At 54.2% G+C, this 72,089-nt stretch overlaps 1 protein-coding gene across 2 annotated transcripts; it reads right to left on the bottom strand.

Annotated features, from left to right (window-relative positions):
* Window positions 1-43,400: 43,400 nt before the first annotated feature.
* Window positions 43,401-70,834, bottom strand: LOC144729268 (dual specificity protein phosphatase 7-like). 2 transcript variants are annotated; one of them, XM_078609395.1, is made up of 3 exons: window positions 70,178-70,834; window positions 45,459-45,926; window positions 43,401-44,839 (listed from the first exon to the last, which is right to left on the bottom strand). In XM_078609395.1, exons 1-3 carry the CDS (start codon window positions 70,590-70,592, stop codon window positions 44,520-44,522), a joined length of 1,203 nt encoding a protein of 400 aa, XP_078465521.1. In that variant the 5' UTR covers window positions 70,593-70,834; the 3' UTR covers window positions 43,401-44,519. The 2 variants fall into 2 exon arrangements, with proteins under 2 accessions (XP_078465521.1, XP_078465522.1); XM_078609396.1 differs by lacking the exon at window positions 70,178-70,834 and adding an exon at window positions 51,917-53,914.
* Between the last annotated feature and the right edge of the window lie 1,255 nt (window positions 70,835-72,089).

Raw genomic sequence — 72,089 nt, 5'->3', positions numbered from 1 at the left:
GAGAGTGACACAGTTCACGCGGGGAAAGTGTCACAGTTCACGCGGGGAGAGTGACACAGTTCACGCGGGGAGAGTGTCACAGTTCACGCTGGGAGAGTGTCACAATTCACGCGGGGAGAGTGTCACAGTTCACGCGGGGAGAGTGACACAGTTCACGTGAGGAGAGTGACACAGTTCACGTGGGGAGAGTGACACAGTTCACGTGCGGAGAGTGTCACAGTTCACGAAGGGAGACTGTCACAGTTCACGTGAGGAGAGTGACACAGTTCACGTGGGGAGAGTGACACAGTTCACGTGGGGAGAGTGTCACAGTTCACGTGGGAGAGTGTCACAGTTCACGCGGGGAGAGTGACACAGTTCACGTGGGCAGAGTGACACAGTTCACGCGGGGAGAGTGTCACAGTTCACGTGGGGAGAGTGTCATAGTTCACGTGGGGAGAGTGACACAGTTCACGTGGGGAGAGTGACACAGTTCACGTGTGGAGAGTGACACAGTTCACGTGGGGAGAGTGTCACAGTTCACGTGGGGAGAGTGTCATAGTTCACGTGGGGAGAGTGACACAGTTCACGTGAGGAGAGTGTCACAGTTCACGTGGGGAGAGTGACACAGTTCACGTGGGGAAAGTGACACAGTTCACGTAGGGAGAGTGTCACAGTTCACGGGAGGAGAGTGTCACAGTTCACGTGGGGAAAGTGACACAGTTCACGTGGGGAGAGTGACACAGTTCACGTGGGGAGAGTGACACAGTTCACGTGGGGAGAGTGACACAGTTCACGTGGGAGAATGACAAAGTTCACTTGTGACAGTGACACAGTTCACGTGGGGAGAGTGTCACAGTTCACGTGGGGAGAGTGTCACAGCTCACGTGGGGAGAGTGACACAGTTCGCGTGGGAGAGTGACACACTTCACTTGTGAGAGTGACACAGTTCACGTGGGGAGAGTGTCACAGTTCACGTGGGGAGAGTTACACAGTTCACGTGGGGAGAGTGTCACAGTTCACGCGGGCAGAGTGACACAGTTCACGTGGGGAGAGTGACACAGTTCACGCGGGGAGAGTGTCACAGTTCACCTTGGGGAGAGTGTCACAGTTTACGTGGGGAGAGTGACACAGTTCACGTGGGGAGAGTGACACAGTTCACGCGGGGAGAGTGACACAGTTCATGCGGGGAGAGTGTCACAGTTCACGTGGGGAGAGTGACACAGTTCACGTGGGGAGAGTGACACAGTTCACGTGGGGAGAGTGACACAGTTCACTCGGGGAGAGTGACACAGTTCATGCGGGGAGAGTGTCACAGTTCACGTGGGAAGAGTGACACAGTTCACGCGGGGAAAGTGTCACAGTTCACGTGGGGAGAGTGACACAGTTCACGCGGGGAGAGTGTCACAGTTCACGCGGGGAGAATGTCACAATTCACGCGGGGAGAGTGTCACAGTTCACGCGGGGAGAGTGACACAGTTCACGTGGGAGAATGACACAGTTCACTTGTGATAGTGACACAGTTCACGCGGGGAGAGTGTCACAGTTCACGTGGGGAGAGTGACACAGTTCACTTGTGAGAGTGACACGGTTCACGTGGGGAGAGTGTCACAGTTCATATGGGATAGTGACACAGTTGACTTGTGAGAGTGACACAGTTTACGGGGGGAGAGTGACACAGTTGACTTGTGAGAGTGACACAGTTCACGCGGGGAGAGTGTCACAGTTCACGTGGGGAGAGTGACACAGTTCACGTGGGAGAGTGACACAGTTGACTTGTGAGAGTGACACAGTTCACGGGGGGAGAGTGTCACAGATCACGCGGAAAGAGTGTCACAGTTCACACGGGGAGAGTGTCACAGTTCATGCTGGGAGAGTGACACGGTTCACGTGGGAGAGTGACACAGTTCACGTGTGAGACTGACACAGTTCACGTGGGGAGAATTACACAATTCCCGCGGGGAGAGTGTCACAATTCACGCGGGGAGAGTGTCACAGTTCACGCGGGGAGAGTGACACAGTTCACGTGGGAGAATGACACAGTTCACTTGTGAGAGTGACACAGTTCACGTGGGGAGAGTGACACAGTTCACGCGGGGAGAGTGACACAGTTCACGTGGGAGAATGACACAGTTCACTTGTGAGAGTGACACAGTTCACGCGGGGAGAGTGTCACAGTTCACGTGGGGAGAGTGACACAGTTTACTTGTGAGAGTGACACAGTTCACGTGGGGAGAGTGTCACAGTTCACGTGGGAGAGTGACACAGTTGACTTGTGAGAGTGACACAGTTCACGTGGGGAGAGTGACACAGTTGACTTGTGAGAGTGACACAGTTTACCCGGGGAGAGTGTCACAGTTCACGTGGGAGAGTGGCACAGTTGACTTGTGAGAGTGACACAGTTCACGTGGGGAGAGTGTCACAGTTCATGCGGGAAGAGTGTCACAATTCACGCGGGGAGAGGGTCACAGTTCACGCGGGGAGAGTGACACAGTTCACGTGGGGAGAGTGTCACAGTTCACGTGGGGAGAGTGACACAGTTCACGCGGGGAAAGTGTCACAATTCACGCGGGGTGAGTGTCACAGTTCACGCAGAGAGAGTGTCACAGTTCACGCGGGGAGAGTGACAAAGTTCACGTGGGAGAGTGACACAGTTCACTTGTGAGAGTGACACAGTTTACGTGGGGAGAGTGACACAGTTCATGCGCGGAGAGTGACACAGTTCATGCGGGGAGAGTGACACAGTTCACGTGGGGAGAGTGACACAGTTCACGCGGGGAGAATTACACAGTTCACGTGGGGAGAGTGACACAGATCTCGTGGGAGAGTGACACAGTTCACGTGAGGAGAGTGTCACAGTTCACGTGGGGAGAGTGACAGTTAACGCAGGGAGAGTGTCACAGTTCACGTGAGGAGAGTTACACAGTTCACGTGGGGAGAGTGACACAGTTCACGTGGGGAGAGTGTCACAGTTCACGCGGAAAGAGTGTCACAGTTCACGCGGGGAGAGTGTCACAGTTCATGCGGGGAGAGTGACACAGTTCACGTGGGAGAGTGACACAGTTCACGTGTGAGACTGACACAGTTCACGTGGGGAGAATAACACAGTTCACGCAGGGAGAGTGACACAGTTCACGTGGGAGAGTGACACAGTTCACGTGTGAGACTGAAACAGTTCACGTGGGGAGAGTGTCACAATTCACGCGGGGAGAGTGTCACAATTCACGCGGGAGAGTGTCACAGTTCACGCGGGGAGAGTGACACAGTTCACGTGGGAGAATGACACAGTTCACTTGTGAGAGTGACACAGTTCACGCGGGGAGAGTGTCACAGTTCACGTGGGGAGAGTGACACAGATTACCTGTGAGAGTGACACAGTTCACGTGGGGAGAGTTTCACAGTTCACATGGGAGAGTGACACAGTTGACTTGTGAGAGTGACACAGTTCACGTGGGGAGAGTGACACAGTTGACTTGTGAGAGTGACACAGTTCACGCGGGGAGAGTGTCACAGTTCACGTGGGAGAGTGACACAGTTGACTTGTGAGAGTGACACAGTTCACGTGGGGAGAGTGTCACAGTTCACGCGGGGAGAGTGTCACAATTCACGCGGGGAGAGGGTCACAGTTCACGCGGGGAGAGTGACACAGTTCACGTGGGGAGAATGTCACAGTTCACGTGGGGAAAGTGACACAGTTCACGCGGGGAAAGTGTCACAATTCACGCGGGGAGAGTGACACAGTTTACGTGGGAGAGTGACACAGTTCACGTGTGAGACTGACACAGTTCACTTGGGGAGAGTGTCACAACTCACACGGGGAGAGTGTCACAATTCACGCGGGGAGAGTGTCACAGTTCACGTGGGGAGAGTGACACAGTTCATGTGGGAGAATGACACAGTTCACGCGGGGAGAATTGCACAGTTCATGCAGGGAAAGTGTCACAGTTCACGTAGGAGAGTGACACAGTTCACTCGGGGAGAATTACACAGTTCACGCAGGGAGAGTGACACAGTTCACGTGGGAGAGTGACACAGTTCACGCGGGGAGAGTGTCAGTTCACGTGGGGAGAGTGACACAGTTCACGCGGGGAAAGTGTCACAGTTCACGCGGGGAGAGTGACACAGTTCACGCGGGGAGAGTGACACAGTTCACGCGGGGAGAATTACACAGTTCACGCGCGGAGAGTGACACAGTTCACGTGGGAGAGTGACACAGTTCACGTGGGGAGAGTGACACCATTCGCGCGGGGAGAGTGTCACAGTTCACGCAGAGAGAGTGTCACAGTTCATGCGGGGAGAGTGACACAGTTCACGTGGGAGAGTGACACAGTTCACTTGTGAGAGTGACACAGTTTACGTGGGGAGAGTGACACAGTTCACGCGGGGAGAATTACACAGTTCACGTGGGGAGAGTGACACAGATCTTGTGGGAGAGTGACACAGTTCACGTGAGGAGAGTGTCACAGTTCACGTGGGGAGAGTGACAGTTAACGCGGGGAGAGTGTCACAGTTCACGTGAGGAGAGTTACACAGTTCACGTGGGGAGAGTGACACAGTTCACGTGGGGAGAATGTCACAGTTCACGTGGGAGAGTGTCACAGTTCATGCAGGGAGAGTGACACAGTTCACGTGGGGAGAGTGACACAGTTCACGCGGGGAGAGTGTCACAGTTCACGTGGGGAGAGTGTCATCGTTCACGTGGGGAGAGTGTCATAGTTCACGTGCGGAGAGTGACACAGTTCACGTGTGGAGAGTGACACAGTTCACGTGAGGAGAATTACACAGTTCACGTGGGGAGAGTGACACAATTCACGTGGGGAAAGTGACACAGTTCACGTGGGGAGAGTGTCACAGTTCACGGGAGGAGAGTGTCACAGTTCACGTACGGAGAGTGACACAGTTCACGTGGGGAGAGTGGCGCAGTTCACGTGGGGAGAGTGTCACAGTTCACGGGAGGAGAGTGTCACAGTTCACGTGGGAGAGTGACACAGTTCACGTGGGGAGAGTGTCACAGTTCACGCGGGGAGAGTGTTACAGTTCACGTGAGGAGAGTGTTACAGTTCACGTGGGGAGAGTGTCACAATTCACGCGGGGAGAGTGTCACAGTTCACGGGAGGAGAGTGACACAGTTCACGTGGGGAGAGTGACACAGTTCACGTAGGGAGAGTGACACAGTTCACGTGGGGAGAGTGTCACAGTTCACGTGGGGAGAGTGACACAGTTCACGTGGGGAGAGTGTTACATTTCACGTGGGGAGAGTGTCACAGTTCACGCGGGGAGAGTGACAGAGTTCACGTGGGGAGAGTTGCACAGTTCACTTGTGAGAGTGACACAGTTCACGTGAGGAGAGTGACACAGTTCACGTGGGAGAGTGACACAGTTCATGTGTGGAGAGTGACACAGTTCACGTGGGGAGAGTGACACAGTTCACGTGGGGAGAGTGTTACATTTCACGTGTGGAGAGTGTCACAGTTCACGCGGGGAGAGTGACACAGTTCACGCGGGGAGAGTGACACAGTTCACGCGGGGAAAATTACACAGTTCACGTGGGGAGAGTGACACAGATCTCGTGGGAGAGTGACACAGTTCACGTGAGGAGAGTTTCACAGTTCACGTGGGGAGAGTGACAGTTAACGCGGGGAGAGTGTCACAGTTCACGTGAGGAGAGTTACACAGTTCACGTGGGGAGAGTGACACAGTTCACGTGGGGAGAGTGTCACAGTTCACGTGGGAGAGTGTCACAGTTCACGCGGGGAGAGTGACACAGTTCACGTGGGGAGAGTGACACAGTTCACGCGGGGAGAGTGTCACAGTTCACGTGGGGAGAGTGTCATCGTTCACGTGGGGAGAGTGACACAGTTCACGTGGGGAGAGTGACACAGTTCACGTGTGGAGAGTGACACAGTTCACGTGAGGAGAATTACACAGTTCACGTGGGGAGAGTGACACAGTTCACATGGGGAAAGTGACACAGTTCACGTGGGGAGAGTGTCACAGTTCACGGGAGGAGAGTGTCACAGTTCACGTGGGGAGAGTGACACAGTTCACGTGGGGAGAGTGACACTGTTTACGGGAGGAGAGTGTCACAGTTCACGTGGGAGAGTGACACAGTTCACGTGGGGAGAGTGACACAGTTCACGTTGGGAGAGTGTCACAGTTCACGTGAGGAGAGTGTCACAGTTCACGTGGGGAGAGTGTCACAGTTCACGCGGGGAGAGTGTTACAGTTCACGTGAGGAGAGTGTTACAGTTCACGTGGGGAGAGTGTCACAATTCACGCGGGGAGAGTGTCACAGTTCACGGGAGGAGAGTGACACAGTTCACGTGGGGAGAGTGACACAGTTCACGTGGGGAGAGTGTTACAGTTCACGTGAGGAGAGTGTTACAGTTCACGTGGGGAGAGTGTCACAATTTACGCGGGGAGAGTGTCACAGTTCACGGGAGGAGAGTGACACTGTTCACGTGGGGAGAGTGACACAGTTCACGTGGGGAGAGTGACACAGTTCACGTGGGGAGAGTGTCACAGTTCACGTGGGGAGAGTGACACAGTTCACGTGGGGAGAATGTTACATTTCACGTGGGGAGAGTGTCACAGTTCACGCGGGGAGAGTGACACAGTTCACGTGGGGAGAGTTACACAGTTCACTTGTGAGAGTGGCACAGTTCACGTGGGGAGAGTGACACAGTTCACGTGGGAGAGTGACACAGTTCACGTGTGGAGAGTGACACAGTTCACGCGGGGAGAGTGATGCAGTTCACGTGGGGAGAGTGACACAGTTCACGTGTGGAGAGTGTTACAGTTCACGTGGGGAGAGTGCCACAGTTCACGTGGGGAGAGTGTCACAGTTCATGCGGGGAGAGTGTCACAGATCACAGTGGGGAGAGTGTCACATTTCACGTGGGGAGAGGGGCACAGTTCACGCGGGGAGAGTGACACAGTACACGTGGGGAGAGTGTCACAGTTCACGCGGGGAGAGTGACACAATTCACGTGGGGAGAGTGTCACAGTTCACGCAGGGAGAATTACACAGTTCATGTGGGGAGAGTTACACAGTTCACGTGGGGAAAGTGTCACAGTTCACGCAGGGATAATTACACAGTTCACGTTAGGAGAGTGTTACAGTTCACGTGGGGAGAGTGACACAGTTCACGCGCGGAGAGTGACACAGTTCATGTGGGGAGAGTGACACAGTTCACGCGGGGAGAGTGACACAGTTCACGCGGGGAGAATTACACAGTTCACGTGGGGAGAGTGACACAGTTCACGTGGGAGAGTGACACAGTTCACGTGAGGAGAGTGTCACAGTCCACGTGGGGAGAGTGACACAGTTCACGTGGGGAGTGTGACACAGTTCACGTGGGGAGAGTGACACAGTTCACGTGTGGAGAGTGTTACAGTTCACGTGGGGAGAGTGGCACAGTTCACGTGGGGAGAGTGTCACAGTTCAAGCGGGGAGAGTGTCACAGTTCACCGTGGGAAGAATGTCACAGTTCACGTGGGGAGAGGGGCACAGTTCACGCGGGGAGAGTGACACAGTACACGTGGGGAGAGTGTCACAGTTCACGCGGGGAGAGTGACACAGTTCACGTGGGGAGAGTGTCACAGTTCACGCAGGGAGAATTACACAGTTCATGTGGGGAGAGTTACACAGTTCACGTGGGGAAAGTGTCACAGTTCACGCAGGGATAATTACACAGTTCACGTGAGGAGAGTGTTACAGTTCACGTGGGGAGAGTGACACAGTTCACGCGCGGAGAGTGACACAGTTCATGTGGAGAGAGTGACACAGTTCATGCGGGGAGAGTGACACAGTTCACGCAGGGAGAATTACACAGTTCACGTGGGGAGAGTGACACAGTTCACGTGGGAGAGTGACACAGTTCACGTGAGGAGAGTGTCACAGTCCACGTGGGGAGAGTGACAGTTCACGCGGGGAGAGTGTCAGTTCACGTGAGGAGAGTGACACAGTTCATGTGGGGAGTGTGACACAGTTCACGTGGGGAGAGTGTCACAGTTCACGTGGGAGAGTGTCACAGTTCACGCAAGGAGAGTGACACAGTTCACGTGGAGAGAGTGACACAGTTCACGTGGGGAGAGTGACACTGTTTACTGGAGGGGAGTGTCACAGTTCACGTGGGAGAGTGACACAGTTCACGTGGGGAGAGTGACACAGTTCACGTTGGGAGAGTGTCACACTTCACGTGGGGAGAGTGTCACAGTTCACGCGGGGAAAGTGACACAGTTCACGTGGGGAGAGTGTCACAGTTCACGTGGGGAGAGTGTCACAGTTCACGTGGGGAGAGTGTCACAGTTCATGCGTGGAGAGTGTTACAGTTCACGTGAGGAGAGTGTTACAGTTCACGTGGGGAGAGTGTCACAATTCACGTGGGGAGAGTGTCACAGTTCACGGGAGGAGAGTGACACAGTTCACGTGGGGAGAGTGACACAGTTCACGTGGGGAGAGTGACACAGTTCACGTGGGGAGAGTGTCACAGTTCACGTGGGGAGAGTGACACAGTTCACGTGGGGAGAGTATTACATTTCACGTGGGGAGAGTGTCACAGTTCACGCGGGGAGAATCACACAGTTCACGTGGGGAGAGTTACACAGTTCACTTGTGAGAGTGACACAGTTCACGTGGGGAGAGTGACACAGTTCACGTGGGAGAGTGACACAGTTCACGTGTGGAGAGTGACACAGTTCACGCGGGGAGAGTGATACAGTTCACGTGGGGAGAGTGACACAGTTCACGTGTGGAGAGTGTTACAGTTCACGTGGGGAGAGTGACACAGTTCACGTGGGGAGAGTGTCACAGTTCATGCAGGGAGAGTGTCACAGTTCACCGTGGGGAGAGTGTCACAGTTCACGTGGGGAGAGTGTCACAGTTCACGCAGGGAGAATTACACAGTTCACGTGGGGAGAGTTACACAGTTCACGTGGGGAGAGTGTCACAGTTCACGCAGGGAGAATTACACAGTTCACGTGAGGAGAGTGTTACAGTTCACGTGGGGAGAGTGACACAGTTCACGCGCGGAGAGTGACACAGTTCATGTGGGGAGAATGACACAGTTCACGCGGGGAGAGTGACACAGTTCACGCGGGGAGAATTACACAGTTCACGTGGGGAGAGTGACACAGTTCACGTGGGAGAGTGACACAGTTCACGTGAGGAGAGTGTCACAGTCCACGTGGGGAGAGTGGCAGTTCACGCGGGGAGAGTGTCACAGTTCACGTGAGGAGAGTGACACAGTTCACGTGGGGAGTGTGACACAGTTCACGTGGGGAGAGTGTCACAGTTCACGTGGGAGAGTGTCACAGTTCACGCGGGGAGAGTGACACAGTTCACGTGGGGAGAATGACACAGTTCACGTGTGAAGAGTTACACAGTTCACGTGAGGAGAATTACACAGTTCACGTGGGGAGAGTGACACAGTTCACGTGGGAGAGTGACACAGTTCACGTGAGGAGAGTGTCACAGTTCACGTGGGGAGAGTGACACAGTTCACATGGGGAGAGTGACAGTTCACGTGGGGAGAGTGTCACAGTTCACGGGAGGAGAGTGTCACAGTTCACGTGGGGAGAGTGACACAGTTCACGTGGGGAGAGTGACACAGTTCACGTGGGGAGAGTGTCACAGTTCACGGGAGGAGAGTGTCACATTTCATGTGGGGAGAGTGACACAGTTCACGTGGGGAGAGTGACACAGTTTACGGGAGGAGAGTGTCACAGTTCACGTGGGAGAGTGACACAGTTCACGTGGGGAGAGTGACACAGGTCACGTGGGGAGAGTGTCACAGTTCACGTGGGGAGAGTGTCACAGTTCACGTGGGGAGAGTGTCACAGTTCACGCGGGGAGAGTGTTACAGTTCACGTGAGGAGAGTGTTACAGTTCACGTGGGGAGAGTGTCACAATTCACGTGGGGAGAGTGTCACAGTTCACGTGGGGAGAGTGTCACAGTTCACGCGGGGAGAGTGTTACAGTTCACGTGAGGAGAGTGTTACAGTTCACGTGGGGAGAGTGACACAGTTCACGTGGGGAGAGTGACACAGTTCACGTGGGGAGAGTGACACAGTTCACGGGAGGAGAGTGACACAGTTCACGTGGGGAGAGTGTCACAATTCACGTGGGGAGAGTGACACAGTTCACGTGGGGAGAGTGTCACAGTTCACGGGAGGAGAGTGACACAGTTCACGTGGGGAGAGTGTCACAGTTCACGCGGGGAGAATGTCACCGTTCACGCGGGGAGAGTGACACAGTTCACGTGGGGAGAGTGTCACAGTTCACGTGGGGGGAGTGTCACAGTTCACGCAGGGAGAATTACACAGTTCACGCGGGAGAATGACACAGTTCACGTGGGGAGAGTGTCACAGTTCACGCGGGGAGAGTGACACAGTTCACGTGGGGAGACTGTCACAGTTCACGCATGGAGAATTACACAGTTCACGTGGTTAGAGTTACACAGTTCACGTGGCGAGAGTGTCACAGTTCACGCAGGGAGAATTACACAGTTCACGTGAGGAGAGTGTCACAGTTCACGTGGGGAGAGTGACACAGTTCACGTGGGGAGAGTGACACAGTTCACGCGGGGAGAATTACACAGTTCACGTGGGTAGAGTGACACAGTTCACGTGGGAGAGTGACACAGTTCACGTGAGGAGAGAGTCACAGTCCACGTGGGGAGAGTGACAGTTCACGCGGGGAGAGTGTCACAGTTCACGTGAGGAGAGTGACACAGTTCACGTGGGGAGAGTGACACAGTTCACGTGGGGAGAGTGTCACAGTTCACGTGGGAAAGTGTCACAGTTCACGCAAGGAGAGTGACACAGTTCACGTGGGGAGAGTGACACAGTTCACATGTGAAGAGTTACACAGTTCACGTGAGGAGAATTACACAGTTCACGTGGGGAGAGTGACACAGTTCACGTGGGAGAGTGACACAGTTCACGTGAGGAGAGTGTCACAGTTCACGTGGGGAGAGTGACACAGTTCACGTGGGGAGAGTGACACAGTTCACGTGTGGAGAGTGTTACAGTTCACGTGGGGAGAGTGCCACAGTTCACGTGGGGAGAGTGTCACAGTTCATGCGGGGAGAGTGTCACAGTTCACCGTGGGAAGAATGTCACAGTTCACGTGGGGAGAGGGGCACAGTTCACGCGGGGAGAGTGACACAGTACACGTGGGGAGAGTGTCACAGTTCACGCGGGGAGAGTGACACAGTTCACGTGGGGAGAGTGTCACAGTTCACGCAGGGAGAATTACACAGTTCATGTGGGGAGAGTTACACAGTTCACGTGGGGAAAGTGTCACAGTTCACGCAGGGATAATTACACAGTTCACGTGAGGAGAGTGTTACAGTTCACGTGGGGAGAGTGACACAGTTCACGCGCGGAGAGTGACACAGTTCATGTGGGGAGAGTGACACAGTTCACGCGGGAAGAGTGACACAGTTCACGCGGGGAGAATTACACAGTTCACGTGGGGAGAGTGACACAGTTCACGTGGGAGAGTGACACAGTTCACGTGAGGAGAGTGTCACAGTCCACGTGGGGAGAGTGACAGTTCACGCGGGGAGAGTGTCAGTTCACGTGAGGAGAGTGACACAGTTCATGTGGGGAGTGTGACACAGTTCACGTGGGGAGAGTGTCACAGTTCACGTGGGAGAGTGTCACAGTTCACGCGGGGAGAGTGACACAGTTCACGTGGGGAGAGTTACACAGTTCACGTGGGGAGAGTGTCACAGTTTACGGGAGGAGAGTGTCACAGTTCACGTGGGGAGAGTGACACAGTTCACGTGGGGAGAGTGACACAGTTCACATGTGAAGAGTTACACAGTTCACGTGAGGAGAATTACACAGTTCACGTGGGGAGAGTGACACAGTTCACGTGGGAGAGTGACACAGTTCACGTGAGGAGAGTGTCACAGTTCACGTGGGGAGAGTGACACAGTTCACGTGGGGAGAGTGACACAGTTCACGTGTGGAGAGTGTTACAGTTCACGTGGGGAGAGTGCCACAGTTCACGTGGGGAGAGTGTCACAGTTCATGCGGGGAGAGTGTCACAGTTCACCGTGGGAAGAATGTCACAGTTCACGTGGGGAGAGGGGCACAGTTCACGCGGGGAGAGTGACACAGTACACGTGGGGAGAGTGTCACAGTTCACGCGGGGAGAGTGACACAGTTCACGTGGGGAGAGTGTCACAGTTCACGCAGGGAGAATTACACAGTTCATGTGGGGAGAGTTACACAGTTCACGTGGGGAAAGTGTCACAGTTCACGCAGGGATAATTACACAGTTCACGTGAGGAGAGTGTTACAGTTCACGTGGGGAGAGTGACACAGTTCACGCGCGGAGAGTGACACAGTTCATGTGGGGAGAGTGACACAGTTCACGCGGGGAGAGTGACACAGTTCACGCGGGGAGAATTACACAGTTCACGTGGGGAGAGTGACACAGTTCACGTGGGAGAGTGACACAGTTCACGTGAGGAGAGTGTCACAGTCCACGTGGGGAGAGTGACAGTTCACGCGGGGAGAGTGTCAGTTCACGTGAGGAGAGTGACACAGTTCATGTGGGGAGTGTGACACAGTTCACGTGGGGAGAGTGTCACAGTTCACGTGGGAGAGTGTCACAGTTCACGCGGGGAGAGTGACACAGTTCACGTGGGGAGAGTTACACAGTTCACGTGGGGAGAGTGTCACAGTTTACGGGAGGAGAGTGTCACAGTTCACGTGGGGAGAGTGACACAGTTCACGTGGGGAGAGTGACACTGTTTACTGGAGGGGAGTGTCACAGTTCACGTGGGAGAGTGACACAGTTCACGTGGGGAGAGTGACACAGTTCACGTTGGGAGAGTGTCACACTTCACGTGGGGAGAGTGTCACAGTTCACGCGGGGAAAGTGACACAGTTCACGTGGGGAGAGTGTCACAGTTCACGTGGGGAGAGTGTCACAGTTCACGTGGGGAGAGTGTCACAGTTCACGCGTGGAGAGTGTTACAGTTCACGTGAGGAGAGTGTTACAGTTCACGTGGGGAGAGTGTCACAATTCACGCGGGGAGAGTGTCACAGTTCACGGGAGGAGAGTGACACAGTTCACGTGGGGAGAGTGACACAGTTCACGTGGGGAGAGTGACACAGTTCACGTGGGGAGAGTGTCACAGTTCACGTGGGGAGAGTGACACAGTTCACGTGGGGAGAGTATTACATTTCACGTGGGGAGAGTGTCACAGTTCACGCGGGGAGAATCACACAGTTCATGTGGGGAGAGTTACACAGTTCACTTGTGAGAGTGACACAGTTCACGTGGGGAGAGTGACACAGTTCACGTGGGAGAGTGACACAGTTCACGTGTGGAGAGTGACACAGTTCACGCGGGGAGAGTGATACAGTTCACGTGGGGAGAGTGACACAGTTCACGTGTGGAGAGTGTTACAGTTCACGTGGGGAGAGTGACACAGTTCACGTGGGGAGAGTGTCACAGTTCATGCAGGGAGAGTGTCACAGTTCACCGTGGGGAGAGTGTCACAGTTCACGTGGGGAGAGTGTCACAGTTCACGCAGGGAGAATTACACAGTTCACGTGGGGAGAGTTACACAGTTCACGTGGGGAGAGTGTCACAGTTCACGCAGGGAGAATTGCACAGTTCACGTGAGGAGAGTGTTACAGTTCACGTGGGGAGAGTGACACAGTTCACGCGCGGAGAGTGACACAGTTCATGTGGGGAGAATGACACAGTTCACGCGGGGAGAGTGACACAGTTCACGCGGGGAGAATTACACAGTTCACGTGGGGAGAGTGATACAGTTCACGTGGGAGAGTGACACAGTTCACGTGAGGAGAGTGTCACAGTCCACGTGGGGAGAGTGGCAGTTCACGCGGGGAGAGTGTCACAGTTCACGTGAGGAGAGTGACACAGTTCACGTGGGGAGTGTGACACAGTTCACGTGGGGAGAGTGTCACAGTTCACGTGGGAGAGTGTCACAGTTCACGCGGGGAGAGTGACACAGTTCACGTGGGGAGAATGACACAGTTCACGTGTGAAGAGTTACACAGTTCACGTGAGGAGAATTACACAGTTCACGTGGGGAGAGTGACACAGTTCACGTGGGAGAGTGACACAGTTCACGTGAGGAGAGTGTCACAGTTCACGTGGGGAGAGTGACACAGTTCACGTGGGGAGAGTGACAGTTCACGTGGGGAGAGTGTCACAGTTCACGGGAGGAGAGTGTCACAGTTCACGTGGGGAGAGTGACACAGTTCACGTGGGGAGAGTGACACAGTTCACGTGGGGAGAGTGACACAGGTCACGTGGGGAGAGTGTCACAGTTCACGTGGGGAGAGTGTCACAGTTCACGTGGGGAGAGTGTCACAGTTCACGCGGGGAGAGTGTTACAGTTCACGTGAGGAGAGTGTTACAGTTCACGTGGGGAGAGTGTCACAATTCACGTGGGGAGAGTGTCACAGTTCACGTGGGGAGAGTGTCACAGTTCACGCGGGGAGAGTGTTACAGTTCACGTGAGGAGAGTGTTACAGTTCACGTGGGGAGAGTGACACAGTTCACGTGGGGAGAGTGACACAGTTCACGTGGGGAGAGTGACACAGTTCACGGGAGGAGAGTGACACAGTTCACGTGGGGAGAGTGTCACAATTCACGTGGGGAGAGTGACACAGTTCACGTGGGGAGAGTGTCACAGTTCACGGGAGGAGAGTGACACAGTTCACGTGGGGAGAGTGTCACAGTTCACGCGGGGAGAATGTCACCGTTCACGCGGGGAGAGTGACACAGTTCACGTGGGGAGAGTGTCACAGTTCACGTGGGGGGAGTGTCACAGTTCACGTGAGGAGAGTGTTACAGTTCACGTGGGGAGAGTGTCACAATTCACGTGGGGAGAGTGTCACAGTTCACGTGGGGAGAGTGTCACAGTTCACGCGGGGAGAGTGTTACAGTTCACGTGAGGAGAGTGTTACAGTTCACGTGGGGAGAGTGACACAGTTCACGTGGGGAGAGTGACACAGTTCACGTGGGGAGAGTGACACAGTTCACGGGAGGAGAGTGACACAGTTCACGTGGGGAGAGTGTCACAATTCACGTGGGGAGAGTGACACAGTTCACGTGGGGAGAGTGTCACAGTTCACGGGAGGAGAGTGACACAGTTCACGTGGGGAGAGTGTCACAGTTCACGCGGGGAGAATGTCACCGTTCACGCGGGGAGAGTGACACAGTTCACGTGGGGAGAGTGTCACAGTTCACGTGGGGGGAGTGTCACAGTTCACGCAGGGAGAATTACACAGTTCACGCGGGGAGAATGACACAGTTTACGTGGGGAGAGTGTCACAGTTCACGCGGGGAGAGTGACACAGTTCACGTGGGGAGACTGTCACAGTTAACGCATGGAGAATTACACAGTTCACGTGGGGAGAGTTACACAGTTCACGTGGCGAGAGTGTCACAGTTCACGCAGGGAGAATTACACAGTTCACGTGAGGAGAGTGTCACAGTTCACGTGGGGAGAGTGACACAGTTCACGCGCGGAGAGTGACACTGTTCATGCGGGGAGAGTGACACAGTTCACGCGGGGAGAGTGACACAGTTCACGCGGGGAGAATTACACAGTTCACGTGGGTAGAGTGACACAGTTCACGTGGGAGAGTGACACAGTTCACGTGAGGAGAGAGTCACAGTCCACGTGAGGAGAGTGACAGTTCACGCGGGGAGAGTGTCACAGTTCACGTGAGGAGAGTGACACAGTTCACGTGGGGAGAGTGACACAGTTCACGTGGGGAGAGTGTCACAGTTCACGTGGGAAAGTGTCACAGTTCACGCAGGGAGAGTGACACAGTTCACGTGGGGAGAGTGACACAGTTCACATGTGAAGAGTTACACAGTTCACGTGAGGAGAATTACACAGTTCACGTGGGGAGAGTGACACAGTTCACGTGGGAGAGTGACACAGTTCACGTGAGGAGAGTGTCACAGTTCACGCGGGGAGAGTGTTACAGTTCACGTGAGGAGAGTGTTACAGTTCACGTGGGGAGAGTGACACAGTTCACGTGGGGAGAGTGACACAGTTCACGTGGGGAGAGTGACACAGTTCACGGGAGGAGAGTGACACAGTTCACGTGGGGAGAGTGTCACAATTCACGTGGGGAGAGTGACACAGTTCACGTGGGGAGAGTGTCACAGTTCACGGGAGGAGAGTGACACAGTTCACGTGGGGAGAGTGTCACAGTTCACGCGGGGAGAATGTCACCGTTCACGCGGGGAGAGTGACACAGTTCACGTGGGGAGAGTGTCACAGATCACGTGGGGGGAGTGTCACAGTTCACGCAGGGAGAATTACACAGTTCACGCGGGGAGAATGACACAGTTCACGTGGGGAGAGTGTCACAGTTCACGCGGGGAGAGTGACACAGTTCACGTGGGGAGACTGTCACAGTTCACGCATGGAGAATTACACAGTTCACGTGGGGAGAGTTACACAGTTCACGTGGCGAGAGTGTCACAGTTCACGCAGGGAGAATTACACAGTTCACGTGAGGAGAGTGTCACAGTTCACGTGGGGAGAGTGACACAGTTCACGCGCGGAGAGTGACACTGTTCATGCGGGGAGAGTGACACAGTTCACGCGGGGAGAGTGACACAGTTCACGCGGGGAGAATTACACAGTTCACGTGGGTAGAGTGACACAGTTCACGTGGGAGAGTGACACAGTTCACGTGAGGAGAGAGTCACAGTCCACGTGGGGAGAGTGACAGTTCACGCGGGGAGAGTGTCACAGTTCACGTGAGGAGAGTGACACAGTTCACGTGGGGAGAGTGACACAGTTCACGTGGGGAGAGTGTCACAGTTCACGTGGGAAAGTGTCACAGTTCACGCAGGGAGAGTGACACAGTTCACGTGGGGAGAGTGACACAGTTCATATGTGAAGAGTTACACAGTTCACGTGAGGAGAATTACACAGTTCACGTGGGGAGAGTGACACAGTTCACGTGGGAGAGTGACACAGTTCACGTGAGGAGAGTGTCACAGTTCACGTGGGGAGAGTGACACAGTTCACGTGGGGAGAGTGACACAGTTCACGTGGGGAGAGTGTCACAGTTCACGGGAGGAGAGTGTCACAGTTCACGTGAGGAGAGTGACACAGTTCACGTGGGGAGAGTGACACAGTTCACGTGGGGAGAGTGTCACAGTTCACGTGGGAAAGTGTCACAGTTCACGCAGGGAGAGTGATACAGTTCACGTGGGGAGAGTGACACAGTTCACGTGTGAAGAGTTACACAGTTCACGTGAGGAGAATTACACAGTTCACGTGGGGAGAGTGACACAGTTCACGTGGGAGAGTGACACAGTTCACGTGAGGAGAGTGTCACAGTTCACGTGGGGAGAGTGACACAGTTCACGTGGGGAGAGTGACACAGTTCACGTGGAGAGAGTGTCACAGTTCACGTGGGGAGAGTGTCACAATTCACGTGGGGAGAGTGTCACAGTTCACGCAGGGAGAATTACACAGTTCACGCGGGGAGAATGACACAGTTCACGTGGGGAGAGTGTCACAGTTCACGCGGGGAGAGTGACACAGTTCACGTGGGGAGACTGTCACAGTTAACGCTTGGAGAATTACACAGTTCACGTGGGGAGAGTTACACAGTTCACGTGGCGAGAGTGTCACAGTTCACGCAGGGAGAATTACACAGTTCACGTGAGGAGAGTGTCACAGTTCACGTGGGGAGAGTGACACAGTTCACGCGCGGAGAGTGACACTGTTCATGCGGGGAGAGTGACACAGTTCACGCGGGGAGAGTGACACAGTTCACGCGGGGAGAATTACACAGTTCACGTTGGTAGAGTGACACAGTTCACGTGGGAGAGTGACACAGTTCACGTGAGGAGAGAGTCACAGTCCACGTGGGGAGAGTGACAGTTCACGCGGGGAGAGTGTCACAGTTCACGTGAGGAGAGTGACACAGTTCACGTGGGGAGAGTGACACAGTTCACGTGGGGAGAGTGTCACAGTTCACGTGGGAAAGTGTCACAGTTCACGCAGGGAGAGTGACACAGTTCACGTGGGGAGAGTGACACAGTTCACATGTGAAGAGTTACACAGTTCACGTGAGGAGAATTACACAGTTCACGTGGGGAGAGTGACACAGTTCACGTGGGAGAGTGACACAGTTCACGTGAGGAGAGTGTCACAGTTCACGCGGGGAGAGTGTTACAGTTCACGTGAGGAGAGTGTTACAGTTCACGTGGGGAGAGTGACACAGTTCACGTGGGGAGAGTGACACAGTTCACGTGGGGAGAGTGTCACAATTCACGTGGGGAGAGTGACACAGTTCACGTGGGGAGAGTGTCACAGTTCACGCGGGGAGAATGTCACCGTTCACGCGGGGAGAGTGACACAGTTCACGTGGGGAGAGTGTCACAGTTCACGTGGGGGGAGTGTCACAGTTCACGCAGGGAGAATTACACAGTTCACGCGGGGAGAATGACACAGTTCACGTGGGGAGAGTGTCACAGTTCACGCGGGGAGAGTGACACAGTTCACGTGGGGAGACTGTCACAGTTCACGCATGGAGAATTACACAGTTCACGTGGGGAGAGTTACACAGTTCACGTGGCGAGAGTGTCACAGTTCACGCAGGGAGAATTACACAGTTCACGTGAGGAGAGTGTCACAGTTCACGTGGGGAGAGTGACACAGTTCACGCGCGGAGAGTGACACTGTTCATGCGGGGAGAGTGACACAGTTCACGCGGGGAGAGTGACACAGTTCACGCGGGGAGAATTACACAGTTCACGTGGGTAGAGTGACACAGTTCACGTGGGAGAGTGACACAGTTCACGTGAGGAGAGAGTCACAGTCCACGTGGGGAGAGTGACAGTTCACGCGGGGAGAGTGTCACAGTTCACGTGAGGAGAGTGACACAGTTCACGTGGGGAGAGTGACACAGTTCACGTGGGGAGAGTGTCACAGTTCACGTGGGAAAGTGTCACAGTTCACGCAGGGAGAGTGACACAGTTCACGTGGGGAGAGTGACACAGTTCACATGTGAAGAGTTACACAGTTCACGTGAGGAGAATTACACAGTTCACGTGGGGAGAGTGACACAGTTCACGTGGGAGAGTGACACAGTTCACGTGAGGAGAGTGTCACAGTTCACGTGGGGAGAGTGACACAGTTCACGTGGGGAGAGTGACACAGTTCACGTGGGGAGAGTGTCACAGTTCACGGGAGGAGAATGTCACAGTTCACGTGAGGAGAGTGACACAGTTCACGTGGGGAGAGTGACACAGTTCACGTGGGGAGAGTGTCACAGTTCACGTGGGAAAGTGTCACAGTTCACGCAGGGAGAGTGATACAGTTCACGTGGGGAGAGTGACACAGTTCACGTGTGAAGAGTTACACAGTTCACGTGAGGAGAATTACACAGTTCACGCGGGGAGAGTGTTACAGTTCACGTGAGGAGAGTGTTACAGTTCACGTGGGGAGAGTGTCACAATTCACGCGGGGAGAGTGTCACAATTCACGGGAGGAGAGTGACCGTTCACGTGGGGAGAGTGACACAGTTCACGTTGGGAAAGTGACACAGTTCACGTGGGGAGAGTGACACAGTTCACGGGAGGAGAGTGACACAGTTCACGTGGGGAGAGTGTCACAATTCACGTGGGGAGAGTGACACAGTTCACGTGGGGAGAGTGTCACAGTTCACGGGAGGAGAGTGACACAGTTCACGTGGGGAGAGTGTCACAGTTCACGCGGGAAGAGTGTCACAGTTCACGCGGGGAGAGTGACACAGTTCACGTGGGGAGAGTGTGACAGTTCACGTGGGGAGAGTGTCACAGTTCACGTGGGGAGAGTGACACAGTTCACGTGGGGAGAGTGTTACATTTCACGTGGGGAGAGTGTCACAGTTCACGCGGGGAGAGTGTCACAGTTCACCGTGGGGAGAGTGTCACAGTTCACGTGGGGAGAGTGGCACAGTTCACGCGGGGAGAGTGACACAGTTCACGTGGGAGAGTGACACAGTTCACGTGGGGAGAGTGTCACAGTTCACGCAGGGAGAATTACACAGTTCACGCAGGGAGAGTGACACAGTTCACGTGGGGAGAGTGTCACAGTTCACGCGGGGAGAGTGACACAGTTCACGTGGGGAGAGTGTCACAGTTCACGCAGGGAGAATTACACAGTTCACGAATGGAGAGTTACACAGTTCACGTGGGAGAGTGACACAGTTCACGCGGGGAGAGTGACACAGTTCACGTGGGGAGAGTGACAAAGTTCACGCGGGGAAAGTGTCACAGTTCACGCGGGGAGAGTGACACAGTTCACGCGGGGAGAGTGACACAGTTCACGCGGGGAGAATTACACAGTTCACGCGGGGAGGGTGACACAGTTCACGTGGGGAGAGTGACACAGTTCACGTGGGGAGAGTGACACAGTTCACGTGGGGAGAGTGACACAGTTCACGTGGGGAGAGTGACACAGTTCACGTGAGAAGAATTACACAGTTCACGCGGGGAAAGTGTCACAGGTCACGCGGGGAGAGTGACACAGTTCACGCGGGGAGAGTGACACAGTTCACGCGGGGAGAAGTACACAGTTCACGCGGGGAGAGTGACACAGTTAACGTGGGAGAGTGACATAGTTCACGCGGGGAGAATTACACAGTTCACACGGGGAGAGTGTCACAGTTCACCGTGGGGAGAGTGTCACAGTTCACGTGGGGAGAGTGGCACAGTTCACGCGGGGAGAGTGACACAGTTCACGCGGGGAGAGTGACACAGTTCACGTGGGAGATTGACACAGTTCACGTGGGGAGAGTGTCACAGTTCACGCGGGGAGAATTACACAGTTCACGCGGGGAGAGTGACACAGTTCACGAAGGGAGAGTGTCACAGTTCACGCAGGGAGAATTACACAGTTCACGCAGGGAGAGTGACACAGTTCACGTGGGGAGAGTGTCACAGTTCACGCGGGGAGAGTGACACAGTTCACGCGGGGAGAGTGACACAGTTCACGCGGGGAGAATTAAACAGTTCACGTGGGTAGAGTGACACAGTTCACGTGGGAGAGTGACACAGTTCACGTGAGGAGAGTGTCACAGTCCACGTGGGGAGAGTGACAGTTCACGCGGGGAGAGTGTCACAGTTAACGTGAGGAGAGTGACACAGTTCACGTGGGGAGAGTGACACAGTTCACGTGGGAAAGTGTCACAGTTCACGTGGGAAAGTGTCACAGTTCACGCAGGGAGAGTGACACAGTTCACGTGGGGAGAGTGGCACAGTTCACGTGTGAAGAGTTACACAGTTCACGTGAGGAGAATTACACAGTTCACGTGGGGAGAGTGACACAGTTCACGTGGGAGAGTGACACAGTTCACGTGAGGAGAGTGTCACAGTTCACGTGGGGAGAGTGACACAGTTCACGTGGGGAGAGTGACACAGTTCACGTGGGGAGAGTGTCACAGTTCACGGGAGTAGAGTGTCACAGTTCACGTGAGGAGAGTGACACAGTTCACGTGGGGAGAGTGTCACAGTTCACGTGGGGAGAGTGTCACAGTTCACGTGGGAAAGTGTCACAGTTCACGCAGGGAGAGTGACACAGTTCACGTGGGGAGAGTGACACAGTTCACGTGTGAAGAGTTACACAGTTCACGTGGGGAGAGTGACACAGTTCACATGGGGAGAGTGTCACAGTTCACGGGCACGGGAGGAGAGTGTTACAGTTCATGTGGGGAGAGTGACACAGTTCACGTGGGGAGAGTGACACAGTTTACGGGAGGAGAGTGTCACAGTTCACGTGGGAGAGTGACACAGTTCACGTGGGGAGAGTGACACAGTTCACGTGGGGAGAGTGTCACACTTCACGTGGGGAGAGTGTCACAGTTCACGTGTGGAGAGTGTCACAGTTCACGTGGGGAGAGTGTCACAGTTCACGCGGGGAGAGTGTTACAGTTCACGTGAGGAGAGTGTTACAGTTCACGTGTGGAGAGTGACACAGTTCACGTGGGGAGAGTGTCACAGTTCACGTGGGAAAGTGTCACAGTTCACGCAGGGAGAGTGACACAGTTCACGTGGGGAGAGTGACACAGTTCACGTGTGAAGAGTTACACAGTTCACGTGGGGAGAGTGACACAGTTCACGTGGGGAGAGTGTCACAGTTCACGGGCACGGGAGGAGAGTGTTACAGTTCATGTGGGGAGAATGACACAGTTCACGTGGGGAGAGTGACACAGTTTACGGGAGGAGAGTGTCACAGTTCACGTGGGAGAGTGACACAGTTCACGTGGGGAGAGTGACACAGTTCACGTGGGGAGAGTGTCACACTTCACGTGGGGAGAGTGTCACAGTTCACGCGGGGAAAGTGACACAGTTCACGTGGGGAGAGTGTCACAGTTCACGTGTGGAGAGTGTCACAGTTCACGTGGGGAGAGTGTCACAGTTCACGCGGGGAGAGTGTTACAGTTCACGTGAGGAGAGTGTTACAGTTCACGTGGGGAGAGTGTCACAATTCACGCGGGGAGAGTGTCACAGTTCACGGGAGGAGAGTGACTGTTCACGTGGGGAGAGTGACACAGTTCACGTTGGGAGAGTGACACAGTTCACGTGGGGAGAGTGACACAGTTCACGGGAGGAGAGTGACACAGTTCACGTGAGGAGAGTGTCACAATTCACGTGGGGAGAGTGACACAGTTCACGTGGGGAGAGTGTCACAGTTCACGGGAGGAGAGTGACACAGTTCACGTGGGGAGAGTGTCACAGTTCACGCGGGGAGAGTGTCACAGTTCACGCGGGGAGAGTGACACAGTTCACGTGGGGAGAGTGTCACAGTTCACGTGGGGAGAGTGTCACAGTTCACGTGGGGAGAGTGACACAGTTCACGTGGGGAGAGTGTTACATTTCACGTGGGGAGAGTGTCACAGTTCACGCGGGGAGAGTGTCACAGTTCACCGTGGGGAAAGTGTCACAGTTCACGTGGGGAGAGTGGCACAGTTCACGCGGGGAGAGTGACACAGTTCACGCGGGGAGAGTGACACAGTTCACGTGGGAGAGTGACACAGTTCACGTGGGGAGAGTGTCACAGTTCACGCAGGGAGAATTAGACAGTTCACGCAGGGAGAGTGACACAGTTCACGTGGGGAGAGTGTCACAGTTCACGCGGGGAGAGTGACACAGTTCACGTGGGGAGTGTGTCACAGTTCACGCAGGGAGAATTACACAGTTCACGAATGGAGAGTTACACAGTTCACGTGGGAGAGTGACACAGTTCACGCGTGGAGAGTGACACAGTTCACGTGGGGAGAGTGACACAGTTCACGCGGAGAAAGTGTCACAGTTCACGCGGGGAGAGTGACACAGTTCACGCGGGAGAGTGACACAGTTCACTTGTGAGAGTGACACAGTTCACGTGGGCAGAGTGACACAGTTCACGTGGGGAGAGTGTCACAGTTCACGCGGGGAGAGTGACACAGTTCACGTGGGGAGAGTGTCACAGTTCACGCAGGGAGAATTTCACAGTTCACGAATGGAGAGTTACACAGTTCACGTGGGAGAGTGACACAGTTCACGCGGGGAGAGTGACACAGTTCACGTGGGGAGAGTGACACAGTTCACGCGGGGAAAGTGTCACAGTTCACGCGGGGAGAGTGACACAGTTCACGCGAGGAGAGTGACACAGTTCACGTGGGGAGAGTGTCACAGTTCACGTGGGGAGAGTGTCACAGTTCACGCGGGGAGAGTGACACAGTTTACGCGGGGAGAGTGACACAGTTCACGCGGGGAGAGTGACACAGTTCACGCGGGGAGAATTAAACAGTTCACGTGGGTAGAGTGACACAGTTCACGTGGGAGAGTGACACAGTTCACGTGAGGAGAGTGTCACAGTCCACGTGGGGAGAGTGACAGTTCACGCGGGGAGAGTGTCACAGTTAACGTGAGGAGAGTGACACAGTTCACGTGGGGAGAGTGACACAGTTCACGTGGGAAAGTGTCACAGTTCACGTGGGAAAGTGTCACAGTTCACGCAGGGAGAGTGACACAGTTCACGTGGGGAGAGTGGCACAGTTCACGTGTGAAGAGTTACACAGTTCACGTGAGGAGAATTACACAGTTCACGTGGGGAGAGTGACACAGTTCACGTGGGAGAGTGACACAGTTCACGTGAGGAGAGTGTCACAGTTCACGTGGGGAGAGTGACACAGTTCACGTGGGGAGAGTGACACAGTTCACGTGGGGAGAGTGTCACAGTTCACGGGAGTAGAGTGTCACAGTTCACGTGAGGAGAGTGACACAGTTCACGTGGGGAGAGTGTCACAGTTCACGTGGGGAGAGTGTCACAGTTCACGTGGGAAAGTGTCACAGTTCACGCAGGGAGAGTGACACAGTTCACGTGGGGAGAGTGACACAGTTCACGTGTGAAGAGTTACACAGTTCACGTGGGGAGAGTGACACAGTTCACATGGGGAGAGTGTCACAGTTCACGGGCACGGGAGGAGAGTGTTACAGTTCATGTGGGGAGAGTGACACAGTTCACGTGGGGAGAGTGACACAGTTTACGGGAGGAGAGTGTCACAGTTCACGTGGGAGAGTGACACAGTTCACGTGGGGAGAGTGACACAGTTCACGTGGGGAGAGTGTCACACTTCACGTGGGGAGAGTGTCACAGTTCACGTGTGGAGAGTGTCACAGTTCACGTGGGGAGAGTGTCACAGTTCACGCGGGGAGAGTGTTACAGTTCACGTGAGGAGAGTGTTACAGTTCACGTGTGGAGAGTGACACAGTTCACGTGGGGAGAGTGTCACAGTTCACGTGGGAAAGTGTCACAGTTCACGCAGGGAGAGTGACACAGTTCACGTGGGGAGAGTGACACAGTTCACGTGTGAAGAGTTACACAGTTCACGTGGGGAGAGTGACACAGTTCACGTGGGGAGAGTGTCACAGTTCACGGGCACGGGAGGAGAGTGTTACAGTTCATGTGGGGAGAATGACACAGTTCACGTGGGGAGAGTGACACAGTTTACGGGAGGAGAGTGTCACAGTTCACGTGGGAGAGTGACACAGTTCACGTGGGGAGAGTGACACAGTTCACGTGGGGAGAGTGTCACACTTCACGTGGGGAGAGTGTCACAGTTCACGCGGGGAAAGTGACACAGTTCACGTGGGGAGAGTGTCACAGTTCACGTGTGGAGAGTGTCACAGTTCACGTGGGGAGAGTGTCACAGTTCACGCGGGGAGAGTGTTACAGTTCACGTGAGGAGAGTGTTACAGTTCACGTGGGGAGAGTGTCACAATTCACGCGGGGAGAGTGTCACAGTTCACGGGAGGAGAGTGACTGTTCACGTGGGGAGAGTGACACAGTTCACGTTGGGAGAGTGACACAGTTCACGTGGGGAGAGTGACACAGTTCACGGGAGGAGAGTGACACAGTTCACGTGAGGAGAGTGTCACAATTCACGTGGGGAGAGTGACACAGTTCACGTGGGGAGAGTGTCACAGTTCACGGGAGGAGAGTGACACAGTTCACGTGGGGAGAGTGTCACAGTTCACGCGGGGAGAGTGTCACAGTTCACGCGGGGAGAGTGACACAGTTCACGTGGGGAGAGTGTCACAGTTCACGTGGGGAGAGTGTCACAGTTCACGTGGGGAGAGTGACACAGTTCACGTGGGGAGAGTGTTACATTTCACGTGGGGAGAGTGTCACAGTTCACGCGGGGAGAGTGTCACAGTTCACCGTGGGGAAAGTGTCACAGTTCACGTGGGGAGAGTGGCACAGTTCACGCGGGGAGAGTGACACAGTTCACGCGGGGAGAGTGACACAGTTCACGTGGGAGAGTGACACAGTTCACGTGGGGAGAGTGTCACAGTTCACGCAGGGAGAATTAGACAGTTCACGCAGGGAGAGTGACACAGTTCACGTGGGGAGAGTGTCACAGTTCACGCGGGGAGAGTGACACAGTTCACGTGGGGAGTGTGTCACAGTTCACGCAGGGAGAATTACACAGTTCACGAATGGAGAGTTACACAGTTCACGTGGGAGAGTGACACAGTTCACGCGTGGAGAGTGACACAGTTCACGTGGGGAGAGTGACACAGTTCACGCGGAGAAAGTGTCACAGTTCACGCGGGGAGAGTGACACAGTTCACGCGGGAGAGTGACACAGTTCACTTGTGAGAGTGACACAGTTCACGTGGGCAGAGTGACACAGTTCACGTGGGGAGAGTGTCACAGTTCACGCGGGGAGAGTGACACAGTTCACGTGGGGAGAGTGTCACAGTTCACGCAGGGAGAATTTCACAGTTCACGAATGGAGAGTTACACAGTTCACGTGGGAGAGTGACACAGTTCACGCGGGGAGAGTGACACAGTTCACGTGGGGAGAGTGACACAGTTCACGCGGGGAAAGTGTCACAGTTCACGCGGGGAGAGTGACACAGTTCACGCGAGGAGAGTGACACAGTTCACGTGGGGAGAGTGTCACAGTTCACGTGGGGAGAGTGTCACAGTTCACGCGGGGAGAGTGACACAGTTTACGTGGGGAGAGTGACACAGTTCACGTGGGGAGAGTGTCACAGTTCACGTGGGGAGAGTGACACAGTTTACGTGGGGATAGTGACACAGTTAACGTGGAGAGAGTGACACAGTTCACGTTGGGAGAGTGTCACAGTTCACGCGGGGAGAGTGTCACAGTTCACATGGGGAGAGTGACACAGTTCACGTGGGGAGAGTGACACAGTTCACGTGGGGAGAGTGTCACAGTTCACGTGGGGAGAGTGTCACAGTTCACGTGGGGAGAGTGACACAGTTCACGTGGGGAGAGTTACACAGTTCACGTCGGGATAGTGACACAGTTCACGTGGGGAGAGTGACACAGTTCAGGTGTGGAGAGTGACACAGTTCACGTGGGGAGAGTGTCACAGTTCACGCGGGGAGAGTGACACAGTTCACGTGGGGAGAGTTACACAGTTCACGTGGGGAGAGTGACACAGTTCACGCGGGGAGAGTGACACAGTTCACGTGGAAGAGTGAAACAGTTCACGAGGGGTGAATTACACAGTTCACGCAGGGAGAGTGACACAGTTCACGTGGGAGAGTGACACAGTTCACGCGGGGAGAGTGTCAGGTCACGTGGGGAGAGTGACACAGTTCACGCGGGGAAAGTGTCACAGTTCACGCGGGGAGAGTGACACAGTTCACGCGGGGAGAGTGACACAGTTCACGTGGGGAGAGTTACACAGTTCACGTGGGGAGAGTGTCACAGTTCACGCGGGGAGAGTGACACAGTTCACGTGGGGAGAGTGTTACAGTTCACATGGGGAGAGTGACAGTTCACGCGGGAAGAGTGACACAGTTCACGCGGGGAGAATCACACAGTTCACGCAGGGAGAGTGTCACAGTTCACGTGGGAGAGTGACACAGTTCACGCGGGGAGAATTACACAGTTCACGCAGGGAGAGTGACACAGTTCACGTGGGAGAGTGACACAGTTCACGCGGGGATAGTGTCAGTTCACGTGGGGAGAGTGACACAGTTCACGCGGGGAAAGTGTCACAGTTCACACGGGGAGAGTGACCCAGTTCGCGCGGGGAGAGTAACACAGTTCACGCGGGGAGAGTGACACAGTTCACGTGGGAGAGTGACACAGTTCACTTGTGAGAGTGACACAGTTCACGTGGGGAGAGTGACACAATTCACGCGGGGAGAGTGTCACTGTTCACGTGAGAGAATGTCACAGTTCACGCAGGGAGAGTGACACAGTTCACGTGGGAGAGTGACACAGTTCACTTGTGAGAGTGACACAGTTCACGTGGGGAGAGTGACACAGTTCACGCGGGGAGAGTGACACAGTTCACGTGGGGAGAGTTACACAGTTCACGTGGGGAGAGTGTCACAGTTCACGCGGGGAGAGTGACACAGTTCACGTGGGGAGAGTGTTACAGTTCACATGGGGAGAGTGACAGTTCACGCGGGAAGAGTGACACAGTTCACGCGGGGAGAATCACACAGTTCACGCAGGGAGAGTGTCACAGTTCACGTGGGAGAGTGACACAGTTCACGCGGGGAGAATTACACAGTTCACGCAGGGAGAGTGACACAGTTCACGTGGGAGAGTGACACAGTTCACGCGGGGATAGTGTCAGTTCACGTGGGTAGAGTGACACAGTTCACGCGGGGAAAGTGTCACAGTTCACACGGGGAGAGTGACCCAGTTCGCGCGGGGAGAGTAACACAGTTCACGCGGGGAGAGTGACACAGTTCACGTGGGAGAGTGACACAGTTCACTTGTGAGAGTGACACAGTTCACGTGGGGAGAGTGACACAATTCACGCGGGGAGAGTGTCACTGTTCACGTGAGAGAATGTCACAGTTCACGCAGGGAGAGTGACACAGTTCACGTGGGAGAGTGACACAGTTCACTTGTGAGAGTGACACAGTTCACGTGGGGAGAGTGACACAGTTCACGCACGGAGAGTGACACACTTCATGCGGGGAGAGTGACACAGTTCACGTGGGGAGAGTGACACAGTTCACGCGGGGAGAATTACACAGTTCACGTGGGGAGAGTGACACAGTTCACGTGGGAGAGTGACACAGTTCACGTGAGGAGAGTGTCACAGTTCACGTGGGGAGAGTGACAGTTCACGTGGGGAGAGTGTCACAGTTCACGTGAGGAGAGTGACACAGTTCACGTGGGGAGAGTGACACAGTTCACGTGGGGAGAGTGTCACAGTTCACGTGGGGAGAGTGTCACAGTTCACGCGGGGAGAGTGACACAGTTCACGTGGGGAGAGTGACACAGTTCACGTTGGGAGAGTGTCACAGTTCACGTGGGGAGAGTGTCACAGTTCACGTGGGGAGAGTGACACAGTTCACGTGGGGAGAGTGACACATTTCACGTGGGGAGAGTGTCACAGTTCACGCGGGGAGAGTGTCACAGTTCACGTGGGGAGAGTGACACAGTTCACATGGGGAGAGTGACACAGTTCACGTGGGGAGAGTGTCACAGTTCACGTGGGGAGAGTGTCACAGTTCACGCGGGGAGAGTGACACAGTTCACGTGGGGAGAGTGACACAGTTCACGTGGGGAGAGTGACACAGTTCACTTTGGGAGAGTGTCACAGTTCACGCGCGGAGAGTGACACAGTTCACGTGGGGAGAATGACACAGTTCACGCGGGGAGAGTGACACAGTTCACGTGGGAGAGTGACACAGTTCACGTGAGGAGAGTGTCACAGTTCACGTGGGGAGAGTGACACAGATCACGTGGGGAGAGTGTCAAAGTTCACGTGGGGAGAGTGACACAGTTCACGTGGGGAGAGTGACAGTTTACGCGGGGAGAGTGACACAATTCATGCGGGGAGAGTGTCACAGTTCACGTGAGAGAGTGTCACAGTTCACGCAGGGAGAGTGACGCAGTTCACGTGGGAGAGTGACACAGTTCACTTGTGAGAGTGACACAATTCACGTGGGGAGAGTGACACAGTTCACGCGCGGAGAGTGACACAGTTCATGCGGGGAGAGTGACACAGTTCACGTGGGGAGAGTGACACAGTTCACGTGGGGAGAGTTACACAGTTCACGTGGGGAGAGTGTCACAGTTCACGCGGGGAGAGTGACACAGTTCACGTGGGGAGAGTGTTACAGTTCACATGGGGAGAGTGACAGTTCACGCGGGAAGAGTGACACAGTTCACGCGGGGAGAATCACACAGTTCACGCAGGGAGAGTGTCACAGTTCACGTGGGAGAGTGACACAGTTCACGCGGGGAGAATTACACAGTTCACGCAGGGAGAGTGACACAGTTCACGTGGGAGAGTGACACAGTTCACGCGGGGATAGTGTCAGTTCACGTGGGGAGAGTGACACAGTTCACGCGGGGAAAGTGTCACAGTTCACACGGGGAGAGTGACCCAGTTCGCGCGGGGAGAGTAACACAGTTCACGCGGGGAGAGTGACACAGTTCACGTGGGAGAGTGACACAGTTCACTTGTGAGAGTGACACAGTTCACGTGGGGAGAGTGACACAATTCACGCGGGGAGAGTGTCACTGTTCACGTGAGAGAATGTCACAGTTCACGCAGGGAGAGTGACACAGTTCACGTGGGAGAGTGACACAGTTCACTTGTGAGAGTGACACAGTTCACGTGGGGAGAGTGACACAGTTCACGCACGGAGAGTGACACACTTCATGCGGGGAGAGTGACACAGTTCACGTGGGGAGAGTGACACAGTTCACGCGGGGAGAATTACACAGTTCACGTGGGGAGAGTGACACAGTTCACGTGGGAGAGTGACACAGTTCACGTGAGGAGAGTGTCACAGTTCACGTGGGGAGAGTGACAGTTCACGTGGGGAGAGTGTCACAGTTCACGTGAGGAGAGTGACACAGTTCACGTGGGGAGAGTGACACAGTTCACGTGGGGAGAGTGTCACAGTTCACGTGGGGAGAGTGTCACAGTTCACGCGGGGAGAGTGACACAGTTCACGTGGGGAGAGTGACACAGTTCACGTTGGGAGAGTGTCACAGTTCACGTGGGGAGAGTGTCACAGTTCACGTGGGGAGAGTGACACAGTTCACGTGGGGAGAGTGACACATTTCACGTGGGGAGAGTGTCACAGTTCACGCGGGGAGAGTGTCACAGTTCACGTGGGGAGAGTGACACAGTTCACATGGGGAGAGTGACACAGTTCACGTGGGGAGAGTGTCACAGTTCACGTGGGGAGAGTGTCACAGTTCACGCGGGGAGAGTGACACAGTTCACGTAGGGAGAGTGACACAGTTCACGTGGGGAGAGTGACACAGTTCACTTTGGGAGAGTGTCACAGTTCACGCGGGGAGAGTGACACAGTTCACGTGGGGAGAATGACACAGTTCACGCGGGGAGAGTGACACAGTTCACGTGGGAGAGTGACACAGTTCACGTGAGGAGAGTGTCACAGTTCACGTGGGGAGAGTGACACAGATCACGTGGGGAGAGTGTCAAAGTTCACGTGGGGAGAGTGACACAGTTCACGTGGGGAGAGTGACAGTTCACGCGGGGAGAGTGACACAATTCATGCGGGGAGAGTGTCACAGTTCACGTGAGAGAGTGTCACAGTTCACGCAGGGAGAGTGACGCAGTTCACGTGGGAGAGTGACACAGTTCACTTGTGAGAGTGACACAATTCACGTGGGGAGAGTGACACAGTTCACGCGCGGAGAGTGACACAGTTCATGCGGGGAGAGTGACACAGTTCACGTGGGGAGAGTGACACAGTTCACGTGGGGAGAGTGACACAGTTCACGTGGGAGAGTGACACAGTTCATGTGAGGAGAGTGACACAGTTCACGTGGGGAGAGTGACACAGTTCACGCACGGAGAGTGACACAGTTCATGCGGGGAGAGTGACACAGTTCAAATGGGGAGAGTGACACAGTTCACGCGGGGAGAATTACACAGTTCACATGGGGAGAGTGACACAGTTCACGTGGGAGAGTGACACAGTTCACGTGAGGAGAGTGTCACAGTTCACATGGGGAGAGTGACAGTTCACGCGGGGAGAGTGTCACAGTTCACGTGAGGAGAGTGACACAGTTCACATGGGGAGAGTGACACAGTTCACGTGGGGAGAGTGTCACAGTTCACGTGGGAGAGTGTCACAGTTCACGCGGGGAGAGTGACACAGTTCACGTGGGGAGAGTGACACAGTTCACGTGGGGAGAGTGTCACAGTTCACGTGGGGAGAGTGTCATAGTTCACGTGGGGAGAGTGACACAGTTCACATGGGGAGAGTGACACAGTTCACGTGGGGAGAGTGTCACAATTCACGTGGGGAGAGTGTCACAGTTCACGGGAGGAGAGTGACTCAGTTCACGTGGGGAGAGTGTCACAATTCACGTGGGAGAGTGTCACAGTTCACATGGGGAGAGTGACACAGTTCACGTGGGGAGAGTGACACAGTTCGCGTGGGGAGACTGACACAGTTCACGTGGGGAGAGTGTCATAGTTCACGTGGGGAGAGTGACAGTTCACTTGGGGAGAGTGACACAGTTCACGTGGGGAGAGTGACACAGTTCACGCGGGGAGAATGACACAGTTCACGCTGGGAGAGTGACACAGTTCACGTGGGGAGAGTGACACAGTTCACGTGGGGAGAGTGACACAGTTCACGTGGGGAGAGTGTCACAGTTCACGGGAGGAGAGTGTCACAGTTCACGTGGGGAGAGTGACACAGTTCACGTGGGAGAGTGACACAGTTCACTTGTGAGAGTGACACAGTTCACGTGGGGAGAGTGACACAGTTCACGCACGGAGAGTGACACACTTCATGCGGGGAGAGTGACACAGTTCACGTGGGGAGAGTGACACAGTTCACGCGGGGAGAATTACACAGTTCACGTGGGGAGAGTGACACAGTTCACGTGGGAGAGTGACACAGTTCACGTGAGGAGAGTGTCACAGTTCACGTGGGGAGAGTGACAGTTCACGTGGGGAGAGTGTCACAGTTCACGTGAGGAGAGTGACACAGTTCACGTGGGGAGAGTGACACAGTTCACGTGGGGAGAGTGTCACAGTTCACGTGGGGAGAGTGTCACAGTTCACGCGGGGAGAGTGACACAGTTCACGTGGGGAGAGTGACACAGTTCACGTTGGGAGAGTGTCACAGTTCACGCGGGGAGAGTGTCACAGTTCACGTGGGGAGAGTGACACAGTTCACATGGGGAGAGTGACACAGTTCACGTGGGGAGAGTGTCACAGTTCACGTGGGGAGAGTGTCACAGTTCACGCGGGGAGAGTGACACAGTTCACGTGGGGAGAGTGACACAGTTCACGTGGGGAGAGTGACACAGTTCACTTTGGGAGAGTGTCACAGTTCACGCGGGGAGAGTGACACAGTTCACGTGGGGAGAATGACACAGTTCACGCGGGGAGAGTGACACAGTTCACGTGGGAGAGTGACACAGTTCACGTGAGGAGAGTGTCACAGTTCACGTGGGGAGAGTGACACAGATCACGTGGGGAGAGTGTCAAAGTTCACGTGGGGAGAGTGACACAGTTCACGTGGGGAGAGTGACAGTTCACGCGGGGAGAGTGACACAATTCATGCGGGGAGAGTGTCACAGTTCACGTGAGAGAGTGTCACAGTTCACGCAGGGAGAGTGACGCAGTTCACGTGGGAGAGTGACACAGTTCACTTGTGAGAGTGACACAATTCACGTGGGGAGAGTGACACAGTTCACGCGCGGAGAGTGACACAGTTCATGCGGGGAGAGTGACACAGTTCACGTGGGGAGAGTGACACAGTTCACGTGGGGAGAGTGACACAGTTCACGTGGGAGAGTGACACAGTTCATGTGAGGAGAGTGACACAGTTCACGTGGGGAGAGTGACACAGTTCACGCACGGAGAGTGACACAGTTCATGCGGGGAGAGTGACACAGTTCACATGGGGAGAGTGACACAGTTCACGCGGGGAGAATTACACAGTTCACATGGGGAGAGTGACACAGTTCACGTGGGAGAGTGACACAGTTCACGTGAGGAGAGTGTCACAGTTCACATGGGGAGAGTGACAGTTCACGCGGGGAGAGTGTCACAGTTCACGTGAGGAGAGTGACACAGTTCACATGGGGAGAGTGACACAGTTCACGTGGGGAGAGTGTCACAGTTCACGTGGGAGAGTGTCACAGTTCACGCGGGGAGAGTGACACAGTTCACGTGGGGAGAGTGACACAGTTCACGTGGGGAGAGTGTCACAGTTCACGTGGGGAGAGTGTCATAGTTCACGTGGGGAGAGTGACACAGTTCACATGGGGAGAGTGACACAGTTCACGTGGGGAGAGTGTCACAATTCACGTGGGGAGAGTGTCACAGTTCACGGGAGGAGAGTGACACAGTTCACGTGGGGAGAGTGTCACAATTCACGTGGGAGAGTGTCACAGTTCACATGGGGAGAGTGACACAGTTCACGTGGGGAGAGTGACACAGTTCGCGTGGGGAGACTGACACAGTTCACGTGGGGAGAGTGTCATAGTTCACGTGGGGAGAGTGACAGTTCACTTGGGGAGAGTGACACAGTTCACGTGGGGAGAGTGACACAGTTCACGTGGTGAGAGTGTCACAGTTCACGCGAGGAGAGCGTCACAGTTCACGCGGGGAGAATGACACAGTTCACGCTGGGAGAGTGACACAGTTCACGTGGGGAGAGTGACACAGTTCACGTGGGGAGAGTGACACAGTTCACGTGGGGAGAGTGTCACAGTTCACGGGAGGAGAGTGTCACAGTTCACGTGGGGAGAGTGACACAGTTCACGTGGGAGAGTGACACAGTTCACTTGTGAGAGTGACACAGTTCACGTGGGGAGAGTGACACAGTTCACGCACGGAGAGTGACACACTTCATGCGGGGAGAGTGACACAGTTCACGTGGGGAGAGTGACACAGTTCACGCGGGGAGAATTACACAGTTCACGTGGGGAGAGTGACACAGTTCACGTGGGAGAGTGACACAGTTCACGTGAGGAGAGTGTCACAGTTCACGTGGGGAGAGTGACAGTTCACGTGGGGAGAGTGTCACAGTTCACGTGAGGAGAGTGACACAGTTCACGTGGGGAGAGTGACACAGTTCACGTGGGGAGAGTGTCACAGTTCACGTGGGGAGAGTGTCACAGTTCACGCGGGGAGAGTGACACAGTTCACGTGGGGAGAGTGACACAGTTCACGTTGGGAGAGTGTCACAGTTCACGTGGGGAGAGTGTCACAGTTCACGTGGGGAGAGTGACACAGTTCACGTGGGGAGAGTGACACATTTCACGTGGGGAGAGTGTCACAGTTCACGCGGGGAGAGTGTCACAGTTCACGTGGGGAGAGTGACACAGTTCACATGGGGAGAGTGACACAGTTCACGTGGGGAGAGTGTCACAGTTCACGTGGGGAGAGTGTCACAGTTCACGCGGGGAGAGTGACACAGTTCACGTGGGGAGAGTGACACAGTTCACGTGGGGAGAGTGACACAGTTCACTTTGGGAGAGTGTCACAGTTCACGCGGGGAGAGTGACACAGTTCACGTGGGGAGAATGACACAGTTCACGCGGGGAGAGTGACACAGTTCACGTGGGAGAGTGACACAGTTCACGTGAGGAGAGTGTCACAGTTCACGTGGGGAGAGTGACACAGATCACGTGGGGAGAGTGTCAAAGTTCACGTGGGGAGAGTGACACAGTTCACGTGGGGAGAGTGACAGTTCACGCGGGGAGAGTGACACAATTCATGCGGGGAGAGTGTCACAGTTCACGTGAGAGAGTGTCACAGTTCACGCAGGGAGAGTGACGCAGTTCACGTGGGAGAGTGACACAGTTCACTTGTGAGAGTGACACAATTCACGTGGGGATAGTGACACAGTTCACGCGCGGAGAGTGACACAGTTCATGCGGGGAGAGTGACACAGTTCACGTGGGGAGAGTGACACAGTTCACGTGGGGAGAGTGACACAGTTCACGTGGGAGAGTGACACAGTTCATGTGAGGAGAGTGACACAGTTCACGTGGGGAGAGTGACACAGTTCACGCACGGAGAGTGACACAGTTCATGCGGGGAGAGTGACACAGTTCACATGGGGAGAGTGACACAGTTCACGCGGGGAGAATTACACAGTTCACATGGGGAGAGTGACACAGTTCACGTGGGAGAGTGACACAGTTTACGTGAGGAGAGTGTCACAGTTCACATGGGGAGAGTGACAGTTCACGCGGGGAGAGTGTCACAGTTCACGTGAGGAGAGTGACACAGTTCACATGGGGAGAGTGACACAGTTCACGTGGGGAGAGTGTCACAGTTCACGTGGGAGAGTGTCACAGTTCACGCGGGGAGAGTGACACAGTTCACGTGGGGAGAGTGACACAGTTCACGTGGGGAGAGTGTCACAGTTCACGTGGGGAGAGTGTCATAGTTCACGTGGGGAGAGTGACACAGTTCACGCGCGGAGAGTGACACAGTTCATGCGGGGAGAGTGACACAGTTCACATGGGGAGAGTGACACAGTTCACGCGGGGAGAATTACACAGTTCACGTGGGGAGAGTGACACAGTTCACGTGGGAGAGTGACACAGTTCACGTGAGGAGAGTGTCACAGTTCACATGGGGAGAGTGACAGTTCACGCGGGGAGAGTGTCACAGTTCACGTGAGGTGAGTGACACAGTTCACATGGGGAGAGTGACACAGTTCACGTGGGGAGAGTGTCACAATTCACGTGGGAGAGTGTCACAGTTCACATGGGGAGAGTGACACAGTTCACGTGGGGAGAGTGACACAGTTCGCGTGGGGAGACTGACACAGTTCACGTGGGGAGAGTGTCATAGTTCACGTGGGGAGAGTGACAGTTCACTTGGGGAGAGTGACACAGTTCACGTGGGGAGAGTGACACAGTTCACGTGGTGAGAGTGTCACAGTTCACGCGAGGAGAGCGTCACAGTTCACGCGGGGAGAATGACACAGTTCACGCTGGGAGAGTGACACAGTTCACGTGGGGAGAGTGACACAGTTCACGTGGGGAGAGTGACACAGTTCACGTGGGGAGAGTGTCACAGTTCACGGGAGGAGAGTGTCACAGTTCACGTGGGGAGAGTGACACAGTTCACCAGGGGAGAGTGACACAGTTCACGTGGGGAGAGTGTCACAGTTCACGGGAGGAGAGTGTCACAGTTCACCTGGGGAGAGTTTCACAGTTCACGTGGGGAGAGTGACACAGTTTATGGGAGGAGAGTGTCACAGTTCACGTGGGAGAGTGACACAGTTCACGTGGGGAGAGTGACACAGTTCACGTGGGGAGAGTGTCACTTCACGTGGCGAGAGTGTCACAGTTCACGCGGGGAGAGTGACACAGTTCACGTGGGGAGAGTGTCACAGTTCACGTGGGGAGAGTGTCACAGTTCACGTGGGGAGAGTGACACCATTCACGCGGGGAGAGTGTTACAGTTCACGTGAGGAGAGTGTTAGAGTTCACGTGGGGAGAGTGTCACAATTCACGTGGGGAGAGTGTTACAGTTCACGTGGAGGAGAGTGACACAGTTCACGTGGGGAGAGTGACACAGTTCACGTGGGGAGAGTGACACAGTTCACGTGGGGAGAGTGACACAGTTCACGGGAGGAGAGTGACACAGTTCACGTGGGGAGAGTGTCACAATTCACGTGGGGAGAGTGACACAGTTCACGTGGAGAGAGTGTCACAGTTCACGGGAGGAGAGTGACACAGTTCACGTGGGGAGAGTGACACAGTTCACGTGGGGAGTGTCACAGTTCACGTGGGGAGAGTGTCAGTTCACGCGGGGAGAGTGTCACAGTTCACGTGGGGAGAGTGACACAATTCACGTGGGGAGAGTGTCACAGTTCACGTGGGGAGAGTGACACAGTTCGCGTGGGGAGACTGACACAGTTCACGCGGGGAGAGTGTCACAGTTCACATGGGGAGAGTGTCACAGTTCACGTGGGGAGAGTGACACAGTTCACGTGGAGAGAGTGTCACAGTTCACGTGGTGAGAGTGTCACAGTTCACGCGAGGAGAGCGTCACAGTTCACGCGGGGAGAATGACACAGTTCACGCGGGGAGAGTGACACAGTTCACGTGGGAGAGTGACACAGTTCACGTGAGGAGAGTGTCACAGTTCACGTGGGGAGAGTGACACAGTTCGCGTGGGGAGACTGACACAGTTCACGCGGGGAGAGTGTCACAGTTCACGTGGGGAGAGTGTCACAGTTCACGTGGGGAGAGTGACACAGTTCACGTGGAGAAAGTGTCACAGTTCACGTGGTGAGAGTGTCACAGTTCACGCGAGGAGAGCGTCACAGTTCACGCGGGGAGAATGACACAGTTCACGCGGGGAGAGTGACACAGTTCACGTGGGAGAGTGACACAGTTCATGTGGGGAGAGTGACACAGTTCACACGGGGAGAATTACACAGTTCACGTGGGGAGAGTGACACAGTTCACGTGGGAGAGTGACACAGTTCACGTGAGGAGAGTGTCACAGTTCACGTGGGGAGAGTGTCAGTTCACGCGGGGAGAGTGTCACAGTTCACGTGGGGAGAGTGACACAATTCACGTGGGGAGAGTGTCACAGTTCACGTGGGGAGAGTGACACAGTTCGCGTGGGGAGACTGACACAGTTCACGCGGGGAGAGTGTCACAGTTCACGTGGGGAGAGTGTCACAGTTCACGTGGGGAGAGTGACACAGTTCACGTGGAGAGAGTGTCACAGTTCACGTGGTGAGAGTGTCACAGTTCACGCGAGGAGAGCGTCACAGTTCACGCGGGGAGAATGACACAGTTCACGCGGGGAGAGTGACACAGTTCACGTGGGAGAGTGACACAGTTCACGTGAGGAGAGTGTCACAGTTCACGTGGGGAGAGTGACACAGTTCGCGTGGGGAGACTGACACAGTTCACGCGGGGAGAGTGTCACAGTTCACGTGGGGAGAGTGTCACAGTTCACGTGGGGAGAGTGACACAGTTCACGTGGAGAGAGTGTCACAGTTCACGTGGTGAGAGTGTCACAGTTCACGCGAGGAGAGCGTCACAGTTCACGCGGGGAGAATGACACAGTTCACGCGGGGAGAGTGACACAGTTCACGTGGGAGAGTGACACAGTTCACGTGGGGAGAGTGACACAGTTCACACGGGGAGAATTACACAGTTCACGTGGGGAGAGTGACACAGTTCACGTGGGAGAGTGACACAGTTCACGTGAGGAGAGTGTCACAGTTCACGTGGGGAGAGTGACAGTTCACGCGGGGAGAGTGTCACAGTTCACGTGAGGAGAGTGACACAGTTCACATGGGGAGAGTGACACAGTTCACGTGGGGAGAGTGTCACAGTTCACGTGGGAGAGTGTCACAGTTCACGCGGGGAGAGTGACACAGTTCACGTGGGGAGAGTGACACAGTTCACGTGGGGAGAGTGTCACAGTTCACGTGGGGAGAGTGTCATAGTTCACGTGGGGAGAGTGACACAGTTCACGTGGGGAGAGTGACACAGTTCACGTGGGGAGAGTGACACAGTTCACGGGAGGAGAGTGTCACAGTTCACGTGGGGAGAGTGACACAGTTCACGTGGGGAGAGTGACACAGTTCACGTGGGGAGAGTGTCACAGTTCACGGGAGGAGAGTGTCACAGTTCACCTGGGGTGAGTGACACAGTTCACGTGGGGAGAGTGACACAGTTTATGGGAGGAGAGTGTCACAGTTCACGTGGGAGAGTGACACAGTTCACGTGGGGAAAGTGACACAGTTCACGTGGGGAGAGTGTCACTTCACGTGGCGAGAGTGTCACAGTTCACGCGGGGAGAGTGACACAGTTCACGTGGGGAGAGTGCCACAGTTCACGTGGGGAGAGTGTCACAGTTCACGTGGGGAGAGTGACACCGTTCACGCGGGGAGAGTGTTACAGTTCACGTGAGGAGAGTGTTAGAGTTCACGTGGGGAGAGTGTCACAATTCACGTGGGGAGAGTGTCACAGTTCACGTGGAGGAGAGTGACACAGTTCACGTGGGGATAGTGACACAGTTCACGTGGGGAGAGTGACACAGTTCACGTGGGGAGAGTGACACAGTTCACGGGAGGAGAGTGACACAGTTCACGTGGGGAGAGTGTCACAATTCACGTGGGGAGAGTGACACAGTTCACGTGGGGAGAGTGTCACAGTTCACGGGAGGAGAGTGACACAGTTCACGTGGGGAGAGTGACACAGTTCACGTGGGGAGTGTCACAGTTCACGTGGGGAGAGTGTCAGTTCACGCGTGGAGAGTGTCACAGTTCACGTGGGGAGAGTGACACAATTCACGTGGGGAGAGTGTCACAGTTCACGTGGGGAGAGTGACACAGTTCGCGTGGGGAGACTGACACAGTTCACGCGGGGAGAGTGTCACAGTTCACGTGGGGAGAGTGTCACAGTTCACGTGGGGAGAGTGACACAGTTCACGTGGAGAGAGTGTCACAGTTCACGTGGTGAGAGTGTCACAGTTCAAGCGAGGAGAGCGTCACAGTTCACGCTGGGAGAGTGTCACAGTTCACGCGAGGAGAGTGTCACAGTTCACGTGGGGAGAGTGTCACAGTTCACGCGGGGAGAGTGACACAGTTCACGCAGAGAGAGTAACACAGTTCACGCGGGGAGAGTGTCACAGTTCACGTGAGGAGAGTTACACAGTTCACGTGGGGATAGTGACACAGTTCACGTGGGGAGAGTGTCACAGTTCACGTGGGAGAGTGTCACAGTTCACGCGGGGAGAGTGACACAGTTCACGCGGGGAGAGTGACACAGTTCACGTAGGGAGAGTGACACAGTTCACGCGGGGAGAGTGACACAGTTCACGGGAGGAGAGTGACACAGTTCACGTGGGGAGAGTGTCACAATTCACGTGGGGAGAGTGACACAGTTCACGTGGGGAGAGTGTCACAGTTCACGGGAGGAGAGTGACACAGTTCACGTGGGGAGAGTGACACAGTTCACGTGGGGAGTGTCACAGTTCACGTGGGGAGAGTGTCAGTTCACGCGTGGAGAGTGTCACAGTTCACGTGGGGAGAGTGACACAATTCACGTGGGGAGAGTGTCACAGTTCACGTGGGGAGAGTGACACAGTTCGCGTGGGGAGACTGACACAGTTCACGCGGGGAGAGTGTCACAGTTCACGTGGGGAGAGTGTCACAGTTCACGTGGGGAGAGTGACACAGTTCACGTGGAGAGAGTGTCACAGTTCACGTGTGAGAGTGTCACAGTTCAAGCGAGGAGAGCGTCACAGTTCACGCGGGGAGAGTGTCACAGTTCACGCGAGGAGAGTGTCACAGTTCACGTGGGGAGAGTGTCACAGTTCACGCGGGGAGAGTGACACAGTTCACGCAGAGAGAGTAACACAGTTCACGCGGGGAGAGTGTCACAGTTCACGTGAGGAGAGTTACACAGTTCACGTGGGGATAGTTACACAGTTCACGTGGGGAGAGTGTCACAGTTCACGTGGGAGAGTGTCACAGTTCACGCGGGGAGAGTGACACAGTTCACGCGGGGAGAGTGACACAGTTCACGTAGGGAGAGTGACACAGTTCACGCGGGGAGAGTGACACAGTTCACGTGAGGAGAGTGACACAGTTCACGTGAGGAGAGTGACACAGTTCACGTGGGGAGAGTGTCACAGTTCACGTGGGGAGAGTGTCACAGTTCACGCGGGGAGAGTGTCACATTCTTAGGTTTTTTCGGTAAAGTCACGTAGGTAAAACATTAAAATTAATGAAAGTAAAATAAAATAAAAATCACGACGTTTCGGAGGCAACACAAGTCTCCGTCATCAGGTGGGACCGTCACAGCCAGATTTGCTGCATCAAGTGAGGCAATGATTCAGATGTAATCCCTTAAAAGCAAGTTGAGGGGGGAGGAGAGGGGGGCGGAGCTCATCAGAATGTGGTAGCCAATGAATGGAACGTATCGGGAGGGAGGGGGGCGGGGCTCAAAGACGGCACATCGTGCCACGTAGAACGCATCGGGAGGGGGAGGGGGGGGGCGGGGCCAAAAGAATGGACGACGTGGTACACGTCGTCGGCGTGGACATGGTTGTGCGCAAGCAACTACTGCTGCACACGCCAACGCATTGGACAAAGAGGGGGAGGGGAGGCCAAAAGAGAGTGTGGTGCAAGTGTACGTGGACATGTGTGTGTACAAGCACCTGTTGATACACATGATAGAAAATAACGAAAATGCCCATGTTTATACCAGTGCTGGCTGAACAATGAAGAGAGTACTGTTAAACACTGGAGATGTTAACACTCGGTAAAGTAAAGTAAAATAGTGCCTGTCAGATAAGATGGTCCAAAAATGTGTAATTAAGTCTTTTTTGCGTGGTTGATAACATCTTTCCAATGATTACTAAGTTTGTACCCATCATCACGGTGGAAATTATGTCTGTGTTTGTATATTTGTATGGCTTCGTGTACAAACCTTTGATGGTAGCCAGGAGGTTTGCAGAGAACCTTGGTCTCGGAAAAGACAATTTCATGAGAGCCCACCGAGTTGTAGCAATGATCGGCAACGCCCGAAGAATCAGTTCTGCCGTGTTTCAGATCTGACTTGTGCTCGCGGACACGATCAGAAACATGACGTTTCGTTTCTCCAATGTAGCAATCACCACAAATGCAACTCAATTTGTAGACTCCAGGATACTGTAATTCAGGAACGACATCCTTCACAGATGGAATCAGATCACGGATTTTATGCACCGTACTGAATCGGACTTGGATCTTATGTTTTTTTAGAATTTTGGAGATCTTTTTGGTCACGCCTGCTATGTATGGTAACGTGATAGTTTTGGTCGGAGTTTCATGTGGCTGTTTCTGTGTGGTGGGAGAAACAGCTTGGCGGATAGTGCGGTCAGAGTATCCGTTCATCCTGAGGGCCCGATGTACATGTCTTAATTCACCGGTCAGGTGGTGTTGGTCAGAAATGCCATGGGCTCTGAGGTATAGCGTTTTAATGAGAGAATTCTTTTGAGATGGGTGATGGTGGGAATCCGGTTTCAAGTAGGAATCTGTGTGGGTGGCTTTCCTGTAGACAGAATGTCCCAAGGATCCGTCAGGCCTCCTCTTAAACAGAATATCCAAGAATGGTAGTTTACCGTCTTTCTCCACTTCCATGGTGAATCTGATGGTCCAAGAAGTGGTTCAATGCTGGGAGGCCATGTGGCCAGATGACGAAAGTGTCATCCACATACCTCTTCCACAGGGAAGGACGCAGGGTGGATGTCTGGATGGCGTCTGATTCAAACTTTTCCATGAACATGTTGGCTATAACTGGTGACAAAGGGGAGCCCATAGGGGTAGCCTCATTCTGTTTGTAGAAGGTGCCATTCCAGGTAAAATAGGTGTTGGTGAGGCAATGCCTAACCAGCGCAGGTGCATCAGAATTCAATCCATGTTGGACTAAGTCCTCAATTATTGTTAGGGTGTCCGGTACTGGGACTTTGGTAAACAAAGATACTACATCAAAGCTGACGAGGATGTCATCAGGAGATAGTACCATGTCCTTAACCATAGAGACTAATTGGGTTGAGTTGAGTACTGCCGAAGAGGTCTTGCCTGTGAAGGGGAGCCGAGTATCTGATAGAAAACGGGCTAGTTTGTACGTAGGAGAGTTTATCGTCGACACGATGGGTCGTAGCGGGGTGCCTTCTTTATGGATTTTGGGTAGACCATAGAGTCTGGGAGGTCTTGCCGCCGATGGTTTTGTGAGATCGTGTGAATGTAAAATAAATAAATATTCAGATTCTGTAAATGTGTCGTACACCCCACCTCCACCCGACGCGGCCAAACCTCACCCTTGGCCGCCCTGTGCCAACAATGGGCCGGCTATGCTTTTTTTCCACTGTGGAGAACGGGAACCTTCGAAGGATCATTCAGAAACACGGCCGATTTTATTTATACTCAAAATATGTTTTATTTGTACAAGATATACATCTTTGATTTCACCTCTGTACAAATGTCCCCGATGTTTAGGGAAATGTGTGAGCGCGCGATCGCTTTTAAAAGCGGAGTTGCAGCTGCTAACATGAAAACACGGAGCTGCATCCCGACGACACAGGAGGTCTCATGCAGAAAAACAAAGTTTCATTTTTATGTAGGAGTCCCAATGTTTGGGCCGCCCCATATACAAAGTCACGAAACTAACACGCTTACCTATGGCAATAACGGTTTGCAAAACATTCTGCGTGGCTTTTCACAGCACGCCTCTTGCAGGGTTAAGGGGTGAAGATCGCCCCGATGAAGAATCGACTTGCGCAGCGTCGGTTTCGTCTCAGAAGTGCCTCTTGGAGCGATCGCCACCGCCAGCCACCGAGCCAGGGACGGTGTGATCCACGCAGCTACACTTTTGTGACCGGTCAACAGGTTTACACCTCGACCAACGCCGGGTCGTAGAGACGCGCCGCAGTACGGCAGAGTTAGGTCAATGGGGGCCTGGTTGAGCAGACGCGGTGAGCAGTGGTTTCTCATCTCCCGGGGGCTGCTCCCCGACCTGAGGCTCTGCCGATCGTGGGATTGCCGAAAATGACATTTGTTCACCGTACGAGATGTTGGCTATCACACAGGCAATATGAAAGTGGTGATACAATCCAAAAGTATTTACAGATTAAAACGTGTTTCAATGTCTTTCTTCACAAAACACTTAAGTATCCATTTTAAACAGTTGTCTTCAAAAAAATAACATCTATTCCAGATTTCTGGCTGTTCAATTTACACGAATCTGACAACGGTACATCAAAGGACCTAAAAAGCTGTCATTCAGATGGCCACACCTTCAAAATTAAACCACATTTGACTATTCAGAGATCAGACCCTATGAAGTTAACCATTCAATCAAGCGCTCATTGTGCTTCTAGCCAAACGCCGCCACACGACCACCGTCCTGCCTCGAAGACCGAGCACTTGGTGACGCTCGGCACAATTAAGCGGTGGTGGCTACGACGACGATGACGACAACGGCGATCGGATTTCAAGAAATCCGCGCAGTGAGCCGAGTCCCGCCCCGGGACCTCACGTGGACTCGATGGCCTCCACCAGACCGAAAGCGTTGTGACTGGCGGGCGTCGTAAAAAAGAGACGGAGCTCGCGGCTGCGCCGGTTGTCGCATGGCGCCGGGCTGCCGAGGCCAAGGCGGCGCTCGAAGTCCAGCAGCTGCCCCATGAAGTTGAAGTTGGGCGATATGTTGGACTTCTTGTGCTTCACGAAGTCGTAGGCGTCGTTGAGGGGCAGGCTGAGCTTCTGCATGAGGTAGGCCACGGTGACCGTCACCGACCTGCTGATGCCGGCCAGGCAATGAACCAGCACGCCACACTGTTTGTTCCGGGCCTCGTCTGAAAAGAGGAGAAAGAAAGTAAATGTGAACATCGTTTTCCTTCAACCGCGCTCACGGGCTTATTTGACCAGGCCTCACATAGAGACCACGGTTATATTGGAACAGCGACGCAGCGCACACACCGTGCAGATATCGGATGCGCACCATATGGCTTGAAACGCAACACCATCGCCTCAGTTAACAAGCGTAAACATTGGCTAAATATAGAATTCGCCACGATAAATACACGTCAGTTTATCATGTAAGCTTTTGCAACCAATATCATCCATAATACAGGTGTTTTGGGTTAGGTCGCGTAAATATAAATATGGAACGAAACAGGAGGGTTTCTCCACACATCTGGCTGCCGCCTGATGATGCCGGTTGTAATTATTGGCAAAACATCGTACTCAAATTGTAAATGTTGTGGAATTGCTTTCCAAAACACCGGTGTGCTGTACTAGTAACGAATTGGCATGTTCTGCTTACGTGACAAACCTTAATTCTTGGCTGTGTCGGGTAATGGCGGGTTTAACAACACATTTATATATTTACGTGATCTAACCAAAAAAAAACTTTATTATGGATAAATGCGCGTTCTTATCGTTCTGTTGGCCGACGCTTGAAGATGCACTCACCAATGAAGGCGATGGCCTCTGGGAAGAACTGTGACAGGTTCTGGTTCCAGTGATCGGAGATGGGTATCTGCTTATATTTGAAGTCGGCGATGCACTCGAAGGTGTTGGGCAGATTGGGCGTCACGTTGAGGATGTAGCGAATGCCGTGCTGGGCCAGCGCCTCCATGTTTGACGAGTCCTGCGCGCAGCCCAGGAAGAGGTGGGGCAGGATCTGGATGGGGCACTGCATCGGCGGGGCCGGGCTGCCCTCCTCAGATGAGAACCGCGAGGAGGAGGACGAGGACGAGTCCTCGGCGGATGCGCTGGCCACGTCGGAGTCTCCATCGGACGAATCGGAGCTGATGGCGAGGCTGCTGAGGCTCAGCGCTGTGGGGCAGCCGGGAGCGCAAGGACACTTGGAGCTGGGCGCGCACACGTTGCTCGCCTCGCAGTGCTGCGGGTACGCATTCCTAAAGCCGTCGAAGCCGCCTGTCGACAGAGAACGACGACAACAACGTGAGGATAAGGATACGCGTCGCAATGGCTATCTTACAGACACAGGTGTGGGATACACAACATCACGGTGGGAACTTACAGCCCTTTGTCAATCTACTGCTGGTTGAAGGCTTCGCCATGCCGTTTCGGCACTAGCCTGGGGTTCTGACCATACCTCACCACACTGGTCGGTGCATGCGCATTGGTGATTGATCCTCTTTAGAGCGTATAAACTAGCTACTGCCCCTTCTCTCTTAGATGCAAGTTGTATTGCTCCATTCTTTACTTTATTAACATTCGTCCTGGTCTTTTGAGTTTTCGTCAAGTTAAACTCGACTCAGTTTGCTCGCCCATCAAGCAGCTTGCGGATTTAGCGACAGAGCTGCTGGATGACTTTAAAGTGACCGTTTCTAACTTCGCCCTGGCCCAAGTAAGGAGGCGGCACAGGCGAACAAGCCAATATAAGAACACAGCCGCCATGCGGGACCAGCCCCTCGGAGACGCGCTCCCATGAAGTGAGCATGCAACCGCAGTTGAGCATACGGTGCAGCAGCGAAGCAGAGAGCCAGAGCTGTGTCACATTCCCTGACGTCCACCCCGTGTTCAAGAGGCTCTCGGCAATACAAGGGGGCCCGAGCAACTACCACAAGTGACACTTGTGGTGTTCTGCCCTTTCCTCTTTCCCACCTATCCCCTCATCCTTTAATTCTTTCTAACTGCTTTTTGTCCATAATAAAGGTTTTTGTTGGGTTAGTTCACGCAAATATAAATGTGTCATTTAACCCACCCAAGCCAATTAGTGAGATTTGTCATGTAAACAAAAGTGCCAATTACTACTTCAGCACACCGGTGTGTTGAAGCGTGAACCCACAACATTTACAATTTAAGCTCAACGTTTCGCTGGTGATTACAACCAGCTTCATCAGGCAATTTGCCAGAATTGTGAAAAAGTCTTCCTGTTTCGGTCTTAATGGCACATTTATATTTACGCGAGCTAACGCAAAAAAAACTTTTCTTTGGATAACATTGGTCTCCAAAGCCTACTACTACTACGCGGTAAACTGCTTTTTGTGTTTAGTTTGTTGCCCACCCCCTCCCCCCGTACCTCCGATGAGCACGGTTGGCCACATATGGTGCGAACTAAGTTCAACACACACACATCCCATTTTGAGTCTCTTATATCGCTGACCTCCATTCTGCCCTCCTATCTCCCAGAGTCCCCGTAGAGGCTCCCCTTTCCTTCTCCCACACCAGGGGCATCCTCAATCCATCCATACCACATTGGTCACCATGAACTTCCACGTCGCGCATCATGTCGTCCCATGAATGGTGAAATTCGGTTATGGCAATTGTCCTTCTGCTAACTGGTGAGGTGAAACTATGATGGAAACAAAAAATAGGCTTCGTTAAAATCTTGCGCACGTGGCGGTTTTTTATCTATTCGGCTGTGTGGGGGTGGGTGGTCGTAGTTGTTTACATGGCCTCACCTGAAACTGTATCGTGAATCATAAACGGTGGTTGACTCCACACGAATCACCCTAGCGTCAGGACTATAAATCTACAAACTATTTTTTATTTTACCAGGTAAGACCCATTTAGCTGTGTAGCTCTTTTTCTTTTTAAATCCTTTATATTAAGTTCACTTGCTTGCTTGCTTGCGTGCTTACGACCGTGCAAATCTTTCGGTCGTTTTTTAACCCACTTCCCGTGATCCAATCGAGCTGAAATTTTGCACACATACTCGTTGTGCGTGACAATTTATTTTCGTGAAAATTTTTTTCCAAAATTTTCCACTTTTTAGGAAAAAAAAAATCATATTTAATTTAAAATACCAATGTGATAAAAGTGAAACTCTTACTCAAGAAAAACATAAATGAATAATAAAATAAAACCCATGCCACGCATATAAAGGATTTATAGTGAAAAACTTTGTTTTTACGGGTTAATTTTTTCAGAATCGACCTAGCCATCACAAATGATAGTTCGACGAAGTGGCTTATCATGTGATAATGTATCGCAGTCAAACACTCGAAAAGCGTGATCTTGATTCTAAACGTGGAGGGAAAAACTGGAGGACCCGGATAAAAATCCATGCGACCACAGGGAGAGAGACACGCAAACTCCAAATATACAGGCGTCAGGGTCGGGATTGAACCCACAGCCTCCTGCATACCAAGCGAGGTAGTTAACATCTCGCCACCGTGGCAATGAACACCATAGTTACCGGCCACCCTCGCATAGATCATTCAGAGTCCCTCAATTTTTTGCGTGTGTTTAGTTAGTTGTCCTTCTCCCGCACCGCCTCCGATTGGCACGGTAGGTTACGTGCGATGCGAAAGAAGTTCAACGTACATACAACGCATGGTCAAACCTCCCGGAAGCTGGACTCCAGTAAGCCACAATTTTGGGTATGCAAGAAAGGCTCCCTGAAAACGACTAGGTTGGGTTTCACAAAAAAAAATCGAAATACTCGAAGCATAGCCGGAAAGGCCTCTGGCCCTAGAGTCGCCACAGATAGAGAGGTCCACTGCACTGTACACTGTTCACGCCGGAGGAATTTGTTCACATTTCTAGAATTACAAAAAAGCTGAGCAAAGATTTTATAAAAATCTGTGTTCTGGTTTTTTTACGTCGGTTTTGTGACATTTTAAGAACAGGATTTTTTTTTGTTGTAAGTTATCTATTGGCACGATAAAAATCTCTCTCTGTCACATGAACAATGGGCAGACATCAAAAGTGACGAGTAATATATCCTCAACTGAACACATCACGATCTGGGGGCCGTGATTTGATTTGTCTCTGTTCTTTCAGCCTTGCGGTTGGCTATGTACGGTGCGAAAGAAGTTCAACATACATCCAAAGACCCCCCGTAAAACCCTAACAGACTGTTGGGGCTAAGTGCTGTTAGCGAGCACCTCTGAAGGTCGGCACAACACACGAGGGGGTGGGTGGCCAGCCCCACGCACGGGCACCTTTTGTCTCCCCAGTGGCGATGTTTACACACCAAGTACTCATTTTAGGCCGAGTCGACCGAGGGGAGGGCCCAGCACCGATTCATATAATCGTCACGGGTGTTGGCTGTGAGCGGGGATCGAACTTGGGTCGCCAGGTTCGCAGCGCAGCGAGTTAACCGCGACGCCACCGCTCCCCCACAACAAAGACGCAGTGCACCACTCGCATACAACTCGCACCAGGGCCTGACGCTGGGGTGGTTTTGTTGCTGTGCTTTCGGGAGTATGAAAATCAATGGCAACGAACGAAGTCTCTGCTGAATCCGTGTGTGTGGTCAGCGTCCGCGGAACTTTGAGAGCGCGCGTGGGCCTCCACAGGTGTTGGGGACCCTGGGCGGTTTCGCCAGGGCTCAACAAACGCGGAAAGCTGCTTCGAGCAGCAAAGTCTCAGGAGAAGGTGGCGATGATGATCGGCTTAAAGAGTCGGGGCTCACTTTGTTTGAATAAAGGCGAGAAGCAGAACTGGACATTCTGGTTCTGCGTGCTGCATCATGGGTGGTCAGCCGTGACCCCACGCGATTTACAAGACCGCGAAGGAAGCGCTTGCGACATCCTGAGACATCGTTTGTCGGGTGGTTACAACACGAGGGATTTTTTTTTGCAATCCCCTAATCACCGAACCGTGGAGCAATGTCGTCTGCAGAGAGTGGAACTGCCGGTTCAACACGGCACGGTGGCACTCGGCCTTTCCTCGTTAACGCAATTTTAACGTGGAAAGGCCGAGTTGTTGCGGCACCTTCCGAGACGAGAGATTGGGCCGATGAATTCTGTTCACCACCGAAACTCCAACGCCACCACCACAGCAGCCTCCGCCGCAACTTCCTGATATCGGCAGGAAAAGGCTTGCGGACACCATAACGAATGCTGGCCATGACAGGCTTCTTTAAACAAAATGGTCCTCAGAACTTTCCGTTTGCCCCTTTGTGTACGCCGTGCAATCCATGATTGGCCGACCGTGCACCAGGCCCATGAGCTGGGGGCTCGTGGCCGCATGGAGGTAAACGTCTCATGAACACCCCCCCGGGGTGATCTCGTCCCTGTTGTCTACGGGTGTGGCGTGCTGGCCACCCACACCCCCCTCGTGCGCTGTGCCGGCCTTCAGAGGTGCCAGCTGACAGCACTTGCCCCAACAGTCTGTTACAGGCCAGTGGTTGGCTGTGGACTCGGCTAACCGAGTTTGCAATTCTAGGTCAAGGCTGACGTCACCGACACGCGATATCAACACTGGTCTTCCTCCCGGACTTCACCAACCTGGACTGACCAGCGTGGTGAAGTATGGTTAAACCCCCCGATGCAGTGCTGGATTATCCTAGTAGCAAAAGTAGCTACATACAGTATGCTACAGGCCCCGCACTTTCAAGGCCCTGTGCTAAATGCTTTCAAGCTATCAATTGCGTACTCTGGGTCTTTCGGTAAAGTCAGGTAGATAGAAAAATAATAGAAAATCACGACGTTTTAATCGCAACACAAGCAATCGTCTTCAGGTGAAAAATACAGCAGGCATACTGCTGAGGCAGTGATTCTGCACTTGCTCTATTACCATAGTACTATACTGCCTTCAACTTTTATGAATGCCTGGGTGTTTAATGTTAGCATTTTGTCGTATTATCTGGCTGTATAGAAAATGAAAAAATAAAATTACTTTACTATGCAAGATAAAAATTAGTGTTTTAATATTTATGTTTGTTTTTATTTAGGGCCCCTTTATAACATATGCAGAAGGCCCTGCACTAGCTTAATCCGGCACTGCCCCGATGAACGACCATGAGGCTTTAATCCTCATGGTGGTCGTTGATAGAATGGTTGGAGATGTGTTCACGCGATCTCTCGCCATGATTGGGTTTCCACTGACGACTAAAGATGATAACAGGAAGGCTTGCTATTGTGTGTGAATGACACCCACTACCTGTGATACACCTTGTCCAGTCATGACCTCCCTGTCATCCGATAATTTACAACGGGGGAGGGGGGTGCTGACTCCGCAGATCGCATCAAGCAAACTGCACGTGTGAGCTGCCTCCTATTCAAGTCAAGATTCAAGCTACGATTCCAAAGCAGGAAATGTTCTAACAGAGGCGTATTTAGAGAAATCTCAATGGGCGACGGGGAGGGAGGGGGGTCCCGAAATGTCAATTTAAAAAAAAATATAGGGGCCCCCTACTTTAATTGCTAAATCTGGCCCTACGTAAAAATCAAACAAAATTCAAAGCGACGTTCTCTTCTGCACGAACGACGTCGTCACATGTGCAGCGTCGTTGTCAGACATTGTGTAGGGGTCTTACGGAGGGAATATGTGTCGAGCTGATATGTATGGGATCCAACGGGAAACTAGCACAGTGGGCGGGGCTACGTCAGTGCACGGGCAGGTGCCCTCTACGACGTCCGCGCTTCGGACGTTACGATCCCCCGGGGCCCCACCCCTCAGGGAGGGGGATGTATAAAAGGGGAATGTATCGGGGGGCTAGGGAGAGTTGGGTTAGCTAAGAAGAGAAGACGGAAGACGTCCCAGATAGAGCCCTGGTCTCCCCCTGCTACGCCGTCCTTGTCAGGACCGCGCAGGCTCGAGTCAGTGGCGTGGTGCCAGAGCCAGAGCCAGGGTTGGTCTGGACTCTGAGTGCCGGGCCCGACTGACCAGTGTCGGGCCAAGATAGCCTCCCCTAGTCCACGAGAGGAGGACTCTGAGGCAGACTAGGGTTAGCCTAGAGGTGTGTCCTCAGATAGACGGGTGAGGGGGCCGATACCCCCTCAGTGTGTATGTCACAACGTGTGGTGTTAAATAAACAAGTGTGCCTCCAACTCCGGTGTGAACGAGTCATAAGCGTTACTACATCTGGCGTCAGAAGTAAACAACGAACATGGACACGCGCCGAACAGCTCGGGCCGGGGTACAGGAGGCGGAGGACACCGCGGGAAGTGCGGTACCAGAGACGGCTGAGGGGGCCAACGAGCAGCCGGGACCGAATGCGTCCTTACCGGGCCATCGGGAGGAAGGGGAGTCGCTGTCCGACGGGCTGCGGCTGGCACACGCGAGGTTGGCGGAGCTGCTATACGCTGCTGCCGCCACACTCGAGACCATCACTCGGCTGGGGGCTGCTGGACCACCGCGAGGCGAGGACAGCCGACGGCCGTTGCACCTTCCCGCCATTTCTAACGACGGCACTTTTGAAAGTCCCGCCATCGCCGCAGCAGCTGCCGAGGGCGTGGCCAACCTCAACTTGGGGTCCGACATCGACTCCGCTGGAGCTGCCGCGTCACCGCCTTCGGACGGAGCGTCACTATCTGCGCGACAGGCGATTACAGCTGCCGTTCGTGCTGACGCTCGGCCGAGTCGCGGGGACATCAAAGTGCGGCCCTCCACGGCGGTCGCGGCACTACACCAAAGACTACCCCCGCTGAAGGAGTTCGTGGCTGAGGAGGGCGACTGGGGGGGATTTCAGCGGCGCTTCCTCGCGCATCAAGAGATGGCGGGGTGGTCAGACGACGAAGCCCTCTGCGCACTACCGGCGCTCCTGGACGGCGACGCCCTCGCCGCTCTTACGTCCGCATCGAGGGACAAGCGCTCTACTCTTCAGATGGCGCTGCAATTGCTGGCTGGGGTTTACGGACCATCGGCCGAGTGTAGGCAGCGATTCTACGACCGCCAGCGGGGTGCGAAGGAGTCGCCCCTCGCCTACCGTACCAGCCTTCTGGCGCTCGCAAAGACGGCCTTCCCTCGTATGGATGACCAAGGCGTCGACGCCATGGTCACCGAGAAGATCCTTCTGCTGGCGGACGACCTGGACGTCGCCATCGTCGCGCAGGAGGACGTGGAGATGGGTTCCCTCCAAGCGGCGCGCCTCCTCCACGCCAACCTCCTGTCGCAGCGAAGGAAGGCCAGCAGGGCAGCTGCCAGCCGTACGGTGGCTGCCGTCACCTCACCGACGGAGGAGGTCTACGCCGCCGACTTCCGACAGCAGCAACGGATGGGAGCGCGGGCGGACCGGGATGGCCCGACCCGCCCCGACCGCCCGTCTTCACCACCTGCGCTCCCGCGCTGCTATAACTGCGGCGTCCGGGGCCACGTCGCCTTGGGGTGCCGTTCTCCTCGACAGCGGGGGACGACGCCTCGCCGGGACGCCGGCCCTCCTCCTCCTCCTCCCAAGCTCCACCGACATGACCCGGCGAGTCGCGGCACCCCACATGTTTGGCCAAAGCACACACCCGTTACACATGTACACACCGCAACGAACGGGGGGCCAACATTGCACGCCATGGGGCCAACACGAACCACTATGGGGACCAAATTCGAACCAGCCCAGTGGTCCGTGTTGGCCCATCGCGTTCTAGCTGCGCCGTCGGGCTCGTCGGCCGTAGTAGGGTATATTGACGGGATCGAAGTGCGTATCCTCGTCGATACAGGTGCGTCGGCAACCATCATTTCGGAACTAATATACAACATTCTCCCTGTCCAAAGTCGTCCCTTGCTACCGGTTAATGTGCCATTCTACGCTGCTAACGGGGGCTCACTGGGTATCATGGGGCAGATTCGCGCGCAAATTTCGATCGGTGATATTAAATTGTCCGGCCCTATTTTTGTGTCCTCCTCGCTGGCGGTTCCGTGCCTGCTGGGGACGGATTTCTTGGGCAAAATGCCGATTCGGATCATGATTAATCAGGGTTGCATTGAACTCCCGTCGGGACGGCGGATGGCGTTTTTGCCTTCCCCTACTACGGATCGTTCGGCGCTCGCGACGGTACCCGCGTTTGTAGTTCAGACGGTTCGCGTGCCGCCAGGGGCACAAATGTTGGTACCCCTGAAGCTTCGTAGGCCCTTCGCTAAGGGTGTTGGGGACCAGGGTGTCCTGCTCGGCCCATCTAGGGCTGGGGTTAGCGGGCCGCATTTGATTCCCGCTCAGACCATTGTAAGGGGGGACTCCAGGTAAAGATACACGTGTATATACGCTCGTCCTACGGTTTTCGTATTTATTCGCGGGGGGGGTTCGTCGGATTATTTTTTTCTTTCTTCCTGGTGTTCTGCTCGTTGCGTTATTGTTGAAAAAAATGAGGCACACGCTGGGGTATCGAGGGCTGAATAAACTTTTATTGTCGATGTTGCAGCCGGGACGGCTGCGAGCTGTACAGGGGGGGGTGATGTAGGGGTCTTACGGAGGGAATATGTGTCGAGCTGATATGTATGGGATCCAACGGGAAACTAGCACAGTGGGCGGGGCTACGTCAGTGCACGGGCAGGTGCCCTCTACGACGTCCGCGCTTCGGACGTTACGATCCCCCGGGGCCCGACCCCTCAGGGAGGGGGATGTATAAAAGGGGAATGTATCGGGGGGCTAGGGAGAGTTGGGTTAGCTAAGAAGAGAAGACGGAAGACGTCCCAGATAGAGCCCTGGTCTCCCCCTGCTACGCCGTCCTTGTCAGGACCGCGCAGGCTCGAGTCAGTGGCGTGGTGCCAGAGCCAGAGCCAGGGTTGGTCTGGACTCTGAGTGCCGGGCCCGACTGACCAGTGTCGGGCCAAGATAGCCTCCCCTAGTCCACGAGAGGAGGACTCTGAGGCAGGCTAGGGTTAGCCTAGAGGTGTGTCCTCAGATAGACGGGTGAGGGGGCCGATACCCCCTCAGTGTGTATGTCACAACGTGTGGTGTTAAATAAACAAGTGTGCCTCCAACTCCGGTGTGAACGAGTCATAAGCGTTACTACAATTGTATATAGCATTGCTATGCACACTTATCTGTCGTAGCAGACACATCCATTGGGGGTGGTAACCCGGGAAGGGCAGGATGAGCCGGGCCGTTGGGACACTAGTTTCTCCCAGCGCCAAGGTCACACACTCACTCACCACACTGCAGGTCACACACACACACTCCCCACACTGCAGGTCACACACACCACACTGCAGGTCCACACACTGACCACATAATAGGTCACCCACACACCACACTGCAGGTCGCACACACACTCACAACACTGCAGGTCACATATACACTCACCACACTGCAGGTCACACACACTCACCACACTACAGGTCACACACACACTCACCACACTGCAGGTCACACACACTCACCACACTGCAGGTCACACACACACTCACCAGACTGCAGGTCACACACACTCACCACACTGCAGGTCACCCACTCCACACTGCAGGTCACACACACACTCACACACTCACCACACTACAGGTCACACACACACTCACCACACTACAGGTCACACACACAAAATCACCACACTGCAGATCACACACACACACTCACCACACGACAGGTCACACACACTCACCACACTGCAGGTCACACACACACACACACCACTACAGGTCACAAACACACTCACCACACCATAGGTCACACACATACACTCACCACACCACAAGTCACACACATACACTCACCACACCATAGGTCACACACACACACTCACCACACTGCAGATCACACACACTCACCACACTGCAGGTCACATACACATACTCACCACTATACAGGTCACACACACACACACTCAACACACTACAGGTCACACACACACTCACCACACTGCAAGTCACACACCCTCACACACCACACTGCAGGTCACACTCACACTCACCACACAACAAGTCACACACACACTCACCACACTGCAGGTCACACACACACACCACACTGCAGGTCACACACACACTCACCACACCGCAGGTCACACACACACACTCACCACACTGCAGGTCACACACACACACTCACCACACTGCAGGTCACACACACACTCACCAAACTACAGGTCACACACACACACACACTCACCACACTACAGGTCACACACACAAAATCACCACACTGCAGATCACACACACACACTCACCACACGACAGGTCACACACACTCACCACACTGCAGGTCACACACACACACACACCACTACAGGTCACACACACACTCACCACACCATAGGTCACACACATACACTCACCACACCACAGGTCACACACATACACTCACCACACCATAGGTCACACACACACACTCACCACACTGCAGATCACACACACTCACCACACTGCAGGTCACATACACATACTCACCACTATACAGGTCACACACACACACACTCAACACACTACAGGTCACACACACACTCACCACACTGCAAGTCACACACCCTCACACACCACACTGCAGGTCACACTCACACTCACCACACAACAAGTCACACACACACTCACCACACTGCAGGTCACACACACACACCACACTGCAGGTCACACACACACTCACCACACCGCAGGTCACACACACACACTCACCACACTGCAGGTCACACACACACACTCACCACACTGCAGGTCACACACACACTCACCACACTACAGGTCACACACACACACACTCACCACACCACAGGTCACACACACACTCACCACACTGCAAATCACACACCCTCACACACCACACTGCAGGTCACACTCACACTCACCACACAGCAGGTCACACACACACTCACACACTCACCACACTACAGGTCACACACACACACTCACTACACTACAGGTCACACACACACACACACTCACCACACCACAGGTCACACACACACTCACCACACAACAAGTCACACACACACACACTCACCACACCACAGGTCACACACACACTCACCACACCACAGGTCACACACACACACCACACTACAGGTCACACTCACCACACTGCAGGTCACACACACACTAACCACACTACAGGTCACACACACACACACCACACTACAGGTCACACACATACACTCACCACACCACAGGTCACACACATACACTCACCACACCATAGGTCACACACACACTCACCACACTGCAGGTCACACACACACACACACTCAACAGGTCATACACACACTCACCACACTGCAGGTCACACACACACACCACACTGCAGGTCACACACACACTCACCACACCGCAGGTCAAACACACACACTCACCACACTGCAGGTCACACACACACACTCACCACACAACAGGTCACACACACACACACTCACCACACTGCAGGTCACACACACACACTCACCACACTGCAGGTCACACACACACACACTCACCACACTACAGGTCACACACACACACTCACCACACTGCAGGTCACACACACACACACTCACCACACTACAGGTCACACACACACACACTCACCACACTGCAGGTCACACACACACACTCACCACACTGCAGGTCACACACACACACTCACCACACTGCAGGTCACACACACACTCACCACACTAAAGGTCACACACACACACTCACCACACTGCAGGTCACACACACACCACATTGCAGGTCACACACACACTCACCACACCGCAGGTCACACACACACACTCACCACACTGCAGGTCACACACACACTCACCACACTGCAGGTCACACACACACACTCACCACACTGCAGGTCACACACACACACTCACCACACTGCAGGTCACACACACACTCACCACACTGCAGGTCACACACACACACTCACCACACAACAGGTCACACACACACACACTCACCACACTGCAGGTCACACACACACACTCACCACACTGCAGGTCACACACACACTCACCACACTACAGGTCACACACATACACTCACCACACAACAGGTCACACACTCACCACACTGCAGGTCACACACACACTCACCACACTACAGGTCACACACACACACTCACCACACTGCAAGTCACACACCCTCACACACCGCACTGCAGGTCACACTCACACTCACCACACTGCAGGTCACACACACACTCACCACACAACAAGTCACACACACACTCACCACACTGCAAGTCACACACACACTCACCACACAACAAGTCACACACACACTCACCACACTGCAAGTCACACACACTCACACACCACACTGCAGGTCACACTCACACTCACCACACTGCAGGTCACACACACACACTCACCACACTGCAGGTCACACACACACTCACCACACTACAGGTCACACACATACACTCACCACACAACAGGTCACACACACACTCACCACACTGCAGGTCACACACACACTCACCACACTACAGGTCACACACACACACTCACCACACTGCAAGTCACACACCCTCACACACCACACTGCAGGTCACAATCACACTCACCACACTGCAGGTCACACACACACTCACCACACCACAGGTCACACACACACACTCACCACACCACAGGTCACACACACACTCACCACACAACAAGTCACACACACACACACTCACCACACCACAGGTCACACACACACTCACCACACCACAGGTCACACACACACACCACACTACAGGTCACACTCACCACACTGCAGGTCACACACACACTAACCACACTGCAGGTCACACTCACACTCACCACACTGCAGGTCACACACACACTCACCACACTGCAGGTCACACACACACACACTCACCACACAACAGGTCACACACACACACTCACCACACTGCAGGTCACACACACACACTCACCACACTGCAGGTCACACACACACTCACCACACTGCAGGTCACACACACTCACCACACAACAGGTTACACACACACACACACTCACCACACTGCAGGTCACACACACACACTCACCACACTGCAGGTCACACACACACTCACTATACTACAGGTCACACACACACACTCACCACACTACAGGTCACACACACACTCACCACACTACAGGTCACACACATACACTCACCACACAACAGGTCACACACACACTCACCACACTGCAGGTCACACACACACTCACCACACTACAGGTCACACACACACACTCACCACACTGCAAGTCACACACCCTCACACACCACACTGCAGGTCACACTCACACTCACCACACTGCAGGTCACACACACACTCACCACACAACAAGTCACACACACACTCACCACACTGCAAGTCACACACACTCACACACCACACTGCAGGTCACACTCACACTCACCACACTGCAGGTCACACACACACTCACCACACCACAGGTCACACACACACACTCACCACACCACAGGTCACACACACACTCACCACACAACAAGTCACACACACACACACTCACCACACCACAGGTCACACACACACTCACCACACCACAGGTCACACACACACACCACACTACAGGTCACACTCACCACACTGCAGGTCACACACACATAACCACACTACAGGTCACACACACACACACCACACTACAGGTCACACACATACGCTCACCACACCACAGGTCACACACATACACTCACCACACCATAGGTCACACACACACACACTCACCACACTGCAGGTCACACACACACACACACTCAACAGGTCACACACACACTCACCACACTGCAGGTCACACACACCACACTGCAGGTCACACACACACACTCACCACACTGCAGGTCACACACACACTCACCACACTGCAGGTCACACACACACACTCACCACACAACAGGTCACACACACACACACTCACCACACTACAGGTCACACACACACTCACCACACTACAGGTCACACACACAAAATCACCACACTGCAGATCACACACACACACTCACCACACGACAGGTCACACACACTCACCACACTGCAGGTCACACACACACACACACCACTACAGGTCACAAACACACTCACCACACCATAGGTCACACACATACACTCACCACACCACAAGTCACACACATACACTCACCACACCATAGGTCACACACACACACTCACCACACTGCAGATCACACACACTCACCACACTGCAGGTCACATACACATACTCACCACTATACAGGTCACACACACACACACTCAACACACTACAGGTCACACACACACTCACCACACTGCAAGTCACACACCCTCACACACCACACTGCAGGTCACACTCACACTCACCACACAACAAGTCACACACACACTCACCACACTGCAGGTCACACACACACACCACACTGCAGGTCACACACACACTCACCACACCGCAGGTCACACACACACACTCACCACACTGCAGGTCACACACACACACTCACCACACTGCAGGTCACACACACACTCACCAAACTACAGGTCACACACACACACACACTCACCACACTACAGGTCACACACACAAAATCACCACACTGCAGATCACACACACACACTCACCACACGACAGGTCACACACACTCACCACACTGCAGGTCACACACACACACACACCACTACAGGTCACACACACACTCACCACACCATAGGTCACACACATACACTCACCACACCACAGGTCACACACATACACTCACCACACCATAGGTCACACACACACACTCACCACACTGCAGATCACACACACTCACCACACTGCAGGTCACATACACATACTCACCACTATACAGGTCACACACACACACACTCAACACACTACAGGTCACACACACACTCACCACACTGCAAGTCACACACCCTCACACACCACACTGCAGGTCACACTCACACTCACCACACAACAAGTCACACACACACTCACCACACTGCAGGTCACACACACACACCACACTGCAGGTCACACACACACTCACCACACCGCAGGTCACACACACACACTCACCACACTGCAGGTCACACACACACACTCACCACACTGCAGGTCACACACACACTCACCACACTACAGGTCACACACACACACACTCACCACACCACAGGTCACACACACACTCACCACACTGCAAATCACACACCCTCACACACCACACTGCAGGTCACACTCACACTCACCACACAGCAGGTCACACACACACTCACACACTCACCACACTACAGGTCACACACACACACTCACTACACTACAGGTCACACACACACACACACTCACCACACCACAGGTCACACACACACTCACCACACAACAAGTCACACACACACACACTCACCACACCACAGGTCACACACACACTCACCACACCACAGGTCACACACACACACCACACTACAGGTCACACTCACCACACTGCAGGTCACACACACACTAACCACACTACAGGTCACACACACACACACCACACTACAGGTCACACACATACACTCACCACACCACAGGTCACACACATACACTCACCACACCATAGGTCACACACACACTCACCACACTGCAGGTCACACACACACACACACTCAACAGGTCATACACACACTCACCACACTGCAGGTCACACACACACACCACACTGCAGGTCACACACACACTCACCACACCGCAGGTCAAACACACACACTCACCACACTGCAGGTCACACACACACACTCACCACACAACAGGTCACACACACACACACTCACCACACTGCAGGTCACACACACACACTCACCACACTGCAGGTCACACACACACACACTCACCACACTACAGGTCACACACACACACTCACCACACTGCAGGTCACACACACACACACTCACCACACTACAGGTCACACACACACACACTCACCACACTGCAGGTCACACACACACACTCACCACACTGCAGGTCACACACACACACTCACCACACTGCAGGTCACACACACACTCACCACACTAAAGGTCACACACACACACTCACCACACTGCAGGTCACACACACACCACATTGCAGGTCACACACACACTCACCACACCGCAGGTCACACACACACACTCACCACACTGCAGGTCACACACACACTCACCACACTGCAGGTCACACACACACACTCACCACACTGCAGGTCACACACACACACTCACCACACTGCAGGTCACACACACACTCACCACACTGCAGGTCACACACACACACTCACCACACAACAGGTCACACACACACACACTCACCACACTGCAGGTCACACACACACACTCACCACACTGCAGGTCACACACACACTCACCACACTACAGGTCACACACATACACTCACCACACAACAGGTCACACACTCACCACACTGCAGGTCACACACACACTCACCACACTACAGGTCACACACACACACTCACCACACTGCAAGTCACACACCCTCACACACCGCACTGCAGGTCACACTCACACTCACCACACTGCAGGTCACACACACACTCACCACACAACAAGTCACACACACACTCACCACACTGCAAGTCACACACACACTCACCACACAACAAGTCACACACACACTCACCACACTGCAAGTCACACACACTCACACACCACACTGCAGGTCACACTCACACTCACCACACTGCAGGTCACACACACACACTCACCACACTGCAGGTCACACACACACTCACCACACTACAGGTCACACACATACACTCACCACACAACAGGTCACACACACACTCACCACACTGCAGGTCACACACACACTCACCACACTACAGGTCACACACACACACTCACCACACTGCAAGTCACACACCCTCACACACCACACTGCAGGTCACAATCACACTCACCACACTGCAGGTCACACACACACTCACCACACCACAGGTCACACACACACACTCACCACACCACAGGTCACACACACACTCACCACACAACAAGTCACACACACACACACTCACCACACCACAGGTCACACACACACTCACCACACCACAGGTCACACACACACACCACACTACAGGTCACACTCACCACACTGCAGGTCACACACACACTAACCACACTGCAGGTCACACTCACACTCACCACACTGCAGGTCACACACACACTCACCACACTGCAGGTCACACACACACACACTCACCACACAACAGGTCACACACACACACTCACCACACTGCAGGTCACACACACACACTCACCACACTGCAGGTCACACACACACTCACCACACTGCAGGTCACACACACTCACCACACAACAGGTTACACACACACACACACTCACCACACTGCAGGTCACACACACACACTCACCACACTGCAGGTCACACACACACTCACTATACTACAGGTCACACACACACACTCACCACACTACAGGTCACACACACACTCACCACACTACAGGTCACACACATACACTCACCACACAACAGGTCACACACACACTCACCACACTGCAGGTCACACACACACTCACCACACTACAGGTCACACACACACACTCACCACACTGCAAGTCACACACCCTCACACACCACACTGCAGGTCACACTCACACTCACCACACTGCAGGTCACACACACACTCACCACACAACAAGTCACACACACACTCACCACACTGCAAGTCACACACACTCACACACCACACTGCAGGTCACACTCACACTCACCACACTGCAGGTCACACACACACTCACCACACCACAGGTCACACACACACACTCACCACACCACAGGTCACACACACACTCACCACACAACAAGTCACACACACACACACTCACCACACCACAGGTCACACACACACTCACCACACCACAGGTCACACACACACACCACACTACAGGTCACACTCACCACACTGCAGGTCACACACACATAACCACACTACAGGTCACACACACACACACCACACTACAGGTCACACACATACGCTCACCACACCACAGGTCACACACATACACTCACCACACCATAGGTCACACACACACACACTCACCACACTGCAGGTCACACACACACACACACTCAACAGGTCACACACACACTCACCACACTGCAGGTCACACACACCACACTGCAGGTCACACACACACACTCACCACACTGCAGGTCACACACACACTCACCACACTGCAGGTCACACACACACACTCACCACACAACAGGTCACACACACACACACTCACCACACTGCAGGTCACACACACACACTCACCACACTGCAGGTCACACACACACACACTCACCACACTACAGGTCACACACACACACACACTCACCACACTGCAGGTCACACACACACACACTCACCACACTACAGGTCACACACACACACACTCACCACACTGCAGGTCACACACACACACTCACCACACTGCAGGTCACACACACACTCACCACACTACAGGTCACACACACACTCACCACACCACAGGTCACACACACACTCACCACACTGCAAGTCACACAACCTCACACACCACACTGCAGATCACACACACACACTCACCACACTACAGGTCACACACACACACCACACTACAGGTCACACACACACACTCACCACTATACAGGTCACACACACACACACTCAACACACTACAGGTCACACACACACTCACCACACTGCAGGTCACACACACACACACCACACTGCAGGTCACACACACACTCACCACACCGCAGGTCACACACACACACTCACCACACTGCAGGTCACACACACACTCACCACACTGCAGGTCACACACACACACACTCACCACACAACAAGTCACACACACACACACACTCACCACACTGCAGGTCACACACACACACTCACCACACTGCAGGTCACACACACACTCACCACACTGCAGGTCACACACACACACTCACCACAAAACAGGTCACACACACACACTCACCACACTGCAGGTCCCACACACACACTCACCACACTGCAGGTCACACACACACTCACCATACTACAGGTCACACACACACACTCACCACACTACAGGTCACACACACACTCACCACACAACAGGTCACACACACACTCACCACACTGCAGGTCACACACACACTCACCACACTACAGGTCACACACACACACTCACCACACTGCAAGTCACACACCCTCACACACCACACTGCAGGTCACACTCACACTCACCACACTGCAGGTCACACACACACTCACCACACAACAAGTCACACACACACTCACCACACTGCAAGTCACACACACTCACACACCACACTGCAGGTCACACACACACTCACCACACCACAGGTCACAAACACACTCACCACACCACAGGTCACACACACACACCACACTACAGGTCACACTCACCACACTGCAGGTCACACACACACTAACCACACTGCAGGTCACACTCACACTCACCACACTGCAGGTCACACACACACTCACCACACTGCAGCTCACACACACACACTCACCACACAACAGGTCACATACACACACACACTCACCACACTGCAGGTCACACACACACACTCACCACACTGCAGGTCACACACACACTCACCACACTGCAGGTCACACACACACACTCACCACACAACAGGTCATACACACACACACACTCACCACACTGCAGGTCACACACACACACTCTCCACACTGCAGGGCACACACACACTCACCATACTACAGGTCACACACACACACTCACCACACTACAGGTCACACACACACTCACCACACTACAGGTCACACACATACACTCACCACACAACAGGTCACACACACACTCACCACACTGCAGGTCACACACACACTCACCACACTACAGGTCACACACACACACTCTCCACACTGCAAGTCACACACCCTCACACACCACACTCACCACACTGCAGGTCACACACACACTCACCACACAACAAGTCACACACACACTCACCACACTGCAAGTCACACACACTCACACACCACACTGCAGGTCACACTCACACTCACCACACTGCAGGTCACACACACACTCACCACACCACAGGTCACACACACACACTCACCACACCACAGGTCACACACACACTCACCACGCAACAAGTCACACACACACACACTCACCACACCACAGGTCACACACACACTCACCACACCACAGGTCACACACACACACACCACACTACAGGTCACACTCACCACACTGCAGGTCACACACACACTCACCACACCACAGGTCACACACACACACTCACCACGCAACAAGTCACACACACACACACACTCACCACACCACAGGACACACACACACTCACCACACCACAGGTCACACACACACTCACCACACAACAATTCACACACACACACTCACCACACTGCAGGTCACACACACACGCACCACACTAGAGGTCACACACACACGCACCAAACTACAGGTCACACACACACACACACTCACCACACCACAGGTCACACACACACACACTCACCACACTGCAAGTCACACACACACTCACCACACTACAGGTCACACACACACACTCACCACAATACAGGTCACACACACACTCACCACACTGCAGGTCACACACACACACTCACCACACTGCAGGTCACACACACACTCACCACACTGCAGGTCACACACACACACTCACCACACTGCAGGTCACACACACACTCACCACACTGCAGGTCACACACACACACTCACCACACAACAGGTCACACACACACACTCACCACACTGCAGGTCACACACACACACTCACCACACTGCAGGTCACACACACACTCACCATACTACAGGTCACACACACACACTCACCACACTACAGGTCACACACACACTCACCACACTACAGGTCACACACATACACTCACCACACAACAGGTCACACACACACTCACCACACTGCAGGTCACACACACACTCACCACACTACAGGTCACACACACACACTCACCACACTGCAAGTCACACACCCTCACACACCACACTGCAGGTCACACTCACACTCACCACACTGCAGGTCACACACACACTCACCACACAACAAGTCACACACACACTCACCACACTGCAAGTCACACACACACACACCACACTACAGGTCATACACACACACTCATTACACTGCAGGTGTGTATGTGACCTGTAGTGTGGTGTGTGTGTGAGCGGCAGGGTGGTGAGTGTGACCTGTAGTGTGGTGTGTGTGTGTGTGACCTGTAGTGTGGGGAGTGTGTGTGTGACCTGCAGTGTGGTGAGGGTGTGTGTGTGTGTGACCTGCTGTGTGGTGAGTGTGTGTGTGTGACCTGCAGTGTGGTGAGTGTGTGTGTGACCTATATAGTGGTGAGTGTGTGTGTGTGTGACCTGTTGTGTGGTGAGTGTGTGTGTGTGTGACTTGTAGTGTGGTGTGTGTCTGACCTGTAGTGTGGTGAGTGTGTGTGTGTGACCTGCAGTGTTTTAAGTGTGTGTGTGACCTGTATAGTGGTGAGTCTGTGTGTGTGTGACCTGTAGTGTGGTTGAGTGTGTGTGTGACCTGTAGTGTGGTGAGTGTGTGTGTGTGTGTGACCTGCAGTGTGGTGAGTGTGTGTGTGTGTGACCTGTAGTGTGGTTGAGTGTGTGTGTGACCTGTAGTGTGGTGAGTGTGTGTGTGTGTGTGTGACCTGCAGTGTGGTGAGTGTGTGTGTGTGACCTGTGGTGAGTGTGTGTGTGTGACCTGTGGTGAGTGTGTGACCTGTGGTGAGTGTGTGTGTGACCTGTATAGTGGTGAGTGTGTGTGACTTGTAGTGTTGTGAGTGTGTGTCTGACCTATAGTGTGGTGAGTGTGTGTGTGACTTGTAGTGTGGTGAGTGTGTGTGACCTGTAGTGTGGTGAGTGTGTGTGTGTGACCTGTGGTGAGTGTGTGTGACCTGTAGGGTGGTGAGTGTGTATGTGACCTGTGGTGAGTGTGTGTGACCTGTGGTGAGTGTGTGTGACCTGTGGTCAGTGTGTGTGTGACCTGTGGTGAGTGTGTGTGACCTGTGGTGAGTGTGTGTGTGACCTGTAGTGTGGTGAGTGTGTGTGTGACCTGTGGTGAGTGTGTGTGACCTGTCGTGAGTGTGTGTGTGACCTGTGGTGAGTGTGTGTGTGACCTGTAGTGTGGTGAGTGTGTGCGTGTGACCTGTGGTGAGTGTGTGTGACCTGTGGTGAGTGTGTGTGTGGTCTATTGTTGGCGAGCACCCTGCTAGTTGCTGTAAACAGCTGTGTGTGTCCCCTCGCTACGCCCGCTGCTGAGCGGCGACCCCTGCGGGAAGGACGCGCGGGGGGGGGGGCGGCTCTCCCCGCGGTGGAGTCGCGGCGCGGAGCCAGCGCCTCTAGCCCCCCCCTCCAGCCCCAGCTCGCCTCTGGCTGTTTACGAGCCAGGGATTGGGTTGGGGGCGCGCTGGGGTTGTGTGCGGCTGCTGCTGCTGCGTTGGTGGCCGCACGGGGCCTCGGTGCCAGGCTGTTGCTTCTCCCTGAGCCGGCAAGACGCGGGCGAGACCCGGCCAACCGTGGGTGGGGATCGCGTTTGGTTTTATGGCGTTCGGCATCGAAAATAAAGATCATCGGCAGGGCGATGCCGCTACCACGTTTGTTGTTGTTTGTTTGTGAACGGGAAAGTAAATACAAGAGCCACAGTGGTGCGATTGTGGCCATGCAACTCAAACTGTGGAGCGTGTCGCGTAACACCACTGTAGTCTGCATTCCTTCATCAGAGATGGGGGAAGAGCAAACCTACTGGAACTCTCTCTCTCCAGAATGCCTCGACGTTGCTATTTAGACCATTTTGCCGTCAAACGCAAAAATAGAAGAGTCAAACTATTTACATACTCCCATTGTGTGGTCACATGGCTTGTTTGGTCCAATTGTGTATGGGTGGTAGATGACAATAGACGTGAGTGTTTCACGTGCAGTGGGCAGTGTCGAACGATCTGGTCCACTCAACGCGTCGCTGCTCTTAGCCAATGCGACTCTCCACATGTTGTATTCTTGCGTGGGCCGAACCCACAAACGAACACGGCTCGCCTCGGGACAAATTACACAATGGGGATTACACGACGGCAACCATCGCCCCCTACTGGCAGACTCCGTGCCCGACCCGTGCCTCGACCCGTGCTGACCCGTGCCTCGACCCGTGCCCGACCCGTGCCGGACTGCCGAGTCACTTTGTGCCGCACAGGGAAGGCAGCTGCCCCGTCAAACGAGATGTGATGTAAGAGAAGTGAACGTTTCCATCTCAGTCCCGTACAACTATAACCACTCAAAATTGTAACAATGTACAACTGTGGTTGTTTAAGAAGTGACCATCGAGTGGTTGTGTGCGGAGTGCCGTTCGTTGCTGTGTTTGAGTATCTGCCACACGTGCCCACCCCAGGTGATGCCCATCCAAGGCGGCGAGATGTTAACTACCTCGCCTGGTATGCAGAACGTCGTGGGGTCGATCCCGACCCTGACACCTACTGTATATTTGGAGTTTGGATCAATCTGTACGCCTTGCAAACCCCGAGTACACACGAGTCGAATGTTTTCAGCCTTTCGTTCGTAACCCGCCCACCACTTCCCGAAGTATTCATTGGCGGCGACGTTTTCCCACAACGATCGATGATGTCACGACAGCACCCTGAACTCGGCCACGGCTAACGGCAGTGGCGAGCGATATCTGAACTGGCCCTGCACCCCGTGAAGTATGGCCATAGACAAAACATCCCCCGTGTAGCCTTAACAGACTGTTGGGGCAAGTGTTGTTAGCGAGCACCTATGAAGGCCGGGACGGCACACGAGGGGAGTGGGTGGCCAGCACCACGCCCAACCGCCTTTGTCTCCCGAGTGGCGCTGTTTACTACACAACGCATCAGGTACTCATTTGAGACCTAGGGGAGGCCCAGGACCGGTTCAGATAATCGTCACTGGTGTTGGCCGTGAACGGGAATCGAACCCGGGTCGCCGGGTTCATAGCGCAGCGTAGCGCTAACCGCTACACCACCGCTCCCCATTAACCCTGATGACCGACCCGGTGTGGGGACAGCCTCTATCCAGCAGTGGATTGACACAGGGCCCGTATATTATTTGGAAAGACGGAGGGAAATCTGACGCGCGGTACGCTCAGGACACGCTGGGGTGTGTTTCGCTGATCGTAGAACGAGCTTCACCATCGCTCAGCCCTCGGTGAACGGGTGCTCGGATGTTGTTGACGTTTGAGTCCGAGAGGGTTGTCCAGACAGCCACGCTGCTCGCGGATGACAAGCAGCGTGAGACGAGCAGACTGCGCTAGTCACCACCCAGCGTACTCGCAGTCGCACTCAGGGACCGCCCGGGTTCACGGGACGCCGTGCACCCCGGCATGTGACAAATGCAGTCACACTCGCGGATATACCCCAACGCTGGGCAGATAAACATCACGACGCATCGACAAGTTGACGGACCGGTAGATTAACGACGCATCACCGCACCGTGTCTATCCACCGCTGGATGAGGGGCCTCTTCACGCCGCGTCGGTCACGGGGGGGGGGGGGTGAGTTGTGTTTGTTGTTTCACCCTGCTTCACAGGCGAGCCGAGCGCGCGTGTCGGCAAACCTCCCTGGGGCGAGTGCGCGGAGGTGCGAGATCGCTTCTCCCTCACCCTGCAGGAACGACGCCTCGCACCCCTCCTCGCGCAGGCGCCTCAGGATGAGCGCCAGCACGGAGCCGCCGCCGCCGTCCTCGCCACAGTCGCCGCTGTCCGCCCCGTACAGGAGCACCGCGTGGCTCTTGCAGCGGCGGGCGAACGCGTCCTTGTGGCGCTGCTCGGGGATGAGCGAGCGCACGGGCAGAGAGCCCTTGCGCAGGCGGCGCAGCATGAGCCCCGGGGGCACGCAGAGGCTGAGCGCGCCGCGCACCCGCGCCTCGCGGAACGCCTCCGGGGCGCGCACGTCGAGCAGCAGCAGCGGCGGCGCGCCGCGCTCCAAACCGCGGCTCAGCCACTCCGGGGAGCGGGCACGGCCGCCCGCCTCCCTCCGCCCGTCCGCCTGTCCGTCCTCCTCCCCCCCGTCAGACATCCTCGCCTCTGCCGCGTCTCCCCGAGTAGCCGTGCTGCGGTGCCGCGGTGACTCCACCTCCTGCACCTCACCCCGTGCCGTGCCGCCGCTCCGAGGTCCACCGACTGCGACGTGGAGTGCCGCGAGCGCGGTGCTTGGCGCGTCACCCGACTCACCGACTCACCGACCCCCCCTCCTCCTCCTCTCGCCGCTCTCCTCTCGTTCCCTCCGCCCGCGTCACCCCGCGCCGAGCAATGGGCGCGCAGGAGGAGGAGGCTCCGCCACCGCCTCCTCCTCGCAGTGCGGGTGGCAGCGGCTGTTTCTCCGCTGACGTCGCGTCCGAGTCAATGACGGAGCCCCCCACCTCCCCTCGCCCATCCTCATCCCCTCGCGGGCTCAGCTCGTTTTAAGAATGGAAGAGCAGCCACGCTGAGCCATTCATGGCTTCGACGTGGGTGAGAGGAGGCGGCGGCGGCGCTGCGTGGAGTCTGTGCGTCAACGTTCTGTCGATGTCGTCGTTGTGATTGAACTCTCTCCGTCTCCGTGTCTTGTCTCTGTGTCTCTGTCTTGTTCTGTCTTGTCTCCGTGCCTCTGTCTTGTCTCTGTCTCCGTGTATTTATCTTATGTCTATCAGTGGCCGATGCAAGGATTGTCTTCATTTTCCAGATGTTATCATTTTTTTGCTAAGGCGAATACAATTCTTGAGTGTTCAGGTCCATACAGCGTACAGCCATTTCAATACGGGCAATTATTTTTATGTATTTATTTTCGATTCTCCCTTGTGATGGGACTTTGTAGGCTGAACGTTGAAGTTTATAAGGAGCACGGGGTGACCAATAAGGCCTGAATTGGTCTGCAATGAGGTAGGCAGCACTGATACGAGGGTGACAGGAATGTTGACCCCTTTGCTTGCTTCGTTCCCCAACTCCCCCTCTCGGTGTTCACGTCTGTCACGTGAACATTCACACTGAGTCTCCTGCTGCTGCTTTACACCCAGGCTGTGATCCTCTGCACTTGTTGAGCAGGCGATTCAGACAGCGGCAGACCCATGTCCTCTGCACAGCTCAAGTTTCTGGCGATCCCTTCCTGAACGCAATTTCCACATCCACTGTCTGCAGCGCCTCCTCCATTGGTAACCCCCCCCCCCCCCCGTGCGCAGTGGTCAGAGGTCACCGAAGGTAAAACGGTGCCACTGTGGCTTTAAAGGATCATCGTGGCGTGTGTAGACCGTTAAAGGTAACACACAAACTAGAATAACCTAATAGCAGCACGAGAGAAAAAACACGTGAGCATACAAATACAACGCTAGCATTTCTATACCAGGTAAGGCCCACTTAGCTATGGGGCCGTCCATAAATTACGTCACGCACCTAGGGGGGGGGGGGTCAGACATTTGTGACGATGGGGGGGGGGGGGATTGAGAAATGTGACGTCACATTAAGATGCGCAACTTTAAATAAATATAGACAACACGTTCTACTTAATTAAATATACGTTTTAATAAATATTTTCTCCTAC

This window comes from Lampetra planeri, chromosome 32 (genome assembly GCF_965212315.1).
Source record: "Lampetra planeri chromosome 32, kcLamPlan1.2.h2, whole genome shotgun sequence".
Lineage (NCBI taxonomy): Eukaryota > Metazoa > Chordata > Hyperoartia > Petromyzontiformes > Petromyzontidae > Lampetra > Lampetra planeri.
Note: the sequence above shows the minus strand (reverse complement) of the source record. Positions and strands in the feature narration are given on the sequence as shown.

Excerpts from the sequence above, each read along its gene's own strand:
- LOC144729268 (XM_078609395.1), bottom strand. The coding sequence starts at position 70,592 with ATGTCTGACGGGGGGGAGGAGGACGGACAGGCGGACGGGCGGAGGGAG. Across the intron at positions 45,927-70,177 it reads CGAGGCGTCGTTCCTGCAGG|GCGGCTTCGACGGCTTTAGG; the intron begins GTGAGGGAGAAG and ends CTCTGTCGACAG. Across the intron at positions 44,840-45,458 it reads AGAGGCCATCGCCTTCATTG|ACGAGGCCCGGAACAAACAG; the intron begins GTGAGTGCATCT and ends TCCTCTTTTCAG.